At 44.2% G+C, this 72,089-nt stretch overlaps 1 protein-coding gene and 1 pseudogene across 1 annotated transcript; one reads left to right on the forward strand and one right to left on the reverse strand.

Annotated features, from left to right (window-relative positions):
- The first annotated feature begins 439 nt into the window (after positions 1-439).
- LOC134574853 (zinc finger protein 665-like) lies at positions 440-36,108 on the forward strand (annotated as a pseudogene).
- A 25,453-nt stretch (positions 36,109-61,561) lies between these two features.
- On the reverse strand, positions 61,562-65,350 carry LOC134575187 (oocyte zinc finger protein XlCOF22-like). Its single transcript, XM_063434422.1, has 4 exons — positions 65,203-65,350; positions 64,423-64,611; positions 64,240-64,318; positions 61,562-63,297 (listed from the first exon to the last, which is right to left on the reverse strand). The coding sequence occupies exons 1-4, from the start codon at positions 65,284-65,286 to the stop codon at positions 61,673-61,675; spliced, it is 1,977 nt and encodes a 658-aa protein (XP_063290492.1). The 5' UTR covers positions 65,287-65,350; the 3' UTR covers positions 61,562-61,672.
- Between the last annotated feature and the right edge of the window lie 6,739 nt (positions 65,351-72,089).

Genomic DNA, 72,089 nt, shown 5'->3' on the forward strand with positions numbered 1-72,089 from the left:
AGCTCGCGGTCTTTGCCTGCTCCCTCCTCTGCTGACAGGCTGGAGAGAGAAGGCGCGCACACAGTGCCTTCTCTCTCCTGCACACGTCAGACGTATTTTAATACGTGTACATGGCCTTTTTAGGGCCATACATGATAGGAAGTCCCTCTGGTGGCCGTCTGAGTATTCCTATCAATGTAAACACTGTATTTTCTCTGAAAATAGTGTTTACATTAGATGGCCTGCAGGGAGCTATAGATCTCACCTGAACAACTACATTAAGCTGTACTATAGTGTCCCTTTAAGGTGATTCCCGTTCCAGGAAAAAGATATTGAAACCGCTTTATAAATAACTCCAAGGTAACAAAGTGATGTTCTGTGTAACGAGTGAAGTCTAGGCTTATAGGAGAGATATTTTAATACGTGTTTCTTTATATGTAGGATTACATTGTTGTGAAGAGATCTGACGATCCTACAATACAGAGAAGCAGTCCCTGTGTGTTAAGAGGATCCTGCCAGACCCAGGGCTCCAGCACGGTGTGTCCACCTCACTCACTGATACATGAGGGAAACAATGAGCAGAACATCCTGGAACTGACCAATCAGATCATCCACCTGCTGACTGGAGAGGTGAGGCTGCTGGGAATGGGACATCATAGAGTAAAACCAAGGGATGTGTCTGGATGGTGACTGGATAAAGATGTTGGGATCTCACTGTCTATTATTTCTTTTAGGTTTGGAAGCATTTAAAAGGGCAAAAGGAAACTTACAAGGAAGTGATGATGGAGAGTCACCACCCCCTCATCTCCTTGGGTGAGACGATGTTTAATCAGCAATGTGTTTGGTTATAGAGCAGATATCATTCACTTATATCATCAAACACCCGGTACACAGTGTGAGATCTGTAGTTATTATTGTGTAAGCTGCAGGAACAAAATGATTTAGTTTATTATCTTTTATATGGATCACAGAGATGATGTTCTACAAGCCACATGTGGTGGCCACTGAATGTTAGCAATTCCTCCCCTCCAGTTAGGCTGTTCTCTGCAGTCACTGGGAACTCTGGAGCCGAATGGGGAATTCGCTCTAGTCCTTACAAGGACTTTCCCCGTTGAATCTCCTGCAAGCTGGAACAGCAGACACAGATGCAAATCTTCTTTCCCTCCAATAACTGGACGACACACAGTTTTAGAGTGTAAGCAGGAAGCTCTAGTTCAATGGGACACACTGGCCTTTTATACAATTTTCCAGGCCAGAGGAACACCCCCTGGACCTGATGGGACACAGGAACACAAAATACATAAACCAATCAGAACAAACATACAGTCTGTGACACGCCCATGTGCAGCACACAATACCTCCCCTCTGCTTAGGAGATAATTGAGTAAAGTTCTGTTAGGAAACTCAATTATCTCCAGGCAGAAAAAACACATTTTCACAAAGTTCAGCAAGTACCTCAAAATCCAACAAATCCCCATAAGTCACTTCCCCTGAAAGCCCCGATCTGGGTGAACAACATATCCAAAAATCACCCAGATCGGTTCAGGGGTTCAGGAATTTCCTGGAAGTCATAGTTTTGACCGACCGCAAGCATGGCCCCATGCCCAAAACAGTTCCAGGGAAATCAGTGCTAACAGTCGGTCAAGTTTGGTAGTCTTTTACAGGTTTCCCTGCAGGGCCCATAGTCTGTGGGCAGGAGGCTGGCAAGTACGCTCCTCCAGGAGCTTGTGGCAATCTCACTTGAAAAGGGGAGTTTGACACAGACATTTTGTTCTGATTAGGTATATTTGTCGAGTGAATGGTGTTTTATCTGGGTCTCCTCAGACTGAATGTCTGTCTGGGAGTCCAAGACGAAACAAAGTGTGAATGGACACAGTGAAAGTATTGGAAAGTAATACAAGAGGGTCGGAAAAGGAATAATCAAACTATACATATATGTTTTTGAGATTTCTTACTATCAATGTAAAGCGCATGAATTCTCCATACAAAAGGGGATGTTTGTATAATTTAATGCACAAGCAGAATATAGATGTGGCCTTTATCCAGGAGACACACTGGATTGAAGATCCCAAAAAGTTATGGAGATTTACTAGATTTACTAGATTTCCAATGATTATCTCTGCAAACTTAAAAAATCTGAAGAAAAAAAGAGGAGGTTTCAATGATTTTTTCTGGTAAACTAAAAGTCGAATTATTGTACCAAGACAATGATCCAAATGGGCATTACCAGGTAGTAAATATTAACGCTATAACATATACCCTGATAAATGTATACGCTTTAAACCAAGCAACCATTAAATTTATTAACAGCCTATATTTTAAATTGGAAAAGTTTGTTGTGGGCACCTTGATAATGGGAGGAGAAAAACAACAGTAGAACTCAGGGCTATGTTTAATAGTGAAAGTAAGAGCATTTCCACACGCACAATGTGAAGAACTCAAGGGATTGGGACTGAACAGCTGTGTAGCCTTAAGAAAACCACTAATCAGTGAGGCTAATTGGGGGGGGGGGGGGGGGGGGGGAGGCTTAAATTTACTAGGGAGCATAAAGATTGGACTCTGGAGCAATGGAAGAAGGTCATGTGGTCTGATGGGCCCAGATTTACCCTGTTCCAGAGTGATGGGCGAATCAGGGTAAGAATAGAGGCAGATGAAGTGATGCACCCATCATGCTTAGTGCTTGCTGTACAAGCCTATGGGGGCAGTGCTATGATCTGGGGTTGCTGCAGTTGGTCAGGTCTAGGTTCAGCAACATTATGTGCCCAAAGAATGAGGTCAGCTGACTACCTGATAATACTGAATGACCAGGTTATTCCATCAATGGATACTTTTCTTCCCTGTTGGCACGGGAATATTCCAAGATGACAATGCCAGGATTCATCGGGCTCAAATTGTGAAAGAGTGGTTCAGGGAGCATGAGACCTGATTTTCACACATGGATTGGCCACCACAGAGTCCAGACCTTAACCCCATTGAGAATCTTTGGGATGTGCTGGAGAAGGCTTTGTGCAGTGGTCAGACTCTCCCAAGATCTTGGTGAACAATTAATGCAACGCTGGACATAAATAAATCTTGTGACATTGCAGAAGCTTATCGAAACAATGCCACAGCGAATGCATGCCGTAATCAAAGCTAAAGGCGGTCCAACAAAATATTAGAGTGCGTGACCCTTTTTTTTTTTTTTTTTTTTTTTGCCACGCAGTGTATATAATAATCAAAACAATCAATACTATGTAAAACGTAAACATAAAAAAATGATATAGAACATTAATAAAAACAACTTCAATTGAAATGGATAAATAATTAGATGCCTGGGTGACCACAGATCCACGGAGTCAGGGAGAATCTAGTGCAAGAAAAAAGTTTAAAAAAATACTAGAAAAAATTCTATATAATATAAATAAGCAGTGTCATTAATCCATTGAGGTCGAGGCTGATAATCAGTCAGCCTAGAATCCATAGGGGCAGGGACACATGCAAGGAGAAAAGGGGGTTACATTTTTTTTTTTTTTTATAATAATAGATTATGAATTTATGGGGTATCTTGAAGTTCCCTCTGTGATGTCCTCGCTTGACTGATCCCAGTTTGATTGTACTCCAAATTTTAATGGGTATGACCCAACCCTTCCTGTGAATTAATGCAACCCATAGTATTCGAACACTGTGATTAAAATATAAAGGGTAAAATAAGAACAAAACAAGTAGCTATAATTATAAGATAGACCTATCCCTATTGATCTATCTAAAACAAGTATAATCTTTCTCTTCAACCACACCATTGGGAAATAGTGTTTAATTTGTATATCCAATACATCTCTCCTACATTTGAAGATTTGTGCTCAATCACACCCCCTCAGTGGGGCGATGTCCCATTTCCTTGTAAATGTCTGCCCACAGACGATGTCATAACTTAATTCCTAATGGCACTTTTGTGCTCCCCTATGCGTAAAATCTAAATTCTTGTGGTCTATCCAACATATCCTTTGCCACAAGGTCTTTTTTTTTTTTCTTTTTAATAAAATACACCACGTAATCTGATTGGCAGTTTATGTAGGATTGTAACTCAATCTTGTAACCCAAACTCAAATGTCAAAAAGAATTGGTCTTAATAGCGTTATTACAGTTGGCACACCTACCACATTTAAACATTCGCTTGGGAGGGAGGGGCATCCACGAGTCAACTTTCCGTTCATCAATGGTAGCCCTGGCTAGTATGAGATCATTCCTGAGGCTTTTAGATTTTTTAAAAGCCATTATCGAAACCACTCCAAATGACTCCTGTAAATCCGCATCCCCACTTAGTAGGTGCCAGTGTCTCCTAATTATTCATGTCATTTGTTTAGGTTTGGTTGAAAATTTGTGAACAAAAGGTATACGTTTAGGTTGTTGTCTACTCTCTTGTAAACCATTACCCTGTGTTAGTGTGTATGTGATCCTTTCCTTTCTGTAGTCCACTCCGGAAAAAAATTCTCATCATTCCCTCCACCTGTTTGTTAAAGGTTTCACCATCAGAGATAATTCTTCTCAATCGTAACATCTGCGAATATGGCGGATGTTTGAGTTTGGCGAATGGAATGATGAGAAATGTAAATACATATTGCTATCTGTCTGCTTGGAGTAGATGTCAAATTTTAAAATCTGTGTCTCCTATTATTATCTCAACATCCAAGAAATGAATCTGCATCGGATCATATTCTATCGTGAATTTTATGGTAGGTAAAAAATAACTAATAGTGTTTCCATAGGTCCACTCCATAGAAAGAAAATGTCACCTAAAGCGGAGCCACAATTTAACAAAACTAAAAAGGGGCGGTACATATACAAGATCCTTCTCAAAACAGGCCATGTAAAGGTTGGCATACGATAGGGCCACTTTAGACCCTGTAGATCGCAATGCCCTGTAGTTGTTTGAAAAAACTGTTCTTATACAAGAAATAATTCTGATGTAAGACAATCCTCAATAGGTCAGTTGCAAACTCCAATTGTGCCAAATGACACCAGGCAGCCTAGACACCCCCATCAAGTGGGATTGAGGTGTACAGGCTGCTCACGTCCATCGAAAACACAAAAAGGTGACACTCTGTGGTTCACCAAAATCACGTAGTTTTATTAGGAAATCTGTTGTGTCCCTAATATAGGTCCAGGCGTTCAGAACACATGGTTGTAACAATGAATCTAAAAAACAATAGATTATGGCTTGAAGACTGACTCAGTACCAGCCACTATTGGTTGACCTGGGGGATTGGTCAGGCCTTTGTGTATTTTGGGTAACACAAAAAACAATGGAATGATGGGATTTTCCTTAATTAAAATTTTCTTCAAATCTCTATCAATGATCCCCTGTTCCACTGCCTCCTCTACGGTACTGTCAGATTCCTGAGCAATCTCATCCGTGGGATTCTTAAATAGTTTGCAATAGGTCTGTACATCTGATGGTGTCTGGTAACTTCCAAGTCATAATCCTTTTTGTTCATTACAACCAAGGCCCCACCTTTATATACGTCAGGGACATATTCTCACGTAATTCAAATAGGGCTATTTTCTCTGCCCTGTCTCCTGCTCTAGGTCAGTATACCTTCTAGAAATTGAATGGGTTTATGGTGTTAGCACCTTATGTCTAGAGCACTCTATTGTTATGCATGCAGTACTTTACATGTGATTGTACTTTCTTGTGTCTCTGTTTTTCACATTTTGCACTTTATCAAGCATATAACACAGCATTAAAATCCTTTTTCTGCACTAACTATTGGTGTGCTTGGATATTACTTTATGTCATATATCCCTTGTGGGGGAAACTGGTTTTTCCCTGCTAGCACCCTATTTTTCTGAAACTGCATGCCTCACCAAACTAGCCCATGGCAGTAGAGCATTCACTATAACATTGTGTGCACAATACAGAACCTGAACAAACTTACACAGGCTCCGGCCTGTGGGGCTGGGGCTAAACATTCCGTTACTACATTTTTAGGCAGTCATGGGGAGAGCAAAAGAGAGACTGAATCCCTCCTACATCTGTTTTTTTTTTTATTATTATTTTTTATTTTACAGATAAATTCTTACAAGGTATACAGTGGATAAGTGAATCTAAAGATAAAATGGAACTTATACAACTTAAAAAAGAAAATTAAAGTACATGTGGTATAGTCATCATAAAGAACATGACATAGATTATACAGTTTGTACATATCATTGGGGTTATACTAAAGTGTTCTTAAGATTTTCCTACATTTTACTTGTCCCTAGTCCTTCTCTGATTCTGTTTACTGCTTAAATTTCGTTCGTGTGGCAAGAACCTATTAACTTCTTTCTATGATTCTCGCTAACCTCTTGTTGGATTCCCTTTGTGTATTTGCCTTGTTCACTACTGGTTGAGGCTATTTCAGTGTGGTATACTCGTTTTCCCGTTCTTTTTCCCGTCCCATTAAGAGTGCCTGCCTTCTCTCCTTTATGAGCCTTGTTCACTACTGGTTGAGGCTATTTCAGTGTGGTATACTCGTTTTCCCGTCCCATTAAGAGTGCCTGCCTTCTCTCCTTTATGAGCCTTGTTTTGTTTTTAGGAACGACATCCATGGTTCCCAGGTGACCAAGTATTGGTTTGATTTACCCATTGTGGACATTCTCAGTTCTTCCATCCTATGGATGTTGTCTATTTTCATGTACCATTCCCTTCTAGAGGGTCTTTTGTATGTCTTCCAAAGTCCCACTATTACTGGTTTCGCTGCTGTTAATACGTAATATAGGAGTGAGCGTTTGAATTTGTTCAAAGACATAGGAATGTTAAAAAAACAGGAGCGTTTCAGGAGTAAAGGTTAGGGGGACATTACTGAGTTTTTATTCGCTTACAGGTCCACCATATGTGCTGGTAGGTACCGTGTTCCTTCTCGCACCTCCAACACAGCGGGGAGTTGATGTTAAATTTATGAGCGTCTATGGGGACAATATACCATTGCGTGAGAAATTTATAATTAATTTCTTGCAACATAATGCTAGAGTTTGATTTCATCATTTTGATGAAAATTGTGAACCAGGTCTACTCTTCTATCGGAGTCGAGAACCATTTCAGGGAAGTTGGTTGTTTGAGCTTTCTTGTATCATGTGGTAACATTTGGCTATGATTTTATTTGTAGGCGGGCGGGAGCATAGCTTCTCAAACTGTGTTTCTTCCCTCGGCTTCCAGTGTAGTAACCCTTCCTTATTTAAGAAATGTTTAAGTTGGTGGTCTTGGAATATTTGTGTCATTGTTGCGTTTGTGGAGCCTGTTAGATTCTTCAGAGGTATAATTCCTTTATCAGTGATTATGTCCCTTAATGTTATAAATTTGTCTTCTGACTGAGTAAGATCAGTCCTTTGCATTATGCCACCCCTGCCCATAGGGAGTAGGGGGTTTTGGGATATTGGGTAGTTTGGTGATGGTGTTGGTGTAAACTCTGTATGTCGATGTAATGTCTTCCAGATTTTGAGTGTGGGGGATAGTGTAGGGAGATCATGCAGTATCTTGCCTCCGGTGGTGGACAGGGTCCATGGGAGTGTGTGTAGGGGTGTTTGTATTTGCGATTGTTCTATTTCTACCCAGGCTTTTTTGGCTCCTCCTCTAGACCACTCCAATATTCTTCCCAGGTGTATTGCCCTATGGTAGTTTTGTATGTTTGGGCATCCCAGTCCCCCCCTCTCCTTGGGCCTTGTCAGTAAATTGAAGGCTATACGTGGACGTTTCTTTGCCCAAATGAAGGATGTAAGCATTGACTGGATAGTGCGGAAGAAATGATTTGGAATATGTATTGGGATACTAGTTAGGATATATAGAATACGTGGGAGCACATTCATTGAGATAATATTTATCCGTCCCATCCATCGAAAGTGAGGTCTATCCCATTTATCCAAGTCTTTCTTCATGGCTGTTAATAGATCTGGAAAGTTTGCTTTGTAGTGTGTCTTGTGTGTGTTAGTAATTTGTACCCCTAGATATTTAATGGAGTGTTTTGCCCATTGGAAAGGATAGGCTTCCTTCACTTTTCGTATTTGGTGATTGGGCACATTTATATTTAATATCTCACATTTGTCTACGTTGATTTTGAAATTAGATAACTTGCTGTATCTATTAAAGACCTCTGTCAGATGAGGGAGACTGGTTAAGGGGTGTTCTAGGTTAAATAATAAGTCGTCAGCAAAAGCTGAAACTTTATACTCCTGTTTCTGAACCCTGATTCCCTGTATGTTAGATCGTTTACGTACTTCCTGCAAGAGGTTCTAGGGTTAATATAAACAGGAGGGGTGATAATGGGCATCCTTGACGGGGGCTGTTACTTATTTTGAATGGCTTAGATAGTTGTCCGTTGACCTTCAACCGTGCCGTTGGGTGGGAATATATTGCTCTGATCCACTGTAACCATCTGTTTCCAAAGCCCAATGTCTCAAGTGTGTTTAAAAGAAAGGTCCAGTCCACCCTGTCAAAGGCTTTTTCTGCGTCTATTGCCAGGAGTAAGGTTGGGATTCGTGTTTGGGACGTGTGGTTTTTAGATTTATTATTTTGGAAGTATTCTCTTTCACTTCCCTGGCTGGGACGAAGCCTGCCTGATCAGGGTGGACCAGATCTTGGAAAAAGGGTTTAAGCCTAGACACCAACATCTTGGTGAAGATCTTGACGTCAACATTGATCAGAGATATTGGCCTGTAACTGGCACATTTCTGTAAGTCTTTCCCTGGTTTGGGCAAGAGTGTTATTGTCGCTTCTAATGCTTGGTTTGGTATTTGATTGTGGAAAGGGATAGAGTTGATCGCCTCCAGTAGGTGTGTGTTGAGTTCTGTTTGGCATGTCTTGTAGTATGAGGCTGAGAACCCGCCAGGGCTTTTATTATGTGGGGTCTGTTTTAACGCTAATCTAATTTAGTCAATGGTGAACGGTTCCTCTAGTGATCTCATTGCCGCTGGAGGTAGTATTGAGTCAAATTTGTCCTCTAGGTACTTTTTTATATCCTCAGTGGTAGACCCTTGCCCCTTTAAGTTGAATAATGAGGTCTAATATTTTCGGAAAGTTTCAGCTATGTCTTCTGTTATTTGTGCTATAGACTCGTCTGTATGTTTGATTTGGGGGATATATGTTAGTGTTTGTTTCTGTTTTTAGGGCCTGGGCGAGTAGTTTACCGCTCCTATTCCCTTGTGTGTAGTATAAGTGTTTCGTCCATAGGATTGCCTTTTTTTGCTTTATCTTGTAGTAGTGAGTGTAGTTCCGTCCTAAGGGCGATTAAAGTGCAATATATTGAGTCGGATATATTGTGTTTGTGGGTTTCTTCTACCTGTATGATTTTATCTAGGAGTTTGTTAATCCGTCTGTATTTTTCTCTTTTAATCTGTGCGCCCCCTTTTATTAGTTCTCCCCTTATCACTGCTTTATGGGCTTCCCATTGTGTGTAGGCTGTGGTGTCCGGGGTTTTATTTTCTTTAAAGTATAGCTTGTGTTTTTTTATTGATTCTTGGACCTTATGTGTCTGTAGGAGAGTGGGATTGAGTTTCCATAATCCCTTGGGGGCGTGGGAGCGATGGTAGGCTTAATGTGAGATATTATATTGGTGAGTGGTCCGACCATGTTGTTGGGCCTATGGACATGTCTCTTATTAAGCTGAGGTCTCTGTGTGAGGTCAAGAAGAAGTCTATCCTAGAGTATGATTTATTTTGGGCGGAGTAGTGTGTATAGTCTTTCGTTGTTGGGTGGAATGCCCTCCAGCAATCTGTTAATTGGTTTATGTGGAGGATGTGTTGCATTTGAAGTCTCATAGCGGTTAGGTGTTTGCGATTATGTGATGTGCTGTCTTTTTTGGCGTCTAAAGAAATATTAAAATCACCCCCGATAATCAGTATGCCGTTGGTGTTTTGTTTGATCTTTGCCATTATTTTCCTAAAGGTTCCACACTGGTGCTTATTTGGGAGGTAGATTGCAACCAGTGTAATTGGTTCTGTTCCTACCGTCCCTTGTAGAATAATGAATCTCCCTGATTCATCTGCAATATGGTTTGAGTAAGTTAAGGGAACTTTGTTCCCTATCAGTATCGCTACTCCCCTCGATTTGCTTTTGTTATAATTATTGTAGTGTATATATGGGAATTTGGGATGTTTGAGTTTCGGAGCGTCTGGCCCTCTCAGATGAGTTTCTTCTAGGAATGCTATGTCTATCTTCTTATTGGTAATTTCTGTAAGTACCATCCTTCTCCTTTCAGGGATGTTAAGTCCTCTGACATTTTGGGAGCTAATGCGAAGTGTACCCATATTCCTGTACAGGTCGGTCTTTAAGACTTTCTGGATGTCAGTTAAATTTTAAGCTATGTAGCTTTTACTGGGTTGTCTGTGGTGTACCGGTTATCTGCGAGAGCGTATGTGGTGCCCTTGCTGTAGGATACCGGTGTTCTGGTAGTCTGGTTAAGCAGTTGCGTAAAACTAAATAACAAATAATAAGCCATTTACAGTGGAAGAATAAGTAATTATTGAGTCTAGTGTCCCCCGAGGAGCTGCTCCAACGGGAGCACTACCCTCTCGTGGGTAATAGAGGCCCAGAGCTTGGTGGTAGAGAGTTGTTTGTTTGTTTAGCTTGGGTATCCTAGACCTCTATTAAGGAGTCTGTACTAAGCCCTGAGTTTACCCAGGCTCAGGGGGTAAATGTTGGATATTCCAAGATTTGAGGTGGTAATTTAGTACCGCTCAGGACCTCTAATGGTCCTACTAAATGTGTAGGAGGAGCGTGGTCCTGCTTATATCATTTACTTCTGAACTGTTTAAATCAGTTCAATTTTGTGGGGGACGGGGATTTCCCTCGCACGTACTGTGCTGTACTGTGCCAACCAGTGAGAGCGCTCAATCGATAGATCTCTTTGAAGATAATGAGCCAGGGGGTGGTCGGTGTTCAGTAGTTACAGCTACCGAACCAATAAAACATAAAAAGTCATGAATGGCAATAAAAGGCTCTTTTCTTCACACCTTCCTTCATACATCGAACTTGGGTTCTGCTTCAAATTTATCTTGAGTTGGAGCTCCCCTACTCTGACAGAGTACCTTCCCCAGGTTCGCTTCCTAGCTGCCGCAGGGGACCCTGGAACATTTCAGTCCCTGTTGCTGAAGCTTGACTGAGGTCTCCTTAAAACTCTTCTACATGACCAGACTGCAACTCTCTTCCAGGCAGGTATTGTCCCCTCTGCCTCTTCAGTTCCACAAGCAGGTATCTCCAGCTCTGCTTATAGTGATTGCTCCTGACTTTACAAAGACACTTGCGGTCCGCAGGTCTAGTTCTCTTTTTGACTTGTCTCAGGCTAGAGCATGGGTCATCAACCTGGTCCCTACCGCCCACAAGTGGGCGTTTCTGGATTCCAGGTGGGCGATATGGGGTTCGGCGGCACAACAAGCTGAATCCTCCTTCTATCGAGAGAGTGGGCGGGTGCGAGTGCATTCACGCGTACATACGCGCACGAACTCATGAGAACAAGAGAACGCATGCATGAGCAACACGAGCGTGTGTAACACGTGGAAAGAGAAAGGGGAGGAGTGTGAGCTGATGCATGATAGCAGGGACAGGCAGAAGCAGAGCAGAGTACTAGTAAAATAGGAGAACATTTATAGGCAGGAGAAGGAGAGAATTATTGTTGGCTAATAATAAGTGGGCTAACTAGCTCAGCCTTACTTTTGGACATTGCCATAAGGAAAGTAAAATAAAAGCATTTAAAAAAAAATAAATAAAAAGGCGATAAAAAGGAAAAGTAAAAAAAAAAAAAGGGGGGAAGAAAAATAGAAAAAAGGGGATAAAAGAAAGGAGGAGAGAAAGCTGTGTTTAGAGTGGCTCGTGTTTTGGCAAGTTAAGATTTGTTATCTTATAAAATAAAAGAAAGAGAATGAAAAGTAATAAAGGAAGGAGAGAATAAAGAGAAAGGGAAAAAGAGATCCCTGATAGATTGATATAATATAAGGCAGGAAAAGTAGCAAAAAAAAAAGGGGGGGGGAATTTCTTTTTATGGTGACACATAATAAAAATTGGCAGCTATTACATGGCGAAGATCCATGAGACCACTTACCACAGTGCTGATACATCATAAAAGACCCTACAGATGGGGAGCACCAAGGAGCCTCACGAGACTGGGACTCTTAGAGTTGCCGACATATCCGAAATGGGCTCCGTTCTACAACAACTGGGGTTCCCCCCTGCGGAGACGGGGACGCATCCACCAGCACCTAAGCCACAGCCACCAACATGGGACTTGGCCACTATCCGCCCTTTTATACCGGCTACCCAACGGAACGAAGCAGCCGCCATCGAGAAGACCTGACTGTCCTACACAGCCACGCACTGCATGCTGCAATGTTTTTTACCCAAGTTAATGTTTTGTATACTGCACTGTTTCATGGTACTGCACTGTTTCCCTGTTGACTTAATAGTTAAGCACGCACAAAGCGCAAGCAGATAGCTGTCCCTGGAGACACGTCTCACCAAACCCCTACCCCCTGGTTCAGGGGTATACGCACCCTTCTCTGTCTACCCCCCCACCCCTAACTTTGTCCTCAGCTCTTAGTAATAAGTTTAAAGGGGTGCTCCGCCTCTTATGCTTTAACCGCACACGCTGCTGTCCCACACTAAATGATCACAGGAGGCCCATAGCATTCACTGCCCCGAGATAACATAAAACCCTACTGATAATCCTCCGAGACGGGCAGTCGTTATAGTTATAATTTAGCTAAGTTGAATGGTTACTGTTTCAAATAGCGTTTACATATGCGCATACATACGAGATAATAGGCAGGTTGGCTATATACTGCTACTATGCAGGCCCCTGAAACCGCTCCACATATTACCCTAAAGACGCACAACCTTCGGTACACAAGCTGGTCCGCGAGCCATTCTTAGCCTTGTTTGAGCTAACCTGTTTTACTGTACTGCTAACTAAAATATAGCTTTACAACTTCTCAAAAGTTCACTAACATCAATACAAAAAGGTGCATGTAACGTATTTGCCATGTTAATGTCATATTATGTATGTTGGAACACTTGCATTCGCTGTCGTGGCAATGCAGGCTGCCTGTACACAACAAGCACAACAAAAATAAAGAATTATAAAAAAAAAAAAAAAAATTGGCAGCTATTACAGCGTTGTTTTGGGTGTTTGTAATAAAATAGAAAAGAGGGGGGGGAAGCACTGTGTGGAGTGCAGATAAAAACGTGGTAAGAGTGAAAGTAGTTGTTAAATTGTGCAACAAATTTAGAACCCACATCTGGGGGGGGAAAAAATGCTTGTGGCTATTTACGAGAGTATCTGAAGACACTTGCGCTAAAAAGTTTGAGTTACTGCAGCACTGGTGGGCGGTAAGGAAATTTTACCATCAAGAAAGATGCATTAGTTAGCGGTAGGTAGAAAAAGGTTGACTACCCCTGGGCTAGAGGGATCATGCAGCCAGCCAACAGGTCCGAAGACTCGGTTACTGGAATGCCTAAAAATCAACACGGGACACTCTGTTCCTTTTGGAACAAACAAACAATAATTTATTTAGAACTAGGACTAGCCTTTGGGAACAAGTCCTTAAACATGTGATGACAACCATAAAAATATAAACATACATAAAGTGAAGAACAAGCAACATAATAATTTATCAAATATATAACAAAATTAAAATTTTTCCAAATTATGGGTGGAGAAAAGACAAAGAACTTGTCATTTTTGCACTTTCCTAATTTGCATGTTGTAATTCTACAAATAAATTAATTTTCCAGTTTCCACCAACAGAGGGCAATGGAGAGACTGAAAGAATCACTTTTTAAACAAGGATATCCCAACTTGAAAACCAAAACCACGGGGGTAGTAGTCCAAATGGCCCCCATTTATCTGCCTCCCCAAAGCAGAACCCCATTCCAGACCAGGGCCCATAGTCAGTGGGAAGAAGACTTACCTGTGGTCCTCTCCAAGTACCAATGTAATGGAGGATTACCTGTGCCTCTGCATGATCCAGGGCTATGCTTAAGTCTATCAGTTGATATAGTAAAACAAAGTGGAAAGCAAAACATAGCAACCCGTTACAGAAACAGGACCTGGGAGAACAATGACAACTTTATTATTCCTTAACCATTTATGACGGAATTATTCCATCATGGATGTCCTATGATCTAGATCCTATTTAAATTGTAGGGCACCCCACCTGCAATAAAAATCGTTAGAAAAACAAAAAAAAAGTTATACTTCTCGTTTTTCCAGTGTAGAGACTCCCTATGCAGTACCCTTTTCTGTATATCCAGTCTTATAATATAAAGCCGCAGTTACGTTACACATGTGTAATGTCCTTATTGCATGTTATTGTACCTGCTTTTCATTCACAATGCCATTGTAATGCATTATATTGTCTCATTAAAATAACATTAATAAAACAAAACAGGAAGAGAGATCACTGCTTTAGTAACCACCTGAGACATCTATAGCTAGCCTGGTAAGTCCACAGCAATTAAGAAAATGTTCTAATTTTAAGTGTTTTCTTTCCATTAGATGGTTCCATAAACAGAAATGAAATCAGTGGTTTGTACACTTCCGTTTCTTCTCCGGATTATGTAACCAAAGATAACGAAATCACAAGTGATCAAAAAATAAACTGTGTGGCAGTCAGTACACCAAGCAGTAAATCTTTGAGTCATGAAACTACAGAATCCGAGGAAGTAAATCTCCGAGACATTAATACGCCCATAGAACATATACCGACTGAAGATCCATCTACTCATATTAAGGAGGAACCAGACTTGTATGAGGAAGGAAATCTCCCAGACACAGACATTTATACACCCACAGAATATCCATCTACTCATATCAAGGAGGAAGCAGTCTCATTGGAAGAAACAAATGTTGCTGAAGCTGCCATTTATACAATCAACAGAGATATACAAATGGATTATGCATCAAAGTGTGAATCAGCATCAACTGAAAAACAAATTCTCATAACCAATAATATTTATACAGGCACAAACCATACAGAGGCAGAATATCTCCCTGACATTATTAAGGAAGAATCTGTGTCATGTGAAGCCAGCACTCTCACCAGCTCTGAGGTTTATACACCCACAGGAGATAAATATATAGACTATACATCAAATAACGAATCTCCTTCACATAAACAAGGAAATCTCAGGGAATCTGACATTTATACACCCAGAGAATATACACAGACAGAATATCGATCTACTCATGTTAAGGAAGAATCCGCTTCATATCAAGATGTAGACCTTCTTACCCCCACTCATTATACTGAAACTCAAAACAAAGGAAATAGTAACTGCTTTGATTGTGCTAAGGTTTCATCTACCAATGCAGAGCTTTTTAAACCTAAGCGTGTCAACAAAGGCAATACATTGGCCAGTAAAGATTACATTGAACATGAGCGTTTTAAGCAGAAACCACATTTTATCACACATAAGAGAACTCCCAAAGAGAATAGAATTTCTTGTTCTGAATGTGGGAAATGTTTTGCTAAAATGTCACGTCTTAGGATACATATGAAGATTCACACAGTAGAGAAACCATTTTCATGTTCAGAATGTGGAAAACACTTTGCTCGTATGTCAACTCTCAAGACACATATGAGGTTTCACACAGGAGAAAAAACATTTCCATGTTTACAATGTGGAAAATGTTTCATTTATACTTCATATCTCAAGATTCATCAAAAGAGTCACACAGGAGACAAACCATTTTCTTGTTCTGAATGCGAGAAATGTTTTGCTCACAAGTCAACTCTTAAGACTCATCAAAAGAGTCACACAGGAGAGAAACCATTTTCTTGTTCTGAATGCGAGAAATGTTTTTCTCGCAAGTCAACTCTTAAGACTCATCAAAAGATTCACACAGGAGAGAAACCATTTTCTTGTTCTGAATGCGAGAAATGTTTTTCTCGTAAGTCAATTCTTAAAAAACATCAGATGATTCACACAGGAGAGAAACCATTTTCCTGTTGTGAATGTGGGAAACGCTTTTCTCAAATGTCAAATCTTCAGCAGCATATGAAGATTCATTCAGCAAATTTATAGAAAACTAAAGAAAAAAGAAGATATTATTCAACTCTTAATCCAAGCTAAATATCTTTACATAGGGGGCGTTACCAGTTAAGATGTCTCAATAAATTGTCTTTCTTAAAGGAGCACTCCAGGCTAATAAAAAGTGTTGTTGTTTAGCCTGTTTAGATTTGTTCCCCCCACCCCTCCACCATAATACTGTTTTTAAAAAAAAAAACTATTCTTTCTGGTCAATCCAGTCACTGTCAGAGAAACACTGGGAGATTTTAGACTTGCACATATTGCCATCACCTCACTGTGTCTGCAACGCTTGTCTATAGTAAACCCTCACCACTACCGTTGACCTAAATTAATAAATAAAATAAAGATATGATAAGGTGCTATACACACCATATATGATACCCTGGAATTCCTATTTTCTCAAACAGTAGGCCTTCATGGAGGGTTATTGAACTGTCAAACTGCTAAAATAAGCAAAACATCCAATTTACAAAATACCCTGCAGAAAGGCAAGGTGCATGTAAAAAAAAATAAAAGGTAAATAAACTGGTGAAAACAGAGATTTTACTTACAATAAATTCCTTAATATATTGGCAGTATACACTGGGGTCTGTATTTCTTAGCAGGACAAGCAGACCGCAAAACAAAAATAATGTAAACTTCATTAATACTTCCTCTTTCCCTTATAAATGTGGAATACTTCTTTACTCCCTCAGTAAATATCAAGAGAAAACCACAGATACCTGCTTAAATGCAAACATATAAATTCATTATCAAATGAAGGGAGGATATTGTACTGCCACTGTATTAAGGAAAAAATAATTTACAGTAAGTAAAATTTCTGTTTTTCCTGACCTATAGTTGCAGTATACAGGGGATATAGCAAGATCCCAAAACAATGGCAACAAAAAGGTGGGTCTTATAAAATGATAGCGTAGAGCAACGTACACCCGAAAGCCGCTTCTGTGGAGAAGATGTCTTGCCTGTAGTGTTTGATGAACGTGCTGAACGATGACCAGGTTGCAGCTTTGCAGATATCCTCCGGAACAGGGTTGGATGGCTCAAACCAGGAAGTGACATTAGACTGTTACGAATGCACCCTACTCCAAGAGTGTGCGTGACTTAGTTTTGGTATTGAAAGGGTTAAAGTTCGCTATTTGTCTGCACTAGACCAGACAGTTTATGAATTGTGTGCCTTGGTCCCCTAGGTAAATTAGACTGAAAAAAAAAACTCAAGATACAATTTACAACAATATCTATGTAACTTCAGAATACTAATAAATTGATCTAATCGGGTCACATGGATCCTTTACCAGACAAAGGACGATCTTATTAAAGGAATATTTATTATGAACAAACAAAAGGGTATAGCCAGTTTCTTCGGGCGGCCATGTTTTCAGGTAGGCAGATAGAGAGCGGGACCTGGACCTAAAACCCATGGAGCGAGTAGCGGCTGAGTAGTTCCGCGAACCCCGCTCAGAGGATAGTTGTCTCAGCCCTTCGTGAGCCTGATGGGAATCACCATGAAGGGGGGTACTTAACTTGCGGTTAACCGCAGACCCAACGTTCTAATTGGGGCCACACGCCAGGATGCAGGTGGTCCTTGTTCGGGAGTCTTTCGTGTGTTCCAGTTCGGTGATATAATAGCAGTCAGTGTCCTTCATAAGTGTGTGTCAGGCCTACAGCATGTACTCTGCCAATCTCTGCCAGTGCACAGTGCCACTCATATCTGGTGTCACAATAGTGTGTATTTAAAAACAAAATTTTTTTTCACTGTTATAGATTGAATAGCAGTTAGTTGTCTTCAAGCGTGTGTGTCAGGCCTACAGCGTGTACTCTGCCAACCTCTGCCAGTGCACAGTGCCACTCATATCTGGTGTCACAGTAGCTTGCACGCATAGTACCACTAATCCAAAAAAAAATGACAGGCAGAGGCAGGCCACCCCGCACGTGGGTGCCCGCTCGGCAAGAAGAAGAACAGGGCGAAAGTTCAGATGGGGAGACAGAGAGGAGGAGGAGACGAGTTGGAAGCAGGGGGAGGTTGTCACAAGGAGCTAGTGGCACAGTCAGACAGCATGCATCGGGGTCAGCCCGACAGCACGCCAATCAACGCATGCTGTGTCCACCACCAGAATGCCGTCATTGCAGAGCTCAGCAGTGTGGAATTTTTTTTGTGTGTCTGCCTCTGACAACAGCGATGCCATTTGCAACCTGTGCCAAAAGAAACTGAGTCGTGGGAAGTCCAACACCCACCTAGGTACAACTGCTTTCCGTAGGCACATGATCGCACATCACAAACGCCTATGGGATCAACACATGAGTACAAGCAGCACACAAACTCAAAGCTGCCATCCTCCTCCTGGTCCAGCATCGTCAGCCACATCAACCACTGCTGTCCTCCTTGCCCCCTCTCAACCATCCGCCACTCCGCCTCTCGCCTTGAGCAGTTCCCGCTCATCTGCCCACAGTCAGGTGTCTGTCAAGGACATGTTTGAGCGTAAGAAGCCAATGTCAGAAAGTCACCCCCTTGCCCGGCGTCTGACAGCTGGCTTGTCTGAACTATTAGCCCGCCAGCTTTTACCATACAAGCTGGTGGAGTCTGAGGCATTCAAAACATTTGTAGCTATTGGGACACCGCAGTGGAAGGTACCCGGACGAAATTTCTTTTCACAAAAGGCAATCCCCAACCTGTACTCGATTGTGCAAAAGGAAGTAATGGCATGTCTGGCACACAGTGTTGGGGCAAGGGTCCATCTGACCACTAATACCTGGTCTGCAAAGCATGGTCAGGGCAGGTATATCACCTACACTGCGCATTGGGTAAACCTGCTGACGGCTGCCAAGCATGGAATGCGTGGCTCTGCAGAGGAGTTGGTGACACCGCCGTAACTTGCAGGCAGGCCTGCTGCCACCTCCTCTACTCCTCCTACTCCATCCTCTTCCATAACCTCCTCGGCTGAGTCCTCTTCTGCTGCTGCGTCTTGCTCCACATCAACGGCACCCCCCCAGCTCCCCAGGTACTATTCCACATCCCGGATACGGCAGTGTCACGTCGTCTTGGGTTTGACTTGCTTGAAAGCAGAGAGTCACACCGGACAAGCACTCCTGTCCCCCCTGAATGCACAGGTGGAAAAGTGGCTGACTCCGCAGCAACTGGAGATCGGCAAAGTGGTTTGTGACAACGGAACAAATTTGTTGGCGGCATTGAAGTTGGGCAAGTTGACACATGTGTGTAATCCGATTGTACAACGCTTTGTGCATAAGTACACAGGCTTACAGGACGTCCTGAAGCAGGCCAGGAAGGTGTGTGGCCATTTCAGGCGTTCCTACACGGCCATGGCACACTTTGCAGATATCCAGCGGCGAAACAACATGCCAGTGAGGCGCTTGATTTGCGACAGCCCGACACGTTGGAATTCAACACTCCTAATGTTCGACCGCCTGCTCCAACAAGAAAAAGCCGTTAATGAATATTTGTATGACCGGGGTGCTAGGACAGCCTCTGGGGAGCTGGGAATTTTTTTGCCACGTTACTGGACGCTCATGCGCAATGCCTGTAGGCTCATGCGTCCTTTTGAGGAGGTGATAAACCTAGTCAGTCGCACCGAAGGCACCATCAGCGACATCATACCATTTGTTTTCTTCCTGGAGCGTGCCCTGCGAAGAGTGCTGGATCAGACCATAGATGAGCGTGAAGAGGAAGAGGAAGAGTTGTGGTCACCATCACCACCAGAAACCGCCTTATCAGCATCGCTTGCTGGACCTGCGGCAACGCTCGAAGAGGATTGTGAGGAAGAGGAGTCAGAGGAGGAATGTGGCTTTGAGGAGGAGGAGGAAGACCAACCACAACAGGCATCCCAGGGTGCTCGTTGTCACCTATCTGGTACCCGTGGTGCTGTACGTGGCTGGGGGGAAGAACATACCTTCATTGAGATCACTGAGGAGGAGGAACGGGAAATGAGTAGCTCGGCATCCAACCTTGTGCAAATGGGGTCTTTCATGCTGTCGTGCCTGTTGAGGGACCCTCGTATAAAAAGGCTGAAGGAGAACGACCTGTACTGGGTGTCCACGCTACTAGACCCCCGGTATAAGCAGAAAGTGGCTGAAATGTTACCAAATTACAACAAGTCGTAAAGAATGCAGCATTTGCAAAATAAATTAAAAAGTATGCTTTACACAGCGTATAAGGGTGATGTCACAGCACAACGAGAATCTAACAGGGGAAGAGGTGAAGGTAATCCTCCTCCTCCCACGACCACGCCGGCAAGGACAGGACGCTTTACAGACGTGTTGTTGATGGAGGACATGCGGACCTTTTTAAGTCCTACGCATCGCCACAGCCCTTCGGGATCCACCCTCAGAGAACGACTCGACCGACAGGTAGCAGACTACCTCGCCTTAACTGCAGATATCGCCACTCTGAGGAGCGATGAACCCCTTCACTACTGGGTGTGCAGGCTTGACCTGTGGCCTGAGCTATCCCAATTTGCGATAGAACTTCTGGCCTGCCCTGCTTCAAGTGTCCTGTCAGAAAGGACCTTCAGTGCAGCAGGAGGTATTGTCACTGAGAAGAGAAGTCGCCTAGGTCAAAAAAGTCTAGATTACCTCACCTTTATTAAGATGAATGAGGGATGGATCCCGAAGGGACTGACAGTGGACGATACATTCGACTAAAAAAGGCCTGATGAGATGAGCTGCCTTGGGCTAAAAATGGTCCACACGCTGCTGTATTTTAGCTCTGAATGCCGGTTGACTTGCGTGATTTATCCGCCACCAACTAGGGTTCAAGCCGCCATGTTTTAGGGCACTTTCTGCCTGGGAAACAAACATCAATTTTTATGGCCGCTGCTACAGCAGCGGCTGCAACAATACCTAATTTTTCGGGCCTCTGGTGCTGCACTGTGGCTTCAAAAACCAAACAAAAAAAAAAGGCACATAACAGGGATTAAACTGATAGGAGTGGTGTGTTAAGTAGTACTATTCCTATCTGGTGGCACATTAGATTGCACGCGCAGTGCCCCAAATTAACACACCTTATAATAACGCAGAGAGAGGAGTCTGAAGAAGAGGAGTCAGAGGAGGAAGGTGGCTTTGAGGAGGTGGAAGACCAAACACAGCAGGCGTCCCAGGGGGCTTGTTGTCACCTTTTGGGGACCCTTGGTGTTGTACGTGGCTGGGTGGAGGAAGAGACCTTCAATGACATCAGTGAGGACAAGGAACGGGACATGGCTAGCTTGGTATCCAACCTTGTGCAAATAGAGAGTTTGCGGTTGTGCAAATGGACTGTTTGCGGTGCGTTAAACGGGGAGTTTGGTCTGTCACTGTGAAGCGGGCGTAACCCTTACACTACCCGATCGATACAAAATCATACAGTAGGTCCCCCCCCTCAATATTTTTATGGCCCCCACCCACCGCTCACGGGTGGGGGCGGGCGGGAGGACAGTAGTTCCCCCCCCATTGTGATTTATGGCCCCCACCCACCGCGCAGGGGTGGGGGCCGGGGGGAGGACAGTAGGTCCCCCCCTTATCCTTACTTACTGAATATTCCCCTGTATAACAATGTTTGGCATTTAGTGAATATTCCCTATTCTGCTCTGTGTCAGTGTGTATCAGGGTCTCTGAGGACAGGTGTCAATCCATATCTGCAAAGTGACCCTATGTAGGAGGAACAGTCCCTATTCTGCTCTGTGTCAGTGTGTATCAGTTTTGGTGTATAGAACATGCCCCTGCAGCCTCACTGCTCAATCCTCTGCCATTTAGGAGTTAAATCCCTTTGTTTATGAACCCTAGTCACACCTCCCTGCATGTGACTTGCACAGCCTTCCATAAGCACTTCCTGTAAAGAGAGCCCTATTTAGGCTTTCTGTATTGCAAGTTCTGTTTAATTAAGATTTTCTTATCCCCTGCTATGTTAATAGCTTGCTAGACCCTGCAAGAGCCTCCTGTATGTGATTAAAGTTCAATTTAGAGATTGAGATACAATTATTTAAGGTAAATTACATCTGTTTAAAGTGAAACCAGTTTTTTTTTCATGCAGGCTCTGTCAATCATAGCCAGGGGAGGTGTGGCTAGGGCTGCATAAAGATAAACAAAGTGATTTAACTCCTAAATGACAGTGAATTGAGCAGTGACATTGCAGGGGAATGATCTATACACTAAAACTGCTTTATTTAGGTGACTATAGTGTTCCTTTAAAAAAGGGAAAAAAAGGTGGGGAGGGGAATTGAGGAGGGAGAGGAGGGGAGCTGATGCACAGATGAGAAATCATATTATGAGCAAACAGAGAAATCGTCTGAATATCACCGAAAGAGGAGACCTTTGTTTGTTCCTTACGAAAATCGAACCAGATATCAAATATTGAGTCTCGCAACATCAACCTCAAGGATCTCATTAATCACTAGTAAAGGTAATTTCAATTTACTTTATTGTTTTCGCATTAAACTTTATAAAGTTAAAAACATTATAAACATGCATAAAGTAGAAATAAAAAGATAAATGTACGTACATTTTTATTTTTTTTAAACACCCTCCTTTCTACAAAATATTCTGCACTTGCGCGAAAACTGGTGGGTGGTAAGGAAATTCTTCCATCAAGAAAGATCTATTAGTGGGCGGTAGGTAGAAAAAGGTTGACTACCCTTGGTCTAGAGAGAGTAATACATTTTGTATCAGACATTTGCAACAATTGAATTTATTTACTGAATCTGATACAATTGCGGTCTATTGAGTAAATACCAGTGATCTAGTTCCTAGATTTCTTCCATTATCTTTTTTAACCTTTCACTTCACGTTTTTTGACACTAGTGGTGGTGAGCTTTTTAGTATGTGATTATTTTTCAATAAAGTTTATTACCCTATATTGTAATTTTACTTGGAGGTTTTCTATGTGGCTGGTTGCTCCCCTTACCTCTAGGGGCGAACCATCATCATTTATTTTCACAATTGTAAAGGGTTAAGCCCTAACTACCTCAATAACCCTTCTTATAAACTCTAGGGATAGACTTGCTTCCTATCTTTATGTATTTTTTCTCTCCCCCTTTTGTATAATCCTTAAACATGTGATGACAACCATAAAAATATAAACATACATAAAGTGAAGAACAAGCAACATAATAATTTCTCAAATATATAACAAAATTACAGGGGAGGGGAAAAAGACAAAAACTTGTAATTTTGCACTATCCTAATTTGCATATTGTTATTCTACAAATTAATGAATTTTCCAGTTTCCACCTACAGAGGTCAATTGAGAGCCTGAAATAATTGCCTTTTAAAACATCCCATTCAAGACCAGGGCCCATAGTCAGTGGGAGAGAGGCTGACCGGTGGTCCTCTCCAAGTACCAATGTAACGGTGGATTCGGTTGCATATCTAACCTGCGTCTCTGCTTGATACAGGGCTATGCTTAAGTCTTCAGTTTATACAGTCAGGTCCATAAATATTGGGACATCGACACAATTCTAATCTTTTTGGCTCTATACACCACCACAATGGATTTGAAATAAAATGAACAAGATGTGCTTGAACTGCAGACTTTCAGCTTTAATTTGAGGGTATTTACATCCAAATCAGGTGAACGGTGTAGGAATTACAACAGTTTGTATATGTGCCTCCCACTTTTCAAGGGACCAAAAGTAATGGGACAATTGGCTGCTCAGCTGTTCCAGGTGTGTGTTATTCCCTCATTATCCCATTTACAAGGAGCAGATAAAAGGTCCAGAGTTCATTTCAAGTGTGCTATTTGCATTTGGAATCTGTTGCTGTCAACTCTCAATATGAGATCCACAGAGATGTCACTATCAGTGAAGCAAGCCATCATTAGGCTGAAAAAACAAAACAAACCCATCAGAGAGATAGCAAAAACATTAGGTGTGGCCAAATCAACTGTTTGGAACATCCTTAAAAAGAAAGAATGCATCGGTGAGCTCAGCAACACCAAAAGACCCGGAAGACCATGGAAAACAACTGTGGTGGATGACCGAAGAATTCTTTCCCTGGTGAAGAAAACATCCTTCAGAACAGTTGGCCAGATCAAGAACACTCTCCATGAGGTAGGTGCAGGGCCGCCATCAGAATTTTTTGGGCCCCTAACACAGCTCAAGGTCTGGGCCCCCCTTCAAGCCCGCCTCCAAATCCCGCCCACAGGAATACACACACGCTAACAGATACAAATACTGAAACAGACATACACACATGCATAGGGAGATACTGACACACACACACACACACACTGGCATACATACATATATACACTGGCATACACACATACACTGGCATACATATATACACTGGCATACACACACTGGCATACATACATATTTACAGTCCCCGAAATAACCTACCAGCCAATGCTTTCTCTGAGTGAGGAGCAGAACGATGCCTCCTATGATTAGCAAGGTTAACTCCAGCAGTTAAACAATGGCCATGGCATCTTAGCACTTTGGTAAACCAGCTGCTCGGTCCAGGAATACAAATATAACATTATTTTAAAAGATTATGTCCATCAGTTGCAGTAAGATAAATAGCGTTTTGGAAGATTTATAGCCAGCTTTGTTTTGTATCCATCTGTACAATGGATAATACATTTCTATATATACACTGGCATACATATATACACTGGCATACATACATATTTACAGTCCCCGAAATAACCTACCAGCCAATGCTTTCTCTGAGTGAGGAGCGGAAAAATACCTCCTATGATCAGCAAGGTTAACTCCAGCAGTTAAACAATGGACATGGCATCTTGGCACTTTGGTATTGTCAGGGTATTTATATCAGCAGACATTTTGTGCTATGATAGAAATTATTTCGGGCCCCCACCCACCGCTCAGGGGTGGGGGCCAGGGGGAGGACAATAGGTCTCCCCTTATTGTTATTTAGGGCTCCCACCCGCCACGCAGGGGTTCCAGGGGGGAGGACAGTAGGTCCCTCCCCCGCACATTCTTATTTAGCCTCCACCCACCGCGCAGGGGTGGGGGCCGGGGTTGGGGACAGTAAGTCACCCCGCCATTCTTATTCTTATTTAGGGCCCCCCACCCACCACTCGGGGTGGGGGCCGGGGGAAGACAATAGGACCCTCCTTATTGTTATTTAGGGCCCCCACCCGCCATGCAGTTAGTAGGGTTTTTTCATTTTTTTTAACAGTGAGCAGCCACAGACTGCTCACTGTTTAGTAGACATGCCCCTACTTGCGGTATAGCAAGCAGGGGCATTCGGCAGATTTTAATCTCCCTTATGCTATTATGGGGGTCATATTGACCCCCATAGAGTGAAGGAGGACATGGGGGCGTATAGAAAGTGCCGGGGAGCACTGCTCCCTGCCGCTTCTATCTTTACATTTTAGAAAGAGGGAGCTGCGCGCCAGTAGCTCCTCCTTGTAATAAACTGAACAAACTAACTAACACTGATATTAAGTGTTTGTTTGTTCGTCTGAAATTTCTAGTCGTTCATTCGTCTTTATGACGAATGAATAAATAGATGAAATTCCCATTTGCATGCCCAAGTGTTTAACTGGGCATGTGCGGGAATATTACAGTGCTATCTAGTGTGGGCAGATGACGTGTCCCACAGGGACTTCCTCTACCCACACAAAGATGGCGGCGCCCTGAATCTAGATCAGGGCAGAAAATAAAGTAAAAAAATAGGTAATATGGGGGGCTTAGGGGCATTTGGGGGTGACTAGAGGGTCAGTTAGATGTAGTGGAGTCGGGAGAGGGGTTAAAAAAAAAAAACGGCATTCGGCCATGACAGTGCCGCTTTAAGTAACCACCTGAGACAACTATAGCTAGCCTGGTAAGTCCACTGCAATTAAGAAAATGTTCTAATTGTAAGTGTTTTCTTTCCTGTAGATGGTTCCATAAACAGAAATGAAATCAGTGGATTGTACACTTCAGTTTCTTCTCCGGATTATATAACCAAAGATGAAGAAATCACAGGTAATCAAAAAATAAACTGCGTGGCAGTCAGTACACCAAGCAGTAAATCTTTGAGTCGTGATACTACAGAATCCGAGGAAGTAAATCTCCGAGACATTAATACGCCCATAGAACATATACAGACTGAAGATCCATCTACTCATATTAAGGAGGAATCAGACTCGTATGAGGAAGGAAATCTCCCAGACACAGATATTTATACACCCACAGAAGATGCACATATAGAATATCCATCGACTTATATCAAGGAGGAATCGGTCTCATTGGAAGAAACAAATGTTGCTGAAGCTGCCATTTATACAATCAATAGAGATATACAAATGGACTATACATCAAAGTGTGAATCAGCATCAAATGAAAATCAAATTCTCATAACCAATAATATTTATACAGGCACAGACCATAAAGAGGCAGAATACCTACCTAACCTTATTAAGGAAGAATCTTCATCACGTGAAGCCAGCACTCTAACCAGCACCGAGGTTTATACACCCACAAAAGATAAACAGATGGACTATACATCAAATAATGAATCCCTATCCCACAAACAAGGAAATCTCAGAGACTTTGACATTTATACACCCAGAGAATATACACAGACAGAGTATCTATCTACTCCTGTTAAGGAAGAATCCGCTTCATATCAAGATGGAAATCTCACCACCTGGGGGCGTGTCCGACGGCCGACGAAGATGGCTGTGTGAACGAGCTGCTCCTCGTGGCCCCAGCATATATCGCTTCAACTAAGCGCACCCCACACGCACTCACCTCAACATGGGGCGCACTAAAAAGCAGTCAGAGCCCCAGGGTACCCCGAGACCAACGGGATCCGGGGCAGAGCCCTCTATCCGCTCCTTCCTCGTCACTCCACGAGACTTTGCGTCCCAGCCGGAAATGGAGGCCGCAACTGAGACCGCGACTCCCGCCGGATTTTCCCCAGCTTCATCAGCCTCCCCAGAGACACAGGGCACGCTAGACGGGGACCTGCGCGCCCTCCTGCCCAATTTACTAACCAAGGCAGACCTGGACGCCCTCTCCGACCGCCTCAGCAGAGTCATAAGGGAGGAACTGGCCCAGGTAAGGGCAGATGTAGCCTCACTAGACACACGCCTTACTGTCACAGAGACTGAAACTGGCACCCTCCGGTCTGATGCAGTCCTCGCCCGCACCTCCATTACCAACTGTGAATCCAGCTTGGCCCACCTGACCACCTGGGTAGATGATCTGGACAATAGGGGCCGCAGACTCAATCTAAGAGTGCGGGGGGTGAAGGAGGGGGGCCCGACAGAGAACCTGCCAGAGCTCCTACGCACAGTGTTTAGCCATGCCCTGGGGGGACAACAAATTCACAGACTGGGCCTGGTCAGAGCCCACCGCGCTCTGCGCGCACCTCCTGCGCCCGGTGAACAGCCACGGGACATTGTCTGCTGCCTTGACAACTTTGCCATGAAGGAAGATATACTGCGCGGCGCACGCCGCATGAACACAATCCGCATAGATAACCAGCATATTTCCATATACCAGGATCTCTCCCGCTACACCCTGCAGGCAAGAAAGGCTCTCAGACCAATCACCATGGCGCTTCAAGCAGCAGGTGTTCCCTACAGGTGGGGATACCCCTTCTCGCTATCCGCACGCAGAGGATCAGACCTCCACGTCATAAGGTCCCCGACAGATGTCCCGGGATTCCAGCGCTCCCTTGGGCTCCCGCAGGTGCAGGTTCCGAACTGGCTGACCCACCAATTCATACGCCAAGCTACAGGCCCTCCACCACCACCACGAGCAGAGATCAAGGCAGGAACAGGCCCCAACGTGACCGCCCATGGCTCCTGGACCCAACAGGGCCCGAGGAATAAACACCGCAGCAGCCCTATCACGACAAGAGGTGACGAAGCACCAACGCGACCATCCATCACTCCATGAACTTGTGAGTACTTTCCATTGACTGGGGACATTGTCCAGACACACGCTACATCACAGGGGGGGAAATGGCATGCACCTTGGGAGGGGGGCACGTGGGGGACCGGGACACAGTCGCACATGGAAGCTAAACCTACACAGGGACACAAACGCCACTACGGGCGGAAAAAAGACTTCAGGCCTTCAGAAACAGTGAACATTGCAAGAGGCCTAGAAAAACTGACCTCAAAGGCACCAAGGGCCATCCAGGACGCTTCACAAATATGAGACATAACTGCTATAATTTGGCGGGAAGAGGGGGATGAAGGGGATGTTATTCACTGCACAGACACGCGACCCCAACATACATACGACCCTAAGGGAGGGACGGGGGGGGGGAGGGGGGAAAAAACAGGGGGAAAAAAAATGGGGGGGGGAAGAAAAAAAAAAAAAAAGAGGGGCAAAATGACACGGCAATAAAGATAACGACACGTAGAGGTGGGAGGAGAAAGAGGGGTAAAAAAAAAGGGGGGGGGAAATAATAATAAAGGAGAAAAAGAAAACAATAAATAAAAAAAAGAGAAAAAAAGGGGGGGGAGAAAACAGGACAACACGGGGAAAAAAGAGAGAAATGGGGAAAAAAAGGGGGGGGAAGGGGACAAGGGAGAGAGGGAAGGAGAACACATAAGGCGTTCCCCACGCACGAAAGGGGGGAAGGTAAAGGGAGGGGAGGGGGAGGGACGCACAGGTCGCTAAGGCGAGAGGGTGGGAACGTATAGACAGCTCTGACACATCGGGCGGGGGAAAAATAGGACGAATATGAAGACAGGGGATAGGATCAAAGGGAATACACAACCACAGACACCACAACGCGACCAGGCACCCCGGAGCAGACGTGAGGTGGAAAACATATGACTGGAACAGGCGCAGACACCTCCACCCTTAGGGTTTAATGCACAGGCGTATGACCCGAATGTAACTAACAGCACTGCACGGTGAAGCTCACCAACGCGACACACGCACCGCTCCACCTATAGGACCACCAGACCCACGCCCACAGGCCCCCCCCCACGGAGACATGAACCCAATCCCGCAGCGACCCACGGAATACTCGCACTCACACCCACACCCCGCAACCCACACAATGGAATACGACCAAGGGAAGATCGGAGACATGGAACACACAAAACAGGCTGGACACAGATGACATGGCGCATAACATGCCCCACGACCCACACACATAGGGGTAGCTTACCCAGACAGATAAAAGGGCCTACACGAGCCACACCACCACACTATCAGTCAAACACTGGTCATTGCCTCGGACGGCTAGACAGACGGTTGTACCCTATACCCGACGCTATTCAAGGCCGACTGAGGCCATCCCCCCCGTCGACCAGAAACCGGTACGGGATACCCGAACCCCCCACAGGGTAAGGACTAGAAGCACTCCCACTTAGGCAGAGTGCCCCCTGTCCAGGAGCGGGCCCGGGCCTCAGTTCCACTGAGCCTTTGGTCCTCACTACCAGGACATTAGTCCACTTACCAGATCTAATACTAGGTCACATTAGGACCAACACCGACACGCCACAGTGCACACACACATACACACCCCTTTTATTTCTTCTTCTCCCTCACCCTCTTCTTTCACTTCCTTCCCCCCTTGCCTACCCCCTCACGCCCCGATCCCTCCCCACCCACCGCTGTGGGTGTCACAGATGGCCGCCCAAGGGACGCAAGCCCCGGGGACTGCCCGCTACATCAAGGAAAATCTGAACGTCATTTCATACAACATCCGAGGCCTCAACATACGGGAAAAACGCTCCCGACTCTTACGAGATCTGAAACGATACCACGCATCCGTAGCGTTCATCCAAGAGACGCACTTCCAGGAGAACCGTACACCATCCCTAAGAGACCGCAACTACCCACAAGGACTCTTCAGCAACAACCCACTGCGCCGCACACTGGGCGTCGGTATCCTGTTCTCCAGGGGGACCCCATTCGTTGAATCAGACACACTTCGCTGCCCTCATGGCAGATACATCTTTGCGAAGGGGACCATACACTGCCAGACATACACCTTTGCGAATATTTATGCGCCAAATGCTAACCAATACAGATTTCTCCGAACGACGCTGACCACCCTGATGGGATTCACGGAGGGCACAATGATTATAGGCGGAGATTTCAACCTACCGCTCCATCACCAAGACACTTCGGCAAACTCCGCTCAACAGGCACCCAACAGGCACGCGCGAACGATACAGCTCCTACACCACCACCAACTCACGGATTGCTGGAGAGCACTGAACCCCACTGCAAGGGACTACACATTTTATTCAACGACTCACGCCACCTACACCAGGCTGGACTACTTCCTCCTGCCATACCACCATCTACCCCTCCTCATAGAAGCAGAAATTCTGCCCATGACATGGTCAGACCACAACCCCATTCAGATAGGACTCAAGTCACCCCTGTTTCGACCTCACCAGGTCTCTTGGCGCCTCAATGAATCGATCCTTGCAGACCCAATCCTGGTCACAACGACAAAACAAACTATCCAAGACTACTTTCGCAACAACGAAACCGAAGACACGACGCCCCTGATGTGCTGGGAGGCACACAAAGCAGTACTCCGTGGACATTTTATTGCGCACTGCTCGACACGGAAAAAGGCACACAACAAACAAATACAAGACCTCAACAAGGACATAGCGGACCTGGAATACCACCACAAACGGACGATGGACCCGTCCACATACCGCGATCTGATTCTCAAGCGAACCCAGCTCACCGAACACCTGAACCGAGCAATTCAACGCTCCTTCCAACAATTCCAACATCTGGTATATGAACACGGAAACAAATGCAGCAGACTCCTAGCAAACCTGCTGAAACAGCGCAGAAATCACCTATATATCCCCAAGATTAAAAACACTGACCAACAAATGTGCCATCTCCCGGACCAGATCGCAGCGGCGTTCACCCAATACTACGAAGACCTCTACAATCTACAAGGTGACGCACAGGCTAACAGGGAACCCCGCAAGACAGAGGCCATTCATGCATATCTTGAAGCAGCCGGACTGAAACAGTTATCTACCCCAAACCGGGATGACTTGGAGGCCCCTATAACAGTAGAAGAACTGGCGTACGCGATCAAAAAAGCAAAGACGGGGAAAGCACCAGGGCCAGACGGACTGCCGCTACAATACTATAAAACCTTCCTACCAGACCTCCTGCCGAAACTACATTCAGCTCTGAACTCAATTCTAGACGGCGCTACCCCCTCAGCCCCATTCACGGCAGCAAACATCACCCTCCTCCCGAAAGAGGGTAAAGACCTGACATCCTGCGCAAGCTACCGCCCGATATCGGTCCTGGATGTGGATGTCAAACTCTTGGCGAGCGTGCTAGCCAACCGATTGGCACCACTACTCCCGGACCTGGTCCACCCAGACCAGACTGGGTTCATCCCCGGAAGAGAGGTCCGAGACAACACCATACGGGCACTGAACCTGATCTCCGTAGCAGCGCAATCTGACCAACAGACCCTGATCCTCTCCACGGATGCCGAAAAGGCTTTTGATAGGGTGGACTGGGAATTCCTCTTCAAAACCCTCTGGAGCCTGGGCATCGGCCCCAAATACATACAATGGGTAGAGGCGCTCTACAGTTCACCGACAGCTAGACTCCGCATCAACGGGGCCCTCACAGACCCGTTCTACATCCGCAACGGAACACGCCAAGGGTGCCCCTTATCCCCCCTGCTCTTTGCACTAACCCTGGAGCCATTCCTTAACAACATTAGAGGCAACGAGGCGATCCGTGGACTCCATATAGGCCGATCACACCACAAAGTCCTGGCATACGCGGATGACCTGCTCTTCATTGTACAACAACCGGCCACGACAATCCACACGATCATAACTGAATTCGAAAAATACGGCAAGGTCTCCAACTTACGCATCAACTACAGCAAATCAGAAATCTTAAACCTTAATGTTAGACACACCCAAACGCAGACGCTCAGACACCGCTTTCCCTTCCGCTGGTGCACCACCAAGATGAGATACCTAGGGGTCTGGCTCACACCAGACCCAGCGGATCTCTACCAACACAATTACCTACCACTTCTCAAAACCGCGCAGGCCGAACTTCAGGCCTGGAATACCTACTACATGTCGTGGCTAGGCCGCATCAACGCGGTGAAGATGACCCTACTCCCTAAATTCCTCTTCATCGACGATACCAATCGCAGCGCCGAAGAGCTTTTTCACGTCCATCCAAGCGGCAGTCCGTCACTTCATCTGGAAGGGCAGGGCCCCCCGAATAGCCCACTCCCAGTTAACACTCCCTAAAATCAAAGGGGGACTGGCTCTTCCCGACTTCAGGAAGTATTACACTGCGACCCACCTCACCCGAATCATCGGCTGGTCGACAGCACCAAGAGATAAGCTATGGGTTCGACTTGAAGCAGATAGCTCCGACTGCGACCTCCGAGCCCTACCGTGGATCACCCCAGAAGCGAGCCGACGCACCACGCATGCGAACCCATTTGTGAAAGCCACCCTCCGCATTTGGCACCAAAACGGCCCCAAATACTACCTCACAACACACCCGAGCCCTCTACTCCCACTCAGGAGAAACCCAGAGTTCCCGGCGGGAGACATGGGGCCCACCCTGAGACCGCGGACCGACACCACAATACCCCGAATGATGGACGTACTCACGCCCCCTTGCTCTATAAAACCACTTGCGGACCTGTTTCCGGACCAAAGGCATACCTTCCTCCACACTATAGCAAGGGAACAACTGCAGAGATATGCACGCTCGATCCCCCAACGACCGAGCCTCACGCGGGATTGTACAGAGTTTGAGTCCATGTGCCTGTTGGAGGCACCCCCCCTGAGAGCGATCTCCCAGATCTACACCACACTGACGACTGGACGATACCTACTGGCGCCACCGTGCATTAGGCGTTGGGAAGAAGACCTAGACGTAACGCTCACGGACGCAGACTGGGATAAGATCATAACACTCACCCAGAAGACCCCAGGGTCAGCGAGGCTCCAAGAAAATTCGTATAAAGTCTTTACGAGATGGTACATCACCCCAACGAATCTACATGCTAGAGACAGCACGAAACCAAACACATGCTGGCGATGCGGAAAGGAGCCGGGATCGTTCCTCCACCTATGGTGGGACTGCTCCCTCATCCGTCCGTTCTGGGAAGCGGTGGGCCGAGTACTTCACGAAACCACAGACGAAAACATCCCAGTGGCACCGGCACCATTTTTACTACACCATACCACAACACCCACACCGGCATACAAACGATCAGTGATACCGAGGCTCCTCAATGCAGCGAAAGCAACAGTCCCAATCTTCTGGAGACAACCATGCACCCCCTCACTCAAGCGCTGGGTGGAGGAGGTGGAAGACACCCGGAGATTCGAGGACCTGAAGGCAACGACTACAAACGCCAAAGAAAAATACCGTACAAGATGGTTCTACTGGCTAAGACACATCGCCTCGGATGACTTTGTGACGCTCTTGAATACATCTGAACACTGAGAGGAACACATGGGCAACAGGTGGGGGGTAGCCATCTGGGGCACCGGCGGAGTGGAGATCCCCAGAACAGAGATGGGAGACACACAGAGACCGGCTGACTAAGATACCCGCTTGCCGCCAAGCCGCCCCTCCCCCCCCCCCTTTTTTTTTTTTTTTTCTCCTCTTCTTCTTCTTCTTCCTCTCTCTCCTCCTCTTCCCCTCGTCCTCTTCCCCACCCTCCCGTCCTCCCCACACAAATACCAGACTCACACCAAACACGACCACAACCCCTAGAGGGAGGCACACAGACATACAAACATAAACCAGATCCCAACTAACAACATAACCTACAATTTTAACCAAAGCACAACCCCATGCACTGCCTACGAGCATACCAAGACTCAGAACAGACGCTACGGACTGAGCCACAAACACGCTCCCACTATCCCAAGCTATATAGAACGGTTGAAACCGCTAACACCGGAACAACAGTCAGCATAGACCGCCTAGACACAAGAAACGATATACTAACATACTGGCCGCACCTGCTGACTAGCCGGGTACAATTTCAAACCAGATACACAACGTGCGATACCTCTGGCAGGCGCCAAAACCACTGAAGGCGACATATAGGCCGGGACCACGTAGGTGACAAGCACACATAATCACAACAAACTAACCAACCCAAGATTACTACAAGTATCGTCTAGCACTAAGCCGCCCCGCTAGCTAGCTACCACAAGGCACCCACCCAAACCAGCTAACATGAGGTGACTATCCAAACCAGAGGACAAAAAATAAAAAAAAAACCGATATACACAAACCAGTTAACACAAGACAACTGCGCAAACCAACTAACACAAAACAACTACGCAAACCAATTAAAACAGGACAACCACACAGACAAATATTACTTTGGGCTATACCCACCTAGTTAATGTATCTTGAAGTACGCACCTACTTAATTAAACTAAATACGCATGTTCAATATTCTTGTTTCAAAGTTACCGCCTCTGCGTAGGCGACCGTATGCTTTTACAATACTGCGTTTGAATTCCACAAACAGAATGTGATGACAATAAAACCGATTTAAAACAAAATGAAAACTGCATGAAGTTAATTGTAAATGGCTGCGAGGAAATGAAACATAATTGTACTGTTTAAAAGAAGATCAAAAGATTGCCTTGATGTCAGTGATATTTGGCATCTCTTTAGAAATAGTATAAGCAGTGAACATAGCAAACAATATCTTGTTTTTAGTGTCAGCTCATTGATCTATAGTGTAATGAGACTGTTAGGAAGATGGAATGAATTGAGCTCCTACAAGATAACACATTGGAATTTATTCAGGAAGCACATCGCATTAACGTTGGATAAAATATACACATCAAAGTCATATCTAGATTAGGCACTTCCTTGAGTGGGGACGCCAAATGAATGATCTTTACATCTGGGTTGTTAACCTCTGTATAAACCAGTATTGTGAAGTACAAGAATTCTATTTATTGCACGCCGCCATCTCTGTGTGCTCTAAAAATGATGTTCTGCAAGTGCCGTTCTCATTAGATGTCATCATTTTTATTACTTTTTTTTTTTTTTTTTTTTTTAAGCGTACACTGATAGTTATTTAGATAAAAGTGTTTTTATATGCGGAGCTCCCAGTCCAATTTAATAAACCTTAAATTTAAAAGAAATCTCACCACCTTAGACCTTCTTACCCCCACTCATCATACTGAAACACAAAACAAAGGAAATAGTAACTGCATTGATGGTGCTAAGGTTTCATCTACCAATGCAGAGCTTGTTAAACAGAAGAGTGTCAACAAAGGAAATACTTTGACCAGTACAGATTACATTGGAAATGAGTGTTTTAAGCAGAAACCACATTTTTTCACACGTAAGAGAGCTCCGAAAGAAGAGAATATAACTTCTTGTTCTGAAATGTGGGAATGTTTTGCTAGAATGGCACATCTTCGGATACATATGAGGATTCACACAGGAGAGAAGCCATTTTCATGTTCTGAATGTGGGAAATGTTTTACTGACCCTTCAAATTTTAAGCATCATCAGAAGATTCACACAGGAGAAAAAACATTTTCATGTTCTGAATGTGGGAAACTCTTTGCTAAAATGTCAGCTCTTAAGGCACATCAGAGGATTCACACAGGAGAGAAACCATTTTCCTGTTCTGAATGCGGGAAATGTTTTGCTCAGAAGTCAGCTCTTAAGACACATCAGGGGATTCACACAGGAGAGAAACCATTTTCCTGTTCTGAATGCGTGAAATGTTTTACTCAAATGTCAGCTCTTAAGACACATATGCAGTTTCACACAGGAGAAAAAACATTTTCCTGTTCTGAATGCATGAAATGTTTTGCTCAGAAGTCAAATCTTAAGAATCATCAGAGGATTCACACAGGAGAGAAACCATTTTCCTGTTTTGAATGTGGGAAACGCTTTTCTGAAATGTCAAATCTTAAGAAGCATATGAAGATTCATTGAGCTGAGAAACCATTTTCTTGTGCTGGATGTGGGAAATGTTTCAGACGGAGTTCAAATCTTCACTCACATAAGGTGATTCATACAAGAATTTATCCTCTTGTTTAGAACATAGAAAAATATTTTTTTTATATATTTAAGACTTCTCAAATGTCAGAGGATTCATACAGATTGTAGTAAACGTATGGAATTAATAATTAAAAGAATAACTCCACACTCCTTGCTTTCGGCAATTCAATAATATTTATTAAGAAAGGCTTATCAAACAAATAAACCATACATATACATTTGTAATAGGCTAGTATATGTTGCTATCAAAACTAGTCATTGATTGAGTGGAAAGTAAACTATATTAACCTCATAAAACAGGCATAGACCCATGGGTGTCCACGGGGGTAGGGGGTAAGGGGGCACTGGCCCCTGGATTTTTTAGCTTGTTCTGCTGTTTTTTGTGTGAGATTGAAAAATACAGTGCAATGCCGGCCAGTAGGTGGCGCTGTGTATGGAGAGAGACAGGGATAGGAAGCTACATCTTATCCCTGCTTCTCTCTCCTGACTGAATCCGCAGGGGAGCAGCACAGAGTACAGCCAGCAACTCCCAGACTACAGAGGCAGCCTACAGATCAGGGAAGTGAGGGTTGGGGGGGGGGGGGGGGCAGCATACAGATCAGGGAAGTGAGGGTTAGGGGGGGAGCATACAGATCAGAGAAGTGAGGCATGGGGGGGGCAGCCTATAGATCAGGGAAGTGAGGCATTGGGGGGGGGCAGCCTATAGATCAGGGAAGTGAGGCATTGGGGGGCAGCCTATAGATCAGGCAAGTGAGGCATGGGGGGGCAGCCTATAGATCAGGGAAGTGAGGCATGGGGGGCAGCCTATATATCAGGGAAGTAAGGCATGGGGGAGACGTAAAGTAGGAGAAGGAGCAGAAATTAGCAGGATGGCTCTGCAAGAAGAAAGAAGGGTCTGCTAAGAGCAGAAAGGGACAGAAGGAGCACAAAGGTAAAGGAGGTAAAGGAGCAGAAAAGGGTAGCTAGGAGCAGAAGGGCGCAAAATAAGCAGAAAGTAGCAGAATAGTGAAGGAGACGAGGAGGAGAGAAGAGTATTAGAAGAAAAAGAATACTGTGTGAAATGAAGGAGAAGAAAAGGAGATTGGAGCAGGAAGGACAAGTGAAGTGAACCCTCCATTTTATTCTGGACACCACATCATAAGGCTTTGGTACCTGGGCCTGGCAGGGATACTTTGGACCTTTTCATCTCCCCAGGTAAAAAAAAAATATATCAGTGTTAATGTGTTCACTTTTATTTACTGAGTGTCAGGAAGCACAGAGTGCCGCTGGGTAGGGGTGTCGCTAATTGGCTAGAGCGGTCAGCTGGCACTCTAAGCCAATCAGTAGCTCCCCATTCATAAAGTAAACATTTTTATGAACCGGGAACTAGCGATTGGCTTAGAGTGTCAACTGACCACTCTAGTCAATCTGCACTTCCTGACACTCAATTTCAGAAGCTGAATACCACTGAGCAATCTGGAGCTGGAGGAAGCCTTTGGGGTTAAATCATTTGAGAGCGGTTTAACCCCTTAAAGGAAAGAGAGCACCCAGGGGCTTTCTGGCATCATAGCATTTTCATTTAGATGAAGTTGTTATGGTGACCAGAATGTTCCAGAAAATGTGACCAGAAAATTCCTGCGGACGCCCATACATAGACACGTGATACAGTTACCACTCCATTGATCATCAGCTGAGAGTAAGAGGGTGTGTATAATGGGGAGGGGGAATAGAGAGAGAAAGGATGAGGAGAGGAAATTCAAAGCGAGAGAGAATGTGTTATCCACAGGGCTTTTAACAGGTTAGCCCTTCCTTCTGCTGGACACACCTCCCTCAGTCAGTCCCTGAGGATCTAACAGTAACAGATGGGGGGGGGGGGGGGGGGGGGGGGGGGACGAGGGATTGCTCTGGAAGGGAACCTAACTCGATTTGCCTGGTGAAAGGCCATGTGCTTCACAGAGCACTCCATTATTGCCTAAGGGTAGAATGGAGCTTGAATCCCTGTATAATAACACAATAAAACGTCATTGGCAAACAGTTTGGCTGTTAATCAGTTCCCCCCTCTTATTACACAGATTAACAGTTTTCACATTAATGAATAGAGAGAAAATTCAAGGTGAATGTCAAATCTAAAGGGAGACTGTAAGCATTCTAACAATTTCATCTGACTTGAGTTGGTTATAGTGCCTGCAGTCTCTTGGCATTGTCCCTCCATTCAGTGTTTAAAAATAATTTATGAGCTATTTAACACTAACTTATAGTCCTTGGTCACCCACCGCCTGCTGCCATCCTCCCACGCAGAAGGTATGGATGGCCATACCAATTCATACCAGCAAAGTCCAATGTAATATGCTGAAATTAGTCAGCTGACACACTCAGCCAATCCAGAAGCAAGATGGGATTGGCTGCCAGGGACTGTCATTTAACATTAAAATGGTTTAACAATGAATGGAATGGCTGTGCCAGGGCACTCCAGACACTATAACAACTTTAATGAGATGAATCAGTCATAGTGCGTGCATTGTCCCTTCAAAGTAAAAATTGCTAAATTTATAAAATTTCATAAGTCAGCCATGCTTTCAGTTTGGGTACTGTGGCCTTTAATATGAAAGTCACTTTGAATTCTTAATTTAGTAAAATACGCTGTTCGTGTTCTTAAATGTATACAAAGCTAAAGTAAAATGAAAATATTACCCAACTCTTAATCAATCCAAGCTAAATATCATTACATAGGGGAAGTTATTACGAGTTATTACGTCTCAACAAATTGGGTTCTTTCTGGCCAATCCAGTGACTGTCAGAGAAACACTGAGAGACTTGATGCATATAGAGCCATCACCTCACTGTGTCTGCAATGCTAGTCTATAGGAAACCCTCACCACAAACATTGACATAAATTAATAAAATGGAGATATGATAAGGTGCTATACACACACCATATAAGTTACCCTGGAATGCCTACTTTCACAAATGGTAGGCCTTCATGGGGGGAATTGAACTGTCAAACTGCTAAAATCAGCTCAACATAAGATTTACAAAATACCCCGCAGAAAGGCATGTTAAAAAAAGGTAAACTGGTGAAAACAGAGATTTTACTTACAATAAATTCCTTAATATATTGGCAGTATACAGTGGGGTCTGTATTTGTTAGCAGGACAAGCAGACTGAAATAAATAAAATACATTTCATTAATTCTTCCTCTTTCATTTATAAATGTAGAATCCTTCTTTACTCCCTCAGTAAATATCCGGAGAAAACCACAGAGACCTGCTTACATGCAAACATATAAATGTATTCTCAATTTAAGGAAAGGAAATTCTACTGCCACTGTATTAAAGAATCACTATAGGGTCAGGAACACAAACATGTATTCCTGACCCTATAGTGCTAAACCCACCATTTAGGTGGCTTGCCTCCCTTAGCCCCCTAATAAACGTTTAACACTCACCTTTATTTTCAGCTCTCCACGGGTCTGCCAGCGCTGGCTCTGCCCCCTTTGTGACATCCCCAAAATGGCCCATTTTTAGTCAATCCAGTGCTTTGGATTGGCTAAAATCGGCACAGGGGCGGGGCCAAATGTCATTTCTGTCAATCAGGACGTTCTCTTAGAGATGCATTGAATCAATGCATCTCTACGAGGAAAATTCAGCGTCTCCATGCACAGCGTGGGGATGCTGAACGGCAGAGCTGCCTACTGTGCAGCCCTGAGCCAGAAAGCACCTTCAGTGGCCCTCTAAGGAGTGGCCACTTGGAGGTGTCCCTAGGGGCAATGTAAACAGGGCCGGACTGGGGATACAAAGCAGCCCTGGAAAAAAATAAATGCCAGCCCTATAAGTCACTACGCCATGTATTGTCACATGTAATACGTATGGCTATGTGTTGCCACCCGAGATGATTGAGTAATATATATATAAACACACATACATATATATATATATAATGTGTGTATATTACTCAATCATCTGGGGTTGCAAGACATGCATACATATACATCTATGCCTTACATATTATTGGTGTATATATATATATGTAGAAAGGCCATTAGGCCTGAATTTGTGGGAGGAGTAAGTCCCCTACTTAAACTCCCAGCCCCTACTCACCTCTGACGTTTGAGTTCAAGTGTTCCTGATCTACTTCTGGTTCGCGTGACTTCCAGTCCGGGCGTCCTGTCTATCAGCTGCAGTCTCCGGCAGAATCCTCCGGTCTATCTGTGGTCTGGCTTCCTGGCTGCTAAACAGTGAGTCTTCATGCGTTACATTCCGGTCCCCTCCACACCACTCTGTGGTCTCACCGGGGGGCCGGAACGCACATGGCGGCAATCTTACCGGAGACCACCCACGGTCCCCACACCTCGCAAACTAGGTGGTTGGTTTTCGTACACCCATCTGGGGGGTCCTACACCCCCCCTCACCCCCTCACGGACTCATAGGTTCGCGGTACATCGCCACCCGAGATCTAAATGTTACTCTGACTAATAGGGGCATATAAATCCACTTGGGGTTAAGCCTCTGTTGTTATAGCAGAGGCTATGCTATTATACTGTGTGTGTAAGGGATGTCAGTATTTTTACTATGATATGCACGGCATATTAGTTGTAAAACTTTCATTTATACTTTCCATTATTGTTTTGTGTATGTCAGTTACATAGGCCAAGTTTAGTGGGCTGTTGTCGCCACCTAGTGGCTTTTTATGGTATTTGCTAGTTTATTTTGTATAATATGTAGCTTCCCTGCACTAAACTCTAGCAGCAGCTGCAATCTTACTTACTTGGAGGTGTTACCACGAAATTACTAATCACACAAGTTTTTGTTCTGCACTTTATAATAAAACTGCTTACTCTAGAAACCACCAGGTGTGCCATGATCTACATTGTCCTATTAAAACTTTTCTCGGTTTGTGGCCAAGCCTGTGTGGAGCACCCTGATGGCAGTACTTCCAGGATAGTGCATGCATATCTTCTTTACATTAGGCCCTGGGGAGATAGCACAGCTAAGCGGACAAGGGCACATGTATGAGTGTGGGGATGGATGCTTGTGATTGGTTTTATGTGTGTATGGGAGTGGTTAAGGGGTATGGACCATCTTACCATAGTGCCTCTTGGGAAACGGGCCAGCAAACAACTTACCCTTACTCTGCTCCTGTTTGTCCTGGGCCTGGAAAACATTTCTGCTTGAGTTTGGATGTGGAAAGGATCCTCTCTGCCCTCAGAGCTGCTGCTGCCATTGATGGGGGTAGGCACCTTCGTGAGCACTTTGCTTGCCTCCTGGTTTGGCCTCCGGTGTGGGTCCCCCCCCTCTGCAGTCAGTCCTCTACTGGGGCCCCCATGCAGCTACAACCCCTGTAAGCCGCACGAGCATGGGCCGGTGCTCCCGCCCGCATGCGCCCTGATGCCTCGCCTCACCTCGGGCCCGGTATAGGAGCCGGAGCCCGGGCCCGAGGTGCTGTCACGCCCTTGTGTATGCTCCATTTGACACGCGGCCTGCTGCCTCTGCAGCGTCCCGCATGCCCCCCAGCATTGGACAGCGGGCCGGGGGCGTCAGAAGAACTGTGCAGCCCGGACAGCCTGTGAGCGGGAAGGCGGTGGTGAGTGAGTGGGAGCCATTGGGGTGTCCTCCCCGGCTCTGGTGGGTCCTCTGGGGATGAGGGTCGGCCGGGGGGGTCCCCCTCTTCTCCCCGGGTTCTGTCCAAGGTTGTCTGTCCTGGAACTCCTGCAGGGCTGAACAATGCTGAAAATGGAATTAATTCTACATTGCCTGGATCTTCTTCAATTCCTTTGCCGAAGGTGGCCCCTCGGGCATCAACTGGTGAGTACAGTAGTGTTTCTGCTTTGCAGTCAGGGGGTACCTCGCTGGGGGGGTTTCTGGCGGGGCTTCTGGGTGTTTTTGATCAGGGGACGCAAGCGTGTAGGGATTCCCCCTTAGACAGTCAAATTTGGTCAGTTTGGTCCACCGCTCACCAGCCCCCCTCCCCGTGTTTAGTGTCCCTTCTGGCATCCCTTCTGCAGGGTCAGGTACCACAGTGCCTGCTGTAGTGGGGGTTTCCCCAGCGACGGGTGATCCCCCGGGTGTTTCCGACGTGGTGTGGGGGTCCGCTTATATGTGTTGGTCCAGGCCCTTGGGTTTGCACCTGAAACAGGAAGTTAGGGAAAAAATTTGGAGGGGAGAATTCGTCAAGATTTTTCCACCGTTGGTGGAAACAGACGGGAAGGAATTGGAAAAAGACCAGGAAAAATACCGTTATCAAAAGATCCCCAAGGCTTTCAGTAATTGGATTTGCGCCTTTTCCGTCCTGGCTAGTGTCATTGGGGAAAAGGCTCTGCAGAAATGCTCCGCATTGTTCTGCTACCAGGACATCATTTGTTGTACCCATGGCAGGCTGGGGTGGTGGAAATATGACAAGCAATTCCGTCAATGGTTTAGCGGTGCGCCCCTCGATTTTCTGGGACCAAATAGACATTGGCCGCTGGCTCTCCATCATGACCCGCACGTCGCCCCAGCAAGTTGGTTTTCTCATCCTTTCTTAGGGGGGTCTGGTGGGGGAGATCCTCCGCCTCACCGGCCGCGCAACAGAAGGCCGGGCTGTTGTTGGAATTTTTTTTGTTATTCTTTATTTTTGGTATGACATTGCGGTACATTGATGTGATAAAGCATATGTTACATGGTATAGTCATTAGTCGACATCGGTTTGTAAATTGATTATATTCCAGTTTGCATCTGATTATACCACATCTTCAGTTTGCATGTAATACTCAGTTTGCATGTATTTGCTATTTGGTGTCATTGTTTATACATTTTATAAAAATGTTGTAGAAACATTGGTAAAACATAGTAGGAGAACCATGGCCAATATCTAACTCAGAATTCAGAATTATGAAACCTTGATCGTTGCGGAGTGGCCCAATGGTTATGGACCTTGACCTCTTATGTTTGGGAATGGATAGTTGTGGTCTCTTCTCCAGCAACGGTGTTAGGATAGGTTAAGGGGAAAAGGGGGGGGGAGGTTAGCAGGATAGAGGGGGAGGGGGCCCTCATGGTGGAGTTCGGAGCGCCGTGTTGGGAGGCACTCTTGGTATCAACTTTGTGTGTTGGATCCGCGGGGTGTCCCTAGTGTGTCTTTAATTTGGATATATTTAAAGAAGTCTGGGGGTCGTAGCCTGGTCCTTTCCGTTAACGTCTCAAATGGCACTATTTAGTTCCCTTCATATAGGTGTATCGCCCTCTGTAGTCCCGCCTCCTCTATGTTTTTGAAATCTCGGGCCCTCATTCCCGGTGGGAACGCTCTGTTTCTTAACAGGGGCATCAGTGGAGAGGGTGAAGTGGTTAGTTTGTATTTTAGGGCCACTGCGTCCCAGACCCGGAGAGAGTTTAGGATAGCTGGACAATTGGTGCGTACGATGGCCCTGTGTTCCCTAGGTAGCCATATGTAGAATTGGAGCAGGTCAGCTCCCGTTATGCCTGATTCTAGGTCCGCCCATCTGCGGTCGCCCGTTGTCGAGTGCCACATGGCGATTTGGGCCTGTGAGCTGCGCCCTGTATCTGCGGACCCTCTTTTGGTGCATGAAGATGGGAGTTTTCTTTTGCATTTCTAATTTATTCGGGTCTTTCACTCAGGGCTGGAGGTCCTGGAAATTGACAGCAAAGAATATTGTGGGCATTCATTTAGATTTGGCGCTGCCACGGAGGCTTCCAAGCTGGGTATGCCAGCGCAAGCGGTTCAGAGGATAGGGAGGTGGGCATCTGGGCATTTTGTCTCATATGTTCGTCCTTCCCGCCTCCTGAATTGATTTTTATCTTCGCAGGTGGAACTCCCACCAGTGTCTGGGTGATCGGGCCAGGAGGCGAGCGGCTGTCCATCTGGGAGGTGAGCAATTGGGTTTTATGCCTTCTGAAGAAGAGGTTCGCTGGTTTGGCACCAGAGGTATAAAATGGGTTTGGCTCTTCCCGGAGCTGGTTCAGCTCTCCCGCCTTCTGGGTGCGCCAAACGTCCTAGTTATTCACCTGGGGGGTAATGATCTCGGGACAATGCCTATTTGGGGGTTGGCGGATGCTATTAAGAGGGACTTGGCGCGCATCTTGCTTCTATTTCCAGACCTGCGTCTCATCTGGTCGGAGGTCATTTCCCGTAACTACAGGCAGCGTGCCCATAATCAAAGGGCCATGGAACGCTGCCATGTTAAATTGAATAGGAGGGTCTCTAAGTTTGTACTGGGGGTTAAAGGGATCCCGGTTCGCCACAGGGCGTTCGAACGGGAGGCAGCTAATTTATTCTGGGGTGATGGCGTGCACCTCATGGAGTTCGGTCTCGATCTTTTTAATCTTGCTATCCAGGAAGCAGGGGGAACAGGCCTTGGGTGGTTGGGGTGGGGCCCCCTACTGATTTTAGGCTTAAAACAGCAGGGTTGTGGTGGGGGGCGTGTCCTTGCCAATAGGTGTTGGGGGGCTATCACATGGAATGTCAGGAAATGGACAAGGTGGGTCTCAATCTCCCCTGCTCTGTAGGGTAAACTTTTCAGTTACTGACTTGGACGTGCCCACCAAACTAAAAGCCGGCCGGTGGTAAGCATTAAAAGGAAAAGGGAATTTGGTTTGGATGAGGGAGGAGGCGAGAACCCAGTGTGCAAGTTGGTGCATAGGCACGTGGTCTCGTTCATTGGCAAAGACGCTTATGTAAAGTCTGTAGGGCCTAGGTGTTCATTTATATGCTAAGTTATGGATTATTTTTGTATTATTTCTGGTTATAATGATATAATAAAGTTAATAAAGGTTGGATGAGTCCTACAGTCTTATGTTTAATAAATGCTGTGGCCTGTATTCATCCAAATCTTAAGTTTGTCGTTATTGGGGGGGATATTTGGGTTAGGCTATGTTAGCTTATTTGCATCAAAATTACCCGCTACGTCCATACATGCAATCCAATGTAAATACCAGGACGATAACAAATTGACTATCTCAAGAAAAAACGCTTACTGGAGGACTTTGGACTGAGAAAACTGTGAAATAGTTTACCCTTTTCCTTTATCATCGTCTTATTTAAGGTTTGATATAAAATGTTTGCATTTTAAATATACAATTGTTTAGTGAATATACCCCTTTTTCTTCTTGTTTAGCCTTACTAAGTGGATTTATACTTTAATACCATTTATCTCATATTCCTGGTTCAAGCAGTGAAACAGCGTCTTGCTATTTAACTCAATGTAAATAACTGGCTTCTGTCATATGCCTCTATGTCCACTGTTAGATAGTGGATTCCTTTGATTTGCTTATTACCACTAATTACCACTAGCATTAAGGAGAACATAGTTACATAGTTACATAGCTGAAAAGAGACTTGCGTCCATCAAGTTCAGCCTTCCTCACACCTGTTTTTTGCTGTTGATCCAAAAGGCAAAAAAATAAATAAAACCCAGTTTGAAGCACAATTTTGCAACAAGCTAGGACAAAAAATTCCTTCTTGACCCCAGAATGGCAGTCAGATTTATCCTTGAATCAAGCACATATTACCCTACATTGAAAGATTATATCCTTGAATATTCTGTCTTTGCAAGTATGCATCTAGTAGCTGTTTGAACATCTGTATGGACTCTGATAAAACCACTTCTTCAGGCAGAGAATTCCACATCCTGATTGTTCTTACAGTAAAAAAACCTTTCCTTTGCCTTAGACGAAATCTTCTTTCTTCCAGTCTAAACGCATGGCCTCGTGTCCTATGTAAAGTCCGGTTTGTGTCCTAGTGTCATATCTAGAAAGAACATTAATAATAACCCAGAGATTAATAATTAAGCCTCTTTATTTGCACATTTAGACTGGGAAGAGCACAATCCATGAAACAAGTCTAAACATGGTTGCTGGTGCTCGTTTAGACGTTTAGAAGGAATTGTGATGTCCATTATATTAGGTCCTAGTAGGGTATGTGACATATCTATGGAATGGAAAAATTGTAACAAATTCATAGATTCAATTATTTCTGTAGCATTACCCAAAAAAGAAATAAAATCAACATTTTATATTCGGATTGATGTTGGTCTGGAACACAGGGGGTGATACCTTATTGTTTCTATAGGTACGCCAGGCTTGGAAACCTTAGGGTATATATCCAATGATATTTAAATGTCTAGTGTACTTGCTTGGAAACAAATCTAATGTTGAGTGAGTCATCATCTTTCCCTGACAGAGACCCCCTGGACAGAAAGACACTGTTACTTTTAAAACATAAGTGAGTAAAAATTAGGAGTTATATTAAAATATTCTTTTTATTTTTATCTGTTGTTGGTGTAATTAATTTGATTGTCATCTGTTTTTTCTATTTACTGTGACTAGTGTTTGTTCATAATAAATATTCCTTTATTAAGTTCTGCCTTTGTCTGGAAAAGGAGCCAATTTATTAGTATTCAGAAGTTACATAGATATTGTTCTAAATTGTATTTTGAGGGTTTTAGTCTAATTTACCTGGAAGACCAAGGCTCCCCAGTTATAAAGTGTCTTGGTGGTGAAAGCGTTAAAAATCGTAATATGTGGAGGCTGTGGCCTAGGACCGAATTGAAGCAGTCGCTTATACCGTCAGCTCTACCGACTTGTGGACTTCACAGCGTGACAAACAGCAAATTAAAAACTAAAGAGAGTCCATTCTGCAACCAAGTGCACCGTAATCAAGATGACAACGAAATCAGGCAAAAAAAATGAAGCAAAAAACGATGTACTCACATTTGAACATGCAAGCGGTGAACCTACAAGACAAAGATGGCGCCGGGGAGCCGGGATCACCTGCATCTGAGTCCAAACGCAAACTCACTCCCTGCTACAGATACATCAGTGAGTACCATGCTGAATGACTTAAAAGCAGCCTTGCGCTCAGACTTACTAAAAATAGCATCGGACATCAGGGCAGACATTCAGGCCCTAGGACAGCCCATCTTGAAGAGAAAATAGAAGGGATGCTGGACGCCCATAACGAGCTTGCAGATTCACAAACAGCACTAGAAAACAAAGTCAGATTTCTGGAAGGAAAAATCACTGACAACGAAGATTGAGACAGAAGGAATTAGATCAGGCTGCGTGGAGTGCCCGAAACCATAGGGCCGCAGGACCTCAATACATTTGTACAGAAACGGTTCAAAACCCTAATCCCAACACTGGAAGAAGCAGACCTCCGCCTAGATAGGACCCACAGACTACCATAACACAGACATCTACCGGCATCAATACCCAGGGATGTCATTACCAGGGTACATTACTTTACGGTCAAAGATCAAATATTGCAAGCATCCAGACTCACCACCACCCTCCCAGGAGAATATGCAGACAAACAATTGTTCATTCGCTCCCATCACCGCTGCCTTGCGCAATGCTAACATACTGTACAAGTGGGGATTTTCAGCCAAGTTACTAATCAAGAGGAACGGAGTAGACAGAGCTGTTCTCACACCTGAAGAAGGCCTGAAAGTACTAAAGGACTGGAATATACCCATTCTGCAAAGCGACACTCTGAGATCACCAGGCACCTCACCATCACGAAAAATGTCGAAAGCCTGGCAGAAAGTCCCATGAAATGCAACAGCTCCGCGGACCCGCAGTACCTCCCTGTCACGACACTCCTTAGTGTCTGTTTGGCACTGTTCCTGATTTCTTTTCATTAAGCACTTCACCTGGTCCTTGTTTAGCACCTATTTAGTTTGGGTTCTCCCATCACTCCTGGCCAGATCATTGCTTTTTGTTTCCGGTTTCCCTGGTTTCCTGTGTTCCTGGCTCCTGCATACTGTGACTTGGTCCTGTGTCCTGCGTCTCCTGGTCTTCGTCCTGTGTCCTCCTGATCCTGCTTTATTGTGTCCTCCTGGTCCTTCGTTGTTGTGTCCTCTGATCCTGTGTTCTGGTTCCGTGGTCCCGGCTTTACTACCAGTGATCCTGTCCCTGCAGACTTGTTCATTGATTCTCCTTTGGATCTTGATGTCACTATATTAGTCTTGTGACTCTGGACCTGTGCCCTACCTGATACTCGTGGTAGCTGCACAATCCTACCCTTATACCCAAGGACTGTTACAGTATTTGTTGCCTGCACGATTAGTGCTAATTTTGATTTACTGTATATATTTTGTGGCCTTGTCTGTTTGTGTGTGTGTGTGTGTGTGTGTATATATATATATATATACATATATATATATATATATATATATATTGTTTTGCGTTTTCCTTTGGTTTCCTGTAAATATATATATCTCTTGATTTATCCTATTTATTTGTGTCTTGGCATTTATTTCTCTGCTGAATGGGTTCCCACATTTAAAGTGACAGTGCTGTTCCAGGGCAGCACCCCTTCATGTCATTACACTCCCGCTCCTGAGCCACATCCTGAGCATGTAAAATGATCAACCAGATACACTCCTGTTATGATGATCAGTATTATATATATATACTGCCAAATTGCACTAATGGCTGTATTCCCCGCCAATGTGACTAACAGCCATGAGTCCACATTCGTTCAAGAGTTACTGTTGAATTTGTATTGTTCAAACTTATAATTTAATAATTCTGCATAATACTCTCGCCAAAATAACCACTAGCCCCACCCGCAGCTTACACTTTAAGCCATCCTATACCCGTTTGCAGGCTACTGCACCAAGCCCACGCGCTAACAGGAAACTGTAAATAGTTTTGTTCCACTCTCCTAATTCTAACCTAGTCCTCTAGACCACCGTACCACTGATAGGGAACGACCTTAAAACATCATCAGTCCCCGTAATCCTTAGATACATAACCCACAACCCCCCGCCACCAAATATAACTGTTACTATGACTTTAAACATTTTCTCATTGAATGCCAAAGGGCTGAACTCGCCTAACAAACGCAGACTGGCCCTCCAGGAGGCCAAAAAACAAGGCACACAAGTGGCATACTTTCAGGAAACCCATTTTAAGTGGGGAACCAGGCCCAGGTTTAACTCTCCTTGGTTCCCAGTGAACTACCACGCATGTTACAACAAAAAAAAGAGGAGTGTCTATATTGGTAAAAAAAAAAATTGTCACTTTAGAGCTGGTCCGCAAAATTGGTGGCAAAAAGGGCAGATATCTTATTCTCCGATGCCACATCAAAACAACCCTTACACTCTATATATGGCCCTAATGACAATCAACCTGTGTTCATAACCAATGTCTTGGAACTGTTGTCTATATACAGTTTTGTTGAGGTAATTCTTGGAGGTGACACTAATTTTCTCCTAGATAGCGCTATGGACTCGTCCGCTTCACGGACAGCAAACCCTGCCACTTCCAAGAAACCAGGGGCGGACTGACCGGTCGGGCACTTCGGACATGGTCCGAGGGCCCGGGCCGGGAGGAGGGCCCGCCATCAGGGGGCCCGGCCGCCCCTTTAAATGCTGCAGCCGCCTGAGCGCTCTCTTAAGAGCCTCAGGCGGCTGCAGCTTCTCACCTCCCCTCCCCGTAGCGTGGCCGAGCTGCTGTGCGGTCCGCGGTGCCCGGCCGGAGTGATAGGAAGGTGCACACTCAGTGTGCACCTTCCTGTCAGTCCGGCCGGGTACAGGAAACAGAAACTCCTGTTCCGCGCGGAACAGGAGTTTCTGTTTCCTGTACCCGGCCGGACTGACAGGAAGGTGCACACTGAGCACCTTCCTATCACTCCGGCCGGGCACAGCGGACCGCACAGCAGCTCGGCCACGCTACGGGGAGGGGAGGTGAGAAGAAGGAGGGAGGGAGGGGGATGAGAAGAAGGAGGGAGGGAGGGGGATGAGAAGAAGGAGGGAGGGAGGGGGGGGATGAGAAGAAGGAGGGAGGGGGGGATGAGAAGAAGGAGGGGGGGATGAGAAGAAGGAGGGAGGGGGGGATGAGAAGAAAGAGGGGGGGATGAGAAGAAAGAGGGAGGGGGGCATGAGAAGAGGGAGGGGGGGGGATGAGAAGAGGGAGGGGGGGTGAGAAGAGGGAGGGGGTGAGAAGAGGGAGGGGGGATGAGAAGAGGGAGGGGGGATGAGAAGAGGGGGGGATGAGAAGAAAGAGGGAGGGGGGATGAGAAGAAAGAGGGAGGGGGGATGAGAAGAAAGAGGGAGGGGGATGAGAAGAAAGAGGGAGGGGGGGTGAGAAGAAAGAGGGAGGGGGGATGAGAAGAAAGAGGGAGGGGGATGAGAAGAAAGAGGGAGGGGGGATGAGAAGAAAGAGGGAGGGGGGGATGAGAAGAAAGAGGGAGGGGGATGAGAAGAAAGAGGGAGGGGGATGAGAAGAAAGAGGGAGGGGGGATGAGAAGAAAGAGGGAGGGGGATGAGAAGAAAGAGGGAGGGGGATGAGAAGAAAGAGGGAGGGGGATGAGAAGAAAGAGGGAGGGGGGATGAGAAGAAAGAGGAAGGGGGGATGAGAAGAGGGAGGGGGGGATGAGAAGAGGGAGGGGGGGGTGAGAAGAGGGAGGGGGGATGAGAAGAAAGAGGGAGGATGAGAAGAAAGAGGCTGGGAGGAGGGGGGTGAGAAGAGGGAGGGAGGAGGGGTGAGAAGAAAGAGAGAGGGAGGAGGGGGTGAGAAGAGGGAGGGAGGAGGGGGTGAGAAGAGGGAGGGAGGAGGAGTGAGAAGAAAGAGGGAGGGAGGAGGGGGGTGAGAAGAAAGAGGGAGGGGGGTGAGAAGAAAGAGGGAGGGGGTGAGAAGAGGGAGGGGGGTGAGAAGAGGGGGAGGGAAGAGTAAGAAGAGAGGGGAGGGGGGTAAGAAGAGGAGGGGGGTAAGAAGAGAGGAAGGGGGGAGTAAGAAGAGGGGGGGAGTAAGAAGAGGGGGGAGTAAGAAGAGGGGGAGGGGGGAGTAAAAAGAGGAAGGGGGAGTAAAAAGAGGAAGGGGGAGTAAGAAGAGGGGGGAGGGGGGTAAGAAGAGGGGTAGGGGAGTAAGAAGAGGGGTAGGGGAGTAAGAAGAGGGGTAGGGAAGTAAGAAGAGGTGGGAGTAAGAAGAAGGGGGGGAGTAAGAAGAGGGGGGAGTAAGAAGGGGGGTAAGAAGAGAGTGAGGGGGGAGTAAGAGGAGGGCAATTGCCCCCTCCCCTGTCCGCAGGCACCGTGCGGGCAGCCTGCAGGGGAGGGAGGAAGAGAGGACCCGGGAGCTCAGTCTTCAGCTCCTCTGGGTCCTTCTTGCGTGAGCACAGATCGTTGCCGCGGTTACCACGGCAACGTTACGGCTCTTACGAGAGTAAACTCTAGCCCTGGAGCTACGGGCTAGAGTTCACTCTCAACACTGTGACCACCAGGGATTCCTGGTGGTCGCAGTGGTGAGAGTGAACTCTAGCCCCATAAACACACTGCCCCCACACACATTCACACACTGCCCCCCATACACACACCATACACATTTACACACATTGCCTCACACACACACACATACACTGCCCACCCATACACACACAGCCCCCCATACTAACATTGCCACACACATACACAGCCCCCTCATACACACATTGCCCCACACACCCTACACATTCACACACTACACCCCCTCACACACACTGAACCTTTCACACACACTGCACCCCTTACACATTGCACCACTGCTCCTATACCCTACTACAGCCTCATATCCCAGCAGACCCCAGGTAAGTTGTCAAACTGTTCTTAAACAGTTTGACTACTTACTCTGAAAGGGGGGCCCGGCCCTCCTGGCACCATAACGACTACACAGAGCAGTAGTGGTTATTGTGCATGGATTATTTCTTTAAATAATCTACAAGTGCCCCAGTAGCCAGCAAGCCAGCCAGCCCACAGGCCGGCCCATAGGCCGGCCAGCCAGCCCACAGGCCACCAGTTAGGCTTACAGCCAGCAAGCCCACAGCCTGCCAACCAGCAAGCCACAGCCTGCCAGCCGCAGCCAGCAAGCCAACAGCCTGCCAGTCGCAGCCAGCAAGCCAACAGCCTGCCGGCAGTAGCCAACAGCCTGCCAGCCGCAGCCAGCAAGCCCACAGCCTGCCGGCAGTTACCAGCAAGCCCACAGCCTGCCAGCAAGCCCACAGCCTGCCAGCCGCAGCCAGTAAGCCCACAGCCTTCCAGCAAGCCCACAGACTGCCAGCCAGCAACAGTAATTAAGGTAAGAGGAGCCAACTTGGCCTAGGTATCAGCGAGCTATGTTGTGTTGCTATATTGTGAATAGGAACCAGAGTGTTGGAGAGACCCCCCTCCAGGCCCCATTAGACTCCATTGTAATCTCTAATGGGACCTGGAGGAAATTCTTTCTAACACACCCTCTAAAGGACACTGAGATAGCCTCTGCTAGAATGCTCCCCCCCTCCATGGCCCATTAGCCCTCAATTGTAATATCTACTGGGGCCTTGAAGGGATTATTGCACTTTTGTTCCTTGTGTCTAAAGATTGTGTAGGGTGTGGCTGGAGGCGGTGCATGGAGGCGGGACATGGGTGGCGCTTGCTGCGGAGTATGGGTGGGGCCTGTAAGGGGGCCCTTGATTTATTTTGCCCGGGGGCCCTGAGGGTTCTCAGTCCGCCCCTGCAAGAAACGACACACTCAAACAACCAACATTTGCCAAACACTTAGGACACACAACTACATAGACCCATGGAGGATTTCCCATCTGTCCGAAATTGGTTACACCTGTTATACTGCTGCAACAGCTACTCAAGCATTGATAGATTCCTGATCAGAGCTACATCCCTAGAGAAAGTGTTGAGCACTGATATTGGCCTCATTTTGTGGTCAGACCATGCCCCTATAACACTAACCGAACAATTCCCCTTAAATGGTCAAACCACTTGGAGGCTAAATGAGTCACTACTCATTTCCCAAATTAACCTAGACCTTTAACACTACTTTGCAGAGAATACTCAACCAGACATGACACCAGATCATATATGGTTAGCACACAAAGCAGTGATCCGAGGTAGCTTTATAAAACATGCGAGCTATGCCAAGCCCAATATCAGGCTATAATTGCAGAAATCACCTCACTAACACACCGAAACAAACAAACAATCACCCACACCTGCTACGCAAGCTAACCTGCTTAAATTGCAGACCATGCTGCTAAACTTAGAATTGGCTAAAACAACATACAGTTGCAAGAAAAAGTATGTGAACCCTTTGGAATGATATGGATTTCTGCACAAATTGGTCATAAAATGTGATCTGATCATCATCTAAGTCACAACAATAGACAATCACAGTCTGCTTAAACTAATAACACACAAAGAATGAAATGTTGCCATGTTTTTATTGAACACACCATGTAAACATTCACAGTGCAGGTGGAAAAAGTATGTGAACCCCTAGACTAATGACATCTCTAAGAGCTAATTGGAGTGAGATGTCAGCCAACTGGAGTCCAATCAATGAGATGAGATTGGAGGTGTGGGTTACAGCTGCCCTGCCCTATAAAAAACACACACCAGTTCTGGGTTTGCTTTTCACAAGAAGCATTGCCTGATGTGAATGATGCCTCACACAAAAGAGCTCTCAGAAGACCTACGATTAAGAATTGTTGACTTGCATAAAGCTGGAAAGGGTTATAAAAGTATCTCCAAAAGCCTTGCTGTTCATCAATCCATGGTAAGACAAATTGTCTATAAATGGAGAAAATTCAGCACTGCTGCTACTCTCCCTAGGAGTGGCCATCCTGTCAAGATGACTGCAAGAGCACAGCGCAGACTGCTCAATGAAGTGAAGAAGAATCTTAGAGTGTCAGCTAAAGACTTACAAAAGTCACTAGCAAATGCTAACATCCCTGTTAGCGAATCTACAATAGGTAAAACACTAAACAAGAAGGGATTTCATGGGAGGATACCACAGAGGAAGCCACTGCTGTCCAAACAAAACATTGCTGCATGTTTACAGTTTGCACAAGAGCACCTGGATGTTCCACAGCAGTACTGGCAAAATATTCTGTGGACAGATGAAACCAAAGTTGAGTTGTTTGGAAGAAACACACAACACTATGTGTGGCGAAAAAGAGGCACAGCACACCAACATCAAAACCTCATCCCAACTGTGAAGTATGGTGGTGGGGGCATCATGGTTTGGGGCTGCTTTGCTGCGTCAGGGCCTGGACGGATTGCTATCATCGAAGGAAAAATGAATTCCCAAGTTTATCAAGACATTTTGCAGGAGAACTTAAGGCCATCTGTCTACCAGCTGAAGCTCAACAGAAGATGGGTGTTGCAACAGGACAATGACCCAAAGCATAGAAGTAAATCAACAACAGAATGGCTTAAACAGAAGAAAATACGCCTTCTGAAGTGGCCCAGTCAGAGTCTTGACCTCAACCTGATTGAGATGCTGTGGCATGACCTCAAGAAAGCAATTCACACCAGACATCCCAAGAATATTGCTGAACTGAAACAGTTCTGTAAAGAGGAATGGTCAAGAATTACTCCTGGCCGTTGTGCACGTCTGATCTGCAACTACAGGAAACGTTTGGTTAAAGTTATTGCTGCCAAAGGAGGTTCAACCAGTTATTAAACCCAAGGGTTCACATACTTTTTCCACCTGCACTGTGAATGTTTACATGGTGTGTTCAATAAAAACATGGCAACATTTCATTCTTTGTGTGTTATTAGTTTAAGCAGACTGTGATTGTCTATTGTTGTGACTTAGATGATGATCAGATCACATTTTATGACCAATTTGTGCAGAAATCCATATCATTCCAAAGGGTTCACATACTTTTTCTTGCAACTGTATATTCTACAAAAAGCTTAACATAAATTCTTTGCTTCAGGAAACAGAGCGAGAGCAAAATTAGCCTCGCAGCTCAAACAAAAAGTCAGCTGCTTCCAGGATTTCCTTCCTAAACAACGATGAAGGTCAGAAAATCATTGACCCGAAAATGATTGTAAATGAGTTTGCCAATTATTACCACAAGCTGTATAATCTGAGTGAAGACGGGGCATTGGCAATCCCCACCCCCAAGGATATTGATAGGTTCTTGCCCGGAGTTCGGTAATATCTCTCACTACCGCCTAAACCAAGATAAAACCCAAGCCTTTCCCATTAAACTTCCCACAATAACCAAAGATAACCTATGGTAAAAAATACCCCTTTGACTGGAGAATATCCTCTCTAACATACCTAGGTGTGAAAATATCAACATCAATAGCAGAAGTGGTGAAACTAAACTACCTCACGCTCCCACATATCTGCAAGACAGAGGTCCATAAATGGTCCCATGCACGCATCTCATTGCTGGGGAAAATCAATGCGTACAAAATGATGATCCTACCTGAAATACTCTATATTTTCCGAATGCTCCCTGTCCAAGTACCACAGACACTCATTAAATCTCTACAAGCCACAGGCAACACATTTATTTGGCGGAATAAAAAACCCTGTATACCCCAAACAGTGTTACAAACACACACAAAACAAGGAGTGGGCCTAACCAACATTGGCCTATACTACAAATCCTCGGAATTAACAGCCGGAATACTCCTACACTAACCAGAAGGGAAACTTCAATAGGTTAACATGGAAAATGCACAATTTCATAGAAACAAAATTATTGACTACCTGTGGACACCCAGAAATCTCAGAACACCCAAACCTGAACTTCTCCCAACCACAATATTTACTCTCAAATTCTGGACTGTTTTCTTTGACACCCTGGGAATAAACACAACTTTCACACTAGGGCATCCCTGACAGCCCTAAGGGCAGTATTGCCAGATATCCCCCTCCAGAAATGGCTACAAGCGGGAATCACTCACATCCACCAAATGCTCAATACACAGGGCGTAATGTCATTCCTAGAAATACAAACGAAATGGAACCTACCCTCTGACACCTTATTCACGATCTACGACTTAGAGGATTATTGCCTCGCATGTACAATTACAACAAAAAAACCCTAACCAAAATCCCCTTCCATCTATGGCAATAGTGTAAAGATGTTGGGGAGCACCTGCGAAGCCGAAGTCAGTCTATTCAAGACGTGGGAAAATACCTTGCCTCAAAAATCACCAGACTGCAAATCATTGTGTGAAACAGATTGCTCTGTCCAACTTTCCAACGAGGAATGGATAAAAGCCCTTAATGATCTGTCTAGATGGACAAGGTGTAACACACACATAGAGGCCCATAGAAAACTATTATATAGGTGGTACATGACTCGACACAAGCTTCACATAATATATCTAACCGTATCACCACTCTGTTGGAGATGTTCCGCAGCGGAGGGCACACTCATTCATGTGTGGTGGACATGTCCAAACATCCAACCCCTCTGGGCGGAGGTACAAATCACCCTACTCGCCCTCCAGGTCCCTGTCATACCAAGAACCCCCAAACAAATACTAATGCTGTTCCCACCTCTACTAGACAATGCACACAAAAAGCTGAGTGCAATTACTCTTCTAGCAGCCAGCAATCTCCTATCCCCCCACTGGAAATCCACACTTTGCCCAACCAAAACCCAGTTGTGGGATAAGATACAACAATTCTATATCTTTAAACGCATGACCCTACCTAATAGCCTACCTAATAGCAAAGTCGCTATTGTGTTCCAAACAACTTGGAAAATTTAGGAAAAAAATACATGATAAATAATAGATGGTTCCAGGGAGTCCCTGTCCTAACCTAATACCCCAGTCTCCGCACCCAAAGTTACAACAAATCCCTTATTAAGCCCTTGAAAATCAACTCACACCAACTAATATCATTAACAGAAAAAAGAACGGTAATAGGCGCACGCTATAGTAAATAGTGAACAGGCAGCAGTGTACAAAACAAGAATTCCCAAGACCTTGTATGTGAATAAAAACAAGAGAAAGAGAGTGTAGACCGCGCCTAAAGATTAGTATATACAAAAATATACATACATATATTTGACGGATATTTCCAAAAGTAGATGGTAACCTCAAAATAAAAATAAATAAAAAATAATAGTGCATTTGGATGAGCTATAACAGAGCTCGGCTGTGATGCGCTTGGACGGTACAATCCCCGTCTCAGGATATGATTTTGACCTTTTTATGTCTTTTTTGTTTTTTAACAAATTTTTGAATTATTGTTACTGGTTTTATATATATATATATATACATATATACATTTCTTTCTGTCCTCCACATTTGTACTAATGTACTACTATATGTCTCCTAATCTCCATCTAATCTTATTTAATATATTTATTGGAGGGGATAATTTATATGATACACATTTATTTAAATTATGCATGCATTCATATGGGTGTATGACTTTTATCTATTCAAACTATGCTTAACAAATAACATGTCTGTATGTATTATATTATTCTTATGGAGTGTATAAACATCTTTTTAGTATAGCCTTTTAAATATTTAAATTATGTTGAGCTGCTAATACTGCCATTAGTGTAATCCTGTTGGTTTCTTACGACTTTTTTTATTTTTTTTCATACATCCTTGTTTGCTGCCAATAACAAATATGGCAGCTATGTTATTATGAAAAAGGTCTTTATGTTTATTTATTGCTCGTTCCGATCTAATTCAGTCACCATATACGCTCTGGAACGCAACGCACGCTGCTCACCTAGCGCCGATATGCTCTCCTGGAATGACGCGTACATCACGTCATTATTCAGGCGACACATGCGTTCCAACCACCACACCACCAACTAATTATTCAATTTACAGCCATATAAAAACGGATCCTCGAGGGAGACAATCCACACTTCTGAAGAAGCCCTACCAGGCGAAACGCGTTAAGTGGACTTTTATTTCATACTTGCTACGATTTTTATACTTGTTTGTTATATATTAAAGTACTTTTTATAGATTACTTTTATATTCCAACTATTTTTATTTACTCCCTGGATCCTGCATATCCTTGGTGGGGATTATACCACCTAAGCTGTTTACACTAGAGCAGGCTTTATGCTCTAGTAATTGTAAGTACAATACTATTTATCTTTATCCAATTACTAGTACTTACTTCACCATTTGCTGCTATATTTTCTTTTTCCATTACAACCACACTTTTGCATCTTGGAAACATCTAGAGCTACCATAACTACATATCCTGAGACGGGGATTGTACCGTCCAAGCGCATCACAGCCGATCTCTGTTATAGCTCATCCAAATGTGAGTGGACTGTGTATAGCTTTATTCATTATTCTTTAGATTGATTATTAGTGATTGCACTATTATTATTATTTTTTTTGAGGTTACCATCTACTTTGGGAAATATCCGTCAAATATATGTATGTATATTTTTGGATATACTAATCTTTAGGCGCGGTCTACACTCTCTTTCTCTTGTTAATATCATTAACACCCTCGATGAGATCGGGATACAAAACCCCAAAACCACCCCTATGGTGCCACAGGATCCACCCTGAATAAGGCTGCTAGGTACAATGTCTACATGATCTACCTTTCTTTTTTTTTTTTCTATGCAGTAAGTTAATATCACAATACTTTACATGTAAAACTGTTGCTTTGCTATGTCATTGAACATTGATGTATGTTCTTTTTTTTCTGTAAGTACTCACTCATTGTAACAGTTGATATCTTGTTAATTGTCAAATGAACAATAAAAACTATATTTAGGAAAAAAATTGTAATATGCATATATTATTTTAATTAAGTGTGGGTGATGTTAAGAGGATTTTTTATCATTATTTCTGGTCTAGTGCTTTAACCTTTTCACCACCAAAACTAAGTCACGCACACTCTTGGAGTAGAGTGCGTTCGCGATAGTCTAACTTTACAATTTCTAGAATATCTGCAAAGCTGCAACCTGGTCATCGTTCAGCACGTTCATCAAGCACTACAGGCTAGAAATTTTCTCTGCCGCCGAAGGGGCTTTCGGGAGTACGGAGCTCCAGGCTGTCGTTTTATATGACCCACCCTTTTGTTGCCATTGTTTTGGCATCTTTCTATATCCCCACTGTGTACTGCAAAAACAGAAGTCTTACTTACTGTGAATTCTTTTTACCTTAATATAGTGGCAGTACAATTTCCTTCCATCATTTGATAACAGATTTATATGTTTGCATTTAAGAAGGTCTCTGTGGGTTTCTCTTGATATTTACTGAGGGAGTGGGGATTCCATAAGGCAAGGAGGAAGTATTAATTTAATTTATTTTATTTTGAAGTCTACTTGTCCCGCTAGAAAATACAGACGCCACTGTATACTGCCACTATATTAAGGAATTTGTGGGAAGTAACATTTCTGTTTTCATCAATTTACTTTTTTTTTTTACATGCACCTTGTCATTCTGCAAGGTATTTTGTAAATCTGATGTTGGGCTATCTGACATTAGCAGTTTGATAGTTCAGTTCCCCCCATGAAGGTCTACCATTTGTGAAAGTAGGCATTCCAGGGTATCTTATATGGTGTGTGTAGCACCTTATCATATCTCCATTTTATTAATTTATGTCAGTGTTTGTGGTGAGGGTTTCCTATAGACAAGCATTGCAGACACAGTGAGGTGATGGCTCTATATGCATCACGTCTCCCGGTGTTTCTCTGTGACAGTCACCGGATCGGCCAGTGAGAACCATTTTATTTAGCAGTATTTGAGTGGAGGGGTGGGGGGAAGAAATCTAAACAGGATAAACAACAACACTTCTTTATTAGCCTGGAGTGCTCCTTTAAGAAAGACAATTTGTTGAGACATCATAACTGGTAACTTCCCCTATGTAAAGATATTTAGTTTGGCTTAAGAGTTGGGTAATGTTTTATTTTTTACTTTAGCTTTTTATAAATTTGTGTGTTCTTTACTCCATTTGGAGTTGTGTGGCCCCAAGAGGAGTACTTTTGAGTGAACATTCCTAGATACCCCCCTTTTTTCTATACCGGTCTCTAATAGTTTGTAATTGCTTTTGCCCTCTCTAAAGCCCATTTCCAATATGTTTTCTTAGGTCAGAGTGCCGTCAGAGGGGTTTAGGCTGACGCACGTGATTCCGTGGCGTCATCACGGCCACCCCTCCGACCGGCGTCAAGACCTCCCCATGAACACGAATAGGAGGATGTATTTTGCAGTACTGGTGGGGGTGACGTGCGGTTTGGAATACCGCATCACTTCTGCCAGTCTGACGAGAGGGAAGTGGAAGGTGCATGAGTGACACCTCTGACCACCAATGATATCTATTACAACAGTCCCCTCCAGTTTGAAACAACGGCGGAAGTGGCGAACAGAGATACCTGTGACGTCAATTCCGCCAACCACAAACCGGTTTCTAACACCTTTGAACCACCAATGATATGTTTAGAAATGAAAGGAATATGAGTGGTGAAACCAATTACCCAACAGGGGTTCCCCAATTCCAGGTGCCTCTAGGCTATACAAGTGATTGCAGTAAATCTGTACCCATTATTGGTTAATTACACACTATATGGCCTTAAAGAGGAGGACCCAAGAAATCAACTGAACATTTAAAAAGCAAGAAATTCCTGAGGCTACACTACAGCTACCTGAGGAAGCTCACAGACGAGTGAAACGCGTATTGGCAGATTTGGACTTTTAAATTATATTCTTGGTTTTACTTATTACTTTTAATTTGGAACCAATAAAATGTATTTTTATATCCATCTAAGTCCTTGAAGCCTTCAGGAATTTCTGTTGGAAAGTGCCAGACCTATATATTGGCACACTGCAACTTAAGGCTCTCAACAAGGTGAGCATAATAATTTACTACCAGCACATTTACCACCAGTTTGCACAGTACTACCCATTTGGTTTGTTTCTCTTCTTTTCCGTGTCTTTTTGGAGGTACATCATAGAGGACGTGGTGTGTTTCTGCCCAAAGAGCAAAAAGGTTCATTTTACGGAGCCAATACTATATAGGCTCCAGACCATGGGAGTGATTCTGGGTTATTCATCTATATCACTCATCACTGCTAAAGACCATCTACACTATATCTGTTTTTTCCCCTTTTATATATGTTCTCAAGCATATTTTTATGTGAGACCACATTAAATTGACGGGGTAAGTAAAGCCCTTTATCACTGTATATTTGTATAAGCGCTCCACTAGTTGGTGTATATTTTATACCATATCTTCTAATATTGTATACATTTAAGAACACTAACAGGATATTTTTACTACAGGGAGAATTCAAAGTGACTTTTCACATTTAAGGCCACAGTACCCAAACTGAAAGCATAGCTGACTTATGAAATATTACATATTCAGCTATATTTACCTTAAAAGGACAATCTACGCACTATGACTGATTCATCTCATTGAAGTTGTTATAGTGTCTGTAGTGCCCTGGCACTACCATTCCATTCATTAAACCACTTTTAATGTTAAAGGACAGTCCCTGGCAGCCAATCCTGTCTTGCTTCTGAATTGGCTGAGTGTGTCAGCCGACTGCTTTTAGCATATTATACTGGACTTTGCTGGTATGAATTGGTATGGCTATCCATACTTTCTATGTGGGAGGATAGGGGCAGTCTGTGGGTTACCAGTGACTATTAGTTAGTGCAGGTACTATAACAAACTCAAGTCAGATAAAATTGTTAGAATGCTTACAGTCTCCCTTTAGATTTGAAATTCACTTGGGATTCACCTTGAATTCTCTCTTTATTCATTAATGTGAAAACTGTTATCCTGTATGAATCCTCTGACATGAAAGAAGTCTTAAGTTTACAAAACATGTTCTGAGCAAGAGAATGAATTCTTGTATGATTCACCTTATGTGAGTGAAGACCCGAACTCCGCCTGAAGCATTTCCCACATTCAGAACAAGAAAAAGTATTTTTTTCGCCTGAATGAATCTTTATATGCTTCTTAAGATTTGACATTTGAGGAAAGCGTTTTCCACATTCACAACAGGAAAATGGGTTCTCTCATGTGTGAATCCTCTGATGTTTCTTTAGATCCGAATGGTTAGTAAAACATTTCCCACATTCAGAACAAGAAAATGGTTTCTCTCCTGTGTGAATCCTCTGATGTACCTTAAGAGTTGACTTGTGAGCAAAACATTTCTCACATTCAGAACAAGAAAATGGTTTCTCTCCTGTGTGACTCTTTTGATGTGTCTTAAGCGTTGAAGGATCAGTGAAACATTTCCCACATTGTGAACATGAAAATGGTTTTTCTCCTGTGTGAATCCTCATATGTATCTTAAGAGTTGACATGTAAGCAAAGCGTTTCCCACATTCAGAACAAGACATTGTTTTCTCTCCTGTGTGAATCCTCTGGTGTGACTTAAGATTTGTCATTTGAGTGAAACATTTCCCACATTCTGAACATGAAAATGGTTTCTCTCCTGTGTGAAACCTCATATGTCTCCTAAGATCTGACATTTGAGCAAAGCATTTCCCACATTCAGAACATGAAAATGGTTTTTCTCCTGTGTGAATTTTCTGATGATGCTTAAGATTTGAAGGGTCAGTAAAACATTTCCCACATTCGGAACATGAACATGGTTTCTCTCCTGTGTGAATCCTCATATGTATCCTAAGATGTGCCATTTTAGCAAAACATTTCCCACATTCAGAACAAGAAATTATATTCTCTATGGGAGCTCTCGTATGTGTGATAAAATGTTGTTTCTGCTTAAAACACTCATGTCCAATATAATCTGTACTGGCCAATGTATTTCCTTTGTTGACAATCTTATGGTTTACAAGCTCTGAATTGGTAGATGAAACCTTAGCACCATCAACGCAGTTACTATTTCCTTTGTTTTGTGTTTCAGTATGATGAGTGGGGGTAAGAAGGTCTAAGATGGTGAGATTTACATCTTGATATGAAGCGGATTCTTCCTTAACATGAGTAGATAGATACTCTGTCTGTGTATATTCTCTGGGTGTATAAATGCCAGATTCTCTGAGATTTCCTTGTTTGTGTGATGGGGATTCATTATTTGATGTATAGTCTATATGTTTATCTCCTGTGGGTGTATAAACCTCGGTGCTGGAGATAATGCTGGCTTCACGTGATGCAGCTTCTTCCTTAATAAGGTTAGGTAGATATTCTGCCTCTGTATGGTCTGTGCCTGTATAAATATTATTGGTTATGAGAATTTGTTTTTGATTTGATGCTGATTCACACTTTGATGTAAAGTCCATTTGGATAGCTCTATTGATTGGATAAATGGCAGCTTCAGCAACATTTGTTTCTTCCAATGAGACTGCTTCCTCCTTGATAAGAGTAGATGGATATTCTATCTCTGCATCTTCTGTGGGTGTATAAATGTCTGAGTCTGGGAGATTTCCTTCCTCGCACGAGTCTGATTCCTCCTTAATATGAGTAGATGGATCTTTAGTCTGTATATGTTCTATGGGCGTATTAATGTCTCGATGATTTACTTTCTTGGATTCATAACTTAAAGATTTACTGCTTGGTGTACCGACTGTAACGCAGTTTATTCTTTGATTACTTGTGATTTCGATATCTTTGGTTCTATAATCCGAAGAAGAAACTAAAGTATACAATTCACTGATTTCATTTCTGTTTATGGAACCATCTAATGGAAAGAAAACACTTAAAATTAGAACATTTACCGAATTGCAGTGGACTTACCAGGCTAGCTATAGATGTCTCAGGTGGTTACTTAAGCAGTGATCTCTCTTCCTGTTTTGTTTTATTAATGTTATTTTACTGAGACAATATAATGCTTCACAATGGCATTGTGAATGAAAAGCAGGTACAATAACATGCAATAAGGACATTACACATGTGTAACTTAACTGTGGCTCTATAATCTAAGACTGGATATACAGAAAAGTGTACTGTATCGGGAGTCTCTACACTGGAAAAAGGAGAAGTCTAACTTTTTTCTAACAATTTTTATTGCAAGTGGGGTGCCCTACAATTTAAAGAGGATCTAGGGCATCCATGACGGTATAATTCCATCATGAATGGTTAAGGAGTTAACAAAGTTGTCATTGTTATCCCAGATTATCCCTGGTATCCCAGTTCCTGTTTCTTTAACGGGTTGTTTTGGTTTGCGCTACACTTGTGTTTTACTATATCAACTGATAGACTTATATAAACTGAAGACTTAAGTGAATTTCAACCTAGCACGCAGAACTTGTAGAGGCTGGATAATCCAGAATGGCTTCTAGTCCAGTAGGCCTCAACTTTCCTGAAACGGGCAGCACTGTCCAGGAAGAATACCCTATGACTGAACTAGTAGCTAAATCCATCAGAATTCCCAGTGTCTTCAGAGAACAGCCTAACTGGAGGGTAGGAATTTGCAAACATTCAGTGGCCACCACATGCAACTTGAATAACATCATCTCTGTGATTCATGTAAAAGATAATAAACTAAATAACTTTGTTCCTACGGCTTACCAGTGTGTAATAACAGTACAGATCTCACACTGTGTACCGGGTGTTTGATGATATAAGTGAGTATGATATATGCTCTATAACCAAACACAATGCTGATTAAACTTTGTCTCACCCAATGAGATGAGGGGGTGGTGACTCTCCATCATCACTTCCTTGTAAGTTTCCTTTTGCCCTTTTAAATGCTTCCACACCTACAGGAAATAACAGACAGTGAGATCCCAACATCTTTATCCAGTCACCATCCAGACACATCCCTTGGTTTTACTCTATGATGTCCCATTCCCAGCAGCCTCACCTCTCCAGTCAGCAGGTGGATGATCTGATTGGTCAGTTCCAGGATGTTCTGCTCATTGTTTCCCTCATGTATCAGTGAGTGAGGTGGACACACCGTGCTGGAGCTCTGGGTCTTGCGGGATCCTCTTAACATACAGGGACTGCTTCTCTGTATTGTAGGATCATCAGATCTCTTCACAACAATGTAATCCTGCACATAAAGAAACATGTATTAAAAGATCTCTCCAACTAAGCCTATACTTCACCCACCCTCTCTTTTAGTCTGCACAGAACATCATTTTGTTACCTTGGAGTTATTTATAATGTTGTTTCATTATCTTATTCATGGAAGGGTAATCACTATTAATCACAATTAATCCTGCTAGTATGTGCTTCTACCACCCACCTCTGTCACTGCTACCCCTGTCTGTGTGTGCAATGCCAGCCTTCTCCATCATAAAGTCCTGTATAGTGCACAGGGCTGAGAAATGGTGCTCTAGAGAAATGGTGTGTGGGGATTATGTCTTATCATCATAATCCCCACATTTATACCGTGACCAAACTTTAACACCAACAGAAAAAGTACCACAATCTCAGTAAGGCAATCCAGCCCCGCTAATGACCCCCAATTCTACATTCACACAGGGTCTATCATGCTACTAGAATAGATTTAATAATCACGTTTATTAAATATATACCCAATATCTACTTTACAAATCTCTTCATAATACGTCTCAGAAAATCCATGTTAAAGCACAGGATAAAAGTGTGTAGTTGCTGTGACATTCCCAGAATCCCTCACCTCTCCAGTCAGCAGGTAGTTGACCTCCAGGGTCAGATCCAGGATCCTCTCGGTCATCGGATTCCGGTTTGTGTTTGTCATCATTAAGCCAATCAGGCAGCCTGAGAACAGGCTCTGGGGGTAGTAGACAGAAATCAGAATATGCTGAGGCTCTGTAATTACAGGTACATAGTGTATTTCAATGGATACAATAAATACATATATACACACAGCATATACCCGGGGCTGTATATTTACCTCCTATACATTTTATATACATTATAATTTATTATTTATAAAGCGCCAGCATATTCAGCAGCCCTGTACAATGGGTGGACTAACAAACAGGATTTTATAACCAAATGAATTGGACGCACAGGAAGACGTGCTCCAGCGAGCTTACATTCTACAGGGAGTGGGATAACGTGACACAAAGTAATGATAGGATATATAAGTAGGTTGCTAGAAAGGTTTACGATGAAAGTCTAATTAGTATTTTACTTTTTTGGATGACTTGCAGGAGACAAAGCTGTGTTGTTACCAAGGAACGGGGAGGGAAAGATTTTAGGATTTTTTTGTTTAATTTGCTTTTTAGTGATCAAGATTTAACTGAAAGTAAAGAGAGCAGATATACATGATACAGCAAAATACAGCATGTTATTATTATTTTAATTTTTATATAGCGCCAACAAATTCCGTAGCGCTGTACAATGGGTGGACTAACAGACACATAATTGAGATCAGACCACTGGACGTACAGGAACAGAGGGGGTTGAGGGCCCTGCTCGATGAGTTTACATGCTAGAGGGAGTGGGGTATAGTGACACAAAGGGTTAAAGTAGGGGAATAGGGCAGCGGCAGGGAGGGAGCGGCAGGGAGGATAGGTTATAGTTTGTTAGAGAAGGGTTTATTGAGTGCTTGGTAGGTCATTTTTGACAGTTGCAGGAAAGGAGTCATGGGGTGGGGGATGAGAAGCCTGCTGACAGTTTAATTGATACGCTTTAATGAAGAAGTGAGTTTTCAAAGATTTTTTGAAGGAGTGGGGGCTGGGTGAAAGGCTGATTGAGGAGGGAAGGGAGTTCCACAGAGGAGGTGCAGCCCTGGAGAAGTCTTGAAGGCGAGCATCAGATCAGAGGTGGGGATCCGGGCAGAGGCTAGGTGTAGGTCTTGGGCTGAGCGCTGGGGTCTCGACGGGACATACTTGTGTATGAGGGAGGATAGGTATGTTGGAGCAGCATTATGTAGGGATTTGTAAGCAAGCGCCAGAATTTTGAATTGGGCCCTATATCTAACTGGAAGCCAATGCAGGGACTGACAGAGCGTGGAGGCGTGGGAGGTGCGACCGGACAGGAAAATAAGCCTCGCAGCAGCATTCATTATAGATTGCAGCGGTGCAAGCTGGGAACATGTAAGACCGGTGAGAAGGGGATTGCAGTAGTCGAGGCGAGAGAGAACAACAGCATGAACCAGTATCTTAGCCGCGTTCGGCGTTAGATATGGGCGGATGCGCGCTATGTTCTTGAGTTGGAAGCGACAGGATTTGACTATCGATTGGACAAGGGGAGTAAAAAAGAGGTCAGAATCAAAAAGAACCCCTAGGCAGCGAGCTTGCGAGGTAGAGGTGATAGTAGCGCCGTTGACTTGGATGGAGACAGACACAGGAGTAGCAGCACTTGAGGGAAGAAAAACTAGAAGTTCTGTTTTGGACAGGTTGAGTTTAAGGAAGTGAGCAGCCATCCAGTTAGAAATAGCAGAGAGGCAGTCAGAAACACGAGTCAAGGTGGGCGGAGAGAGATCAGGGGAGGACAGGTAGATTTGCGTGTCATCTACATATAAAGGATATTGGAAGCCAAAGGAGCTGATGAGTTTACCAAGGGAGGCAGTAATATATATATATATATATATATACACACATATACACATACACACACACCCCAATATTTTCATACCAATAATAAAAGTATGCAGTTATTGTAGATGTTACAGTATTTCACAAAATCAAACGGTATTTGAACATTGTATGGTAGGTGTGACAAAATGCCTTTTGTCACTGGATTTTTATATGACCAACTGCCCTTTGCCAGCCTCCTCCCTCATGACTATGGCCCTGGGGTGTATTTTAAAAAGACTATTTGGGGCTTATTGGCTTCTAAAAGACTGTTTCTGCCCATTTGAATCCATGGAAAGATGTGTCTCTTCCCCTCCCCCGTTTCCTGTCTATTGTTCCAGCAGGGCGTTGTCCCAGGCACACTGCCAGACCAGTTGGAACTTGCTGTTTTGCCCCTCCTTGGTCTCTCATCAGCTCTTGCTGTGTTTTAACCCCATGGAGATTTGACTGTGGTTGTGGTATCTGAGCGCTGTTCAGATATAGTGAGCGCTCAGATCCAAGCTATCTAGGGATGTGGGGGTTCTGAATGTGGGGGTTCTGTTAAGTATAATAAGAATTATGTATTTTTATGTGTTTTTACTGTTGTTGTAAATAGAGCCATTTTCTGTATGCTGGAGGCAATTGGTTTACCACACTCAATCCATGCTTGCAGATGGTCACAAATGGACTTTCAACTAACTTTTGACCCACTGGATCAATTTTTATGATTTTGACGTTTGTTTGTATTTGGAGAATGCTGATTTTATGTGAATGTGATGTATACTTTTAGAGTTATGAATATTGTGTAAAACGATGTATTTTCCTGCCTGTGATAATTAAGTTAGACCATTGTGTTCAGTAATTATATCACAGGCAGAGGGGAGGATTTTGTGTGGGAGTGTCTGAGTGTATTGTACGTATTGATTGGTTGTTCTGCAAAACCCTGTTGTGTGTAAAATGTGCATAAAAGCAGAGTGTCAGTTCTACTTCACCCTTAATTTGGAGTGCCGTCTCTTATTGGGTTAATCTGCTACAAGGGATTGCTATGCTAGTCATACTCTCTTGCTATATCACTACTAAGCTCTTGTAAGAGCTTGTTCCTGCCTTGCTCTCTGAAGGAGTCTATGGTGGTTAACCCCTTAAGGACCAAACTTCTGGAATAAAAGTGAATCATGACATGTCACACATGTCATGTGTCCTTAAGGGGTTAAGGTGTCAGCTAGAGTGCTTGGAGCCCTCAGGAAGCGCTAGGAGCATCCTTTAACGGAGGTACCCAGTCGGGGTGCCAGGTGATCCGTTACAGTAGGAATGCTACAAATGAATAATATGAATTAAGTACCAATCGTGTTGGCTAAGTAATCTCCTAGAAGGTGCATATCAAAGAACGTTGAATATTATAAGGCCTAGGGAGAGTCAGCAGGGTAGACTGTCAGTAGCGCTGTAGAGAAGTGTCATGTTTGAGCGGTAGTATGTTGGGTGCTGTATGGTATGGTTGACTAATCATGGTTGACTCAGTGTGGGTGTAGCATATTGAAATAGCAACGGGGAAATATGATGGGTTATTACGATTAGGTGACCAATGATCTAAACAGGGATTCCATGGGCACAGCCACCCCCCCCCCCTCAAGCCCCAGTGACATTACTCCATATGTCTTGTGTCCTCTACCCTGCTCACCCATTGTTCTAAGGTTGCAGGCTGAGGCTTTTCCCAAAGCTATGTATTAGATCATTGGCTTCATTTAAGAATAAAAGCTTTTGTCTAGTAGAAAGCATTAGGTACCCAAATAAATTTTGCGAGCCCAATAGGATTTGCGAGGGACTGAGAGTGTTAGTGAGAGATAGTATTTGCTTTATTAGTCCAGCACCTGTTTTTATGTTATGGTAGACTACCACACTCCTAGACCAAACAACTGTAAAGCAAGTGGTGTAGGCATCCTTCTCTCCCCTCAATGTACCTTTCAACCTATCCTCCCTGCCGCTGCCCTATCCTTTACTTCCTTTTAAGTTCACTGTCTGCCTATTCAAAACCACTACTCTAAGAATTGCCACCATTTATGGTCCCCCTGGTCATCCTAGGCTATCCATTGAACATTTTTCTTCCTGGCTACCCCATTTCCTCTCCTCTAGAACTCCTTCCCTCATTCTTAGGGACTTTAATATCCCAATCAGCAACCCTTACTTCCCTGATGCCTCTCGTCTGCTCTCTATAACCTCCTCTGTTGGACTCACACAGTGGTCTAATTCATCAACTCAGAGCAGGAAACACTCTTGACCTCATCTTCACCAATCTCTGTACCATCTCTAATCTCTCAAATGTTCTATTTCCTCTATCGGACCACCATCTTCAGTGCATTGACATCTGCATAACTTGTGCCCAACCTCATTAAATCAGTCTTTTAGAAACCTCCATTGTCTTGACCTACAGCAATTCTCCACCAACCTCCAGTCTCTTTTCACCTATCTCAAATCTCACATGACCTAACACTGCAACCTTCCTCTACAACTCCACTCTCTCCTCTCAACTAGACATCATGGCACCTCCTACACTTAAATGCACCAAGCACCCCAAATTACAACCCTGGCACACCAAGCTGACCCAATACCGCCAAAAATGTTTCAGAACTGCTGAATGCTGCTGGAGAAAAATTACTCTGCGTCTGACTTCCTCCACTATAAATTTATGCTGTGCTCCTACAGTCTGGCTCTTCAAAAGAAAACAGCTTCAATACACTCATAACAACACTCTCCCGTGAGCCCAAACGACTGTTTTATGCTTGGTTTCCTAAACGTTTCAATCTCTCCCTCTCCTCTGGCACATTTCCTCTACCATTCAAACATGCAACTGTAACCCCGATTCTGAAAAATCCCAACCTTGACCCAAATTCCCTGTCCAACTACGGCCCTCTCTCGCTACTGCCATTTGTCTCCAAGATCCTTGAGAGAGTTGTGTATGCGAGATTGACAGACCTCCTCGAATCCAACTCTCTGCTTGACCCGCTTCAATCTGTATTCTACGCTCATTTCTCTGTAGAAACAGATGTGACCAAAGTATCCAATGATCTTATCACTACAAAATCCCATGGCCACTGCTCGATCCTAATACTCCTTGACCTTTCTGCTGCTTTTGACACTGTTGACTATCAACAGCTTCTTCTCATCCTCCGTAATCTCTGTCTACGAGATACCGCTCTCTCCTGGTGCTCTTCCTACCTCTCCCAGCACTCATTTAGTGTTTCTTTCTCTGGCTCTGCATCTTCTCCCCTAGTGACATGGTGTCACGTTTAAACATTTGTTATGAAGGAACACAACTGCAGATTTCTTATAGTTCGAATATTTATTAGAAAGTAATTGGTATTGACTTTAATTCCAATTTACAGGTACTGTAGCATTAAGTAATAAACGATAACTGAAGTCCACAATTATATGCACTGTAGCTTTAAGGAGTAAACGATAACTGAAGCAGCAAGAGTCCTTTAGTAGTATTAATTAATTAGGTGATAAGAAGTTACAATTAACTGTTCCATAGACTTTAACTGAAGTAAGATAGATGCAGCTAACTGAGACAAGTATGAGTTGAAGTTAGCTGTAACGAGTTGGCTTTAACGAAGGACTTTGGAGACAGGAAATAACAGCCTTGAGATGTAACGCTTATCACAGAGGTTTTACTTAGCTTCCGGCACATAGAATACTGGTTCCCGAGATTTCCTCAGAGGCGGTTTATCCTGCATGGATAGAGATCAGCTTTAGCCGTAGATGAGGAAGGTGAAGGGAACTTGAAGTCTTCCAGTCTGGTCCGGTAACAGCAGGCTTTCACAACGATGTTGCAGCCGGTTCTTGAGTACGGAACGTAGTTCATTAATCCAGCGTCGATCAGCTGGTGCGGTCAGATTAAATAGGGAGACCGGCTCATGAAGAGGTGTGGCTAAGCTCCGTGGAACCAGGAAGTAAGGGGATATTATAATTAAGGCATGACAGTATCCCCTCCTTAATGAGCAACCTCTGGGTGCTATTGACTTGGCTTAGAAGGGTAGCGTTTGTGAAACTTGGAAACTAATTTGTCAGCATGAACGTCAGAGGAGTTTTCCCATGTATCTTCATCAACTCCATATCCTTTCCATCTGATGAGGTATTGTAAGGAGCCACGATGGATCCTTGAATCCAGTATACTTTGAATCTCGTATTCTTCTTCACCCTGGACCAGTATGGGGTCAGGAGAAGTAGTGACATTCCTTTGGAAAGGGTCAGGATGATGAGGCTTCAGCAAGGACACATGAAAAACAGGATGTAGCTTTAAAGTTGGTGGAAGTTTCAATTTAACAACATTACGGTTGATAACCGATAATATTGGAAAAGGACCAAGAAAAAGAGAACTTAACTTCTTTGATGGACGGTTTGTAGAAATGTTCTTTGAGGAAAGCCAGACAAGATCACCGATTTGATAAGAAGGTGAAGGTTGTCTTTTTGTATCAAAAAACTTCTTTTGAGTGGAGGAGGCCAATTCAAGATTCTCATGCAATTTCTTGAATAAAGAGGACATATGAGAGATTTGATTCGAATCGGAGAGATTAGATGAAGAACTTGTCTGAGCAGGAAATGAGGAAGGATGAAATCCATAATTGGATAGAAATGGAGTCATTTTACTGCTGGTATGAAAAGAGTTATTGTATGCGAATTCTGCCATAGGTAACCAAGTTATCCAATCGTCTTGTAAGTGAGAGCAATAACATCGTAGATATTGTTCTAAGCATTGGTTGACTCTTTCAGTTTGTCCATCTGTTTGAGGATGATATGCAGATGATAGTTTACGTTGGATATGAAGAGTGGCACATAAAGCAGTCCAGAATTTGGAGGTAAATTGAGTTCCTCGGTCTGAAATGATTTCGTCTGGCAGTCCGTGAAGTTTAACTATGTTGTCAAGAAATGTTTTCGAAAGTTCAGAGGATGAGGGTAACTTCTTTAAAGGAATGAAATGAGACATTTTCGTGAAGCGGTCTACTACCACTAAAATGGTAGTGTGATGATGAGAAGGAGGTAATTCTAC

The sequence above is a fragment of the Pelobates fuscus genome, chromosome 10 (genome assembly GCF_036172605.1).
Source record: "Pelobates fuscus isolate aPelFus1 chromosome 10, aPelFus1.pri, whole genome shotgun sequence".
Lineage (NCBI taxonomy): Eukaryota > Metazoa > Chordata > Amphibia > Anura > Pelobatidae > Pelobates > Pelobates fuscus.

Excerpts from the sequence above, each read along its gene's own strand:
- LOC134575187 (XM_063434422.1), bottom strand. The coding sequence starts at position 65,286 with ATGATGACAAACACAAACCGGAATCCGATGACCGAGAGGATCCTGGAT. Across the intron at positions 64,612-65,202 it reads ACTACCTGCTGACTGGAGAG|GATTACATTGTTGTGAAGAG; the intron begins GTGAGGGATTCT and ends CTTTATGTGCAG. Across the intron at positions 64,319-64,422 it reads TCCACCTGCTGACTGGAGAG|GTGTGGAAGCATTTAAAAGG; the intron begins GTGAGGCTGCTG and ends TATTTCCTGTAG.